The sequence below is a fragment of the Condylostylus longicornis genome, unplaced genomic scaffold, assembly GCF_029603195.1.
Source record: "Condylostylus longicornis isolate FDR11 unplaced genomic scaffold, ASM2960319v2 ptg000036l, whole genome shotgun sequence".
Classification (NCBI taxonomy): Eukaryota; Metazoa; Arthropoda; class Insecta; order Diptera; family Dolichopodidae; genus Condylostylus; species Condylostylus longicornis.
This window is the reverse complement of record NW_026578005.1, coordinates 1,275,208-1,333,634: the sequence shown is the minus strand read 5'-3', so window position 1 is coordinate 1,333,634 and position 58,427 is coordinate 1,275,208. Positions and strand designations below refer to the sequence as shown.

The 58,427-nt window shown below is 22.1% G+C and overlaps 4 protein-coding genes across 9 annotated transcripts; 2 read left to right on the top strand and 2 right to left on the bottom strand.

Annotated features, from left to right (window-relative positions):
* The first annotated feature begins 2,962 nt into the window (after positions 1-2,962).
* LOC129608800 (tRNA (guanine(10)-N2)-methyltransferase homolog) lies at positions 2,963-4,933 on the top strand. 2 transcript variants are annotated; one of them, XM_055520531.1, is made up of 7 exons: positions 2,963-3,092; positions 3,158-3,220; positions 3,287-3,673; positions 3,756-3,945; positions 4,004-4,216; positions 4,273-4,471; positions 4,536-4,930. In XM_055520531.1, exons 1-7 carry the CDS (start codon positions 3,030-3,032, stop codon positions 4,858-4,860), a joined length of 1,440 nt encoding a protein of 479 aa, XP_055376506.1. In that variant the 5' UTR covers positions 2,963-3,029; the 3' UTR covers positions 4,861-4,930. The 2 variants fall into 2 exon arrangements, with proteins under 2 accessions (XP_055376506.1, XP_055376505.1); XM_055520530.1 differs by having other exon boundaries at positions 3,158-3,673; positions 4,536-4,933.
* Positions 4,857-5,725, bottom strand: LOC129608801 (30S ribosomal protein S11). The gene is made up of 2 exons (XM_055520533.1): positions 5,490-5,725; positions 4,857-5,419 (listed from the first exon to the last, which is right to left on the bottom strand). The coding sequence occupies exons 1-2, from the start codon at positions 5,605-5,607 to the stop codon at positions 4,935-4,937; spliced, it is 603 nt and encodes a 200-aa protein (XP_055376508.1). The 5' UTR covers positions 5,608-5,725; the 3' UTR covers positions 4,857-4,934.
* A 788-nt stretch (positions 5,726-6,513) lies between these two features.
* On the top strand, positions 6,514-10,385 carry LOC129608792 (putative uncharacterized protein DDB_G0282133). The gene is made up of 8 exons (XM_055520523.1): positions 6,514-7,792; positions 7,854-8,571; positions 8,632-8,785; positions 8,843-8,967; positions 9,029-9,131; positions 9,644-9,703; positions 9,763-9,938; positions 10,016-10,385. The coding sequence occupies exons 1-8, from the start codon at positions 6,709-6,711 to the stop codon at positions 10,125-10,127; spliced, it is 2,532 nt and encodes an 843-aa protein (XP_055376498.1). The 5' UTR covers positions 6,514-6,708; the 3' UTR covers positions 10,128-10,385.
* A 4,109-nt stretch (positions 10,386-14,494) lies between these two features.
* Positions 14,495-54,206, bottom strand: LOC129608809 (transcription factor cwo). 5 transcript variants are annotated; one of them, XM_055520542.1, is made up of 5 exons: positions 53,512-54,206; positions 53,135-53,335; positions 17,913-18,036; positions 16,149-16,458; positions 14,496-16,027 (listed from the first exon to the last, which is right to left on the bottom strand). In XM_055520542.1, exons 2-5 carry the CDS (start codon positions 53,188-53,190, stop codon positions 14,538-14,540), a joined length of 1,980 nt encoding a protein of 659 aa, XP_055376517.1. In that variant the 5' UTR covers positions 53,191-53,335; positions 53,512-54,206; the 3' UTR covers positions 14,496-14,537. The 5 variants fall into 5 exon arrangements, with proteins under 5 accessions (XP_055376521.1, XP_055376517.1, XP_055376518.1 ...); XM_055520543.1 differs by having other exon boundaries at positions 53,135-53,310; XM_055520541.1 differs by lacking the exon at positions 53,512-54,206 and having other exon boundaries at positions 53,135-53,433.
* Positions 54,207-58,427: the final 4,221 nt, after the last annotated feature.

Here is a 58,427-nt window from a genome sequence, read left to right as displayed (position 1 = left end):
CACATTATATACATATTATATTATTTTAAAAATTATATGAAGAAAGAAAGAAATAATTTATACATTTATTTCGATCACGCATACATAAATTATTAGAATTATAAAAAATTTGTTAAAAATTTATTTTAATTTTTAATATTTTCTCATTCAATGCCCTAAAATTATTATATAATATTGACTGAACTACATGAACATATTTAAAAATTTATGATTTTCTATTTAAATATAAGAACAAAAAGAAGAAAAAAGAACACGATAATCACGTTTCATTATAAAATTGAGATCTTAAAATCGTAATAAATTTTGGCCGTTTTTCAGCATATCAAAAATTTTAAGATCATGTCAATTTGTTATTCGTGCTTGATTTTGCAAATGACAATCATTTGCAATTAAGCAATTTTCGCAATTGAGATTTTAACAAAAAAAAAATTCAATAAAGCGGAATATTTAAAATTTCAAAATTAAAAATGTTTTGTTTTCGTCAGCCTTTAATGCATTAAAAAAACATAAAATAATAATCAGTAAAGTTGGCAACGTATATTCGATTTAATGACGCGTACGTCATGTCACGCTGAAATTCCTGACTAACGTCAGTTACACATATTTGATATATATACTGTAAAAACGGTGTTTTAAACTTCAATTAATATTCAAAAAACTATTTGGAAGTTATGTCTTCTGATGACTTTTTTCATTTGGATTATAATATTAGTAAACAAGAGAAATACACTTGTTTTAGCAAGTTTTTTTTTTCTTTTTTTGGAAAAAATATTGCTATCATTAAGGAAAGTTACAATGTTCTTCTAGTACATTATAGCTTTTATTATAAATTTGTAGGACTTTCATCATATTCACAATAATAAAATTTATAAAATCTCAAATACTTATGATTCATTTTTTGTATTGTCATCAAAAATACTATACATAACAATATTATTAATTTTATGTAATACAATATTATACATTTTTATATACATATAAATTATTGTATGTATGTATATCTCTTGATGTAAACTATACTTTCAAGAACTTTATTTTACGAGCTCAAAATATAATGTTTAGCATTGTTAAATTTAAATTATTCAAAATGTACATACGATTAATTTTTAATACATATATGTACATACATATTATGTATTAAGTACATATAATATTATAAATTAATAAAAATATTCGTAATGTTATTAATATAAAATTGAAACGACGAAAATTGTGTTTGAAAATCATTAGATAAAATCTATTAATTCAAAATTACATTAAAATTAAAATTAAATTAAAAGAAATATATATATTTTCCAAATAATGATAGGGGACAACAAACCAAAAACCCAAAAAACCAAAAAAAAAAAACAAAAAAAAAAAGGAAAAAAGAAAATACAAAAACAATGTCGAACAAATAAAAACCTAAAAATATTCCGACACAAAAAAAATAAGAAATAACTGACTTGATTTAAAACTTATTTATTAATTTCATAAAATTTCATAAACACAAAAATCATTTATAAAATTGTAAAAAAGATAATAGTAAAAAAAGTACATAATAATAAATAATTAACAAAAAACTTCTTCTAGCGGAGAAAAAGGTAACTAAACTTGATGTTTATAATAAAAAATTAGACATTTATATTTATAAAATTAATTAATGAAAGTTATATAAAATGATTAATATTACTTGTATGTATTATTAAAATAAAATTATTTCAAGCAAGATAAAAAAAAATATGCTAAATATGATCAGAATATGATAATAAATAATATAATATTTAAAATTAAAAAAAAAAAGAAAAACACAAAAGAAAATACATATGTAAAATAATTATTAAATAAAATTATAATTCTAACAACAAAAATCAGAATTAAAATGGACAAAAAAAACATAAGGAAATTGTGAAATTATTTAAGAACATTATACAGAATTAAAACAAAAAATTGTAATTATTACAGAAAACAAACAACAAATTTATGAGAGTGGATAATGATTATTATATTATTACAAGATAATAAAGAAATTATTGAAAAAACAAATGATTTATATATATATATATCTAAATTATATATAAACTAATGACAATTTAAATAAAAAATGATAAAAAATTAAATAAAAATTATTTAAAAAAAAAAGGAATTTCCCGATTTTTTTTTTTCATTTAGCGTCATGATTAGTTAATTTTCAATCATGTTACCGTTATTGCAATATGGTAAGTAATAATGCAATAATGCTGCAGATTAGATGCGATTTCGTCCATGAAAAAGTGATAAGAAGGACTTCATGCATAATACTATGGTACAATGATAACTATTTTTGACAGTTCATTTTTTAATGATGACACCAAAAGTGAATGATATCTTGACTAAAATGTGAGTGGCAAAAACGATAATGACAGTTCTCATTATTATTTAAATAGACATCTCATTATTGTAGACGTTATTTTTTGAGAATATTTCATTTTCATCAATTCATTATAAAAAAAAAAATAATTCTTTTTAGGATAATTAAAAGAATTATTCAAGACGTGATCGTGAATCTTGCAATTTTTCTCGAGAAGACTAAGTGACGATTATTTATATATATTTTTTATGCAATGAGAAGAATTTTTTCGCATTACGTATCTGGGTTTTTCTGAAATTTAATATATATAAAAATTTAATAAATATAAAATTAAATTACGGAAATTAAAATCAAAACGAAACTTAGCTGATCGTTGCTCCAAACTTCCACTAAAAATTAATTGTAGTCTTTTAATTTTAAAAAATCCTGACCGTAAAGCTGAGGATTTTAATTTTCTAGACTGAGATAAACATTATTTTATTTTTAACCTTATTTAAAAAATTTTGGCTCGTCTCTACTCAAATTTTCATACGAAATGTAAACAAACAGCACTACATACATATATATTTTATATTAAATACTAATGCTGTCATATGTGTCAAACAAAAGTCATGCGAACATGTTGTTGTTTATGTTTCTTCAGCTGGAAAGATTTAAATATTAAACAATATTGTAATATTTGTAATATATTAATGTAAATATGACGAAACTAAAAAAATATTTATTATGGTTTGCACAAGAACATATTGACTTTAGATATGCAGTAAGATTATTAAAATTCACAAAAAGAGTAATAAAGTTATTGCATAGTATCTATTCAAATTTTAGGAAATAAAATCAATTATTCAATTATTCAACTTAAACCTGGAATTTTGCGATTTGGAAATAAATGTAAGTCTCTCTGTATCTTTAAAGAAACTTTGGAACACAATAAAAATTTATGATTTTCTTGTAAAGAAACCTTATTGGATAGTTGAGTTACCCAATGAGGAAGAAGCAAAGAAGCTTGCTTCCAGGTCTGTTTCAATGCGCTGTATTTTGGAATTGTGGTCTTATGGTAAACGTGACGAAATGCACTCAAATTTAAAGAAATATATTAAAGAACATAAGGAAACGGAACAGTATTTTTGCGAAAAACTATCATTTAAAATAAATGTAGAAACGTACAATAAACATTTTACTCAAAAGGAAAAAGTACAAAAAATTGAAAATTTTGATTACCTTCCTTTACGGGGGAAAGTAAATTTAAAAGCACCAGATGTTGAGTGGTGGTATATAGAATTTTATGGAATGAATCCAAAAGATGTGCCTAACGATCCGTTTTCAACAATTTTTGCTAGATGGGTTAGTATTTTATTCAGCACATTTTAATTACTTGAAAAAAAAGAAAATTTAAATTTGGAGATTTTTTAACATGTATTTTCAGGTTGCCGATGGTCAACGGAACTTAATTAACGAACTATCGTTAAAAAATAGAAAATTTATTGGAAATACTTCTATGGACGCTCAATTAAGTTTGTTAATGGCGAATCAAGCATTAGTTAAACCATCTGACTTAGTTTTCGATCCTTTCGTCGGAACTGGTTCACTTTTAGTTAGCGCCGCTAAATTTGGAGGTAAATATAGTAAAAGTCAATACTGTGAAACACATCGAATACCTTATTTTTTTTTAAGCATACGTTATGGGAACTGATATAGATTATATGATGCTGCACGCAAAAAGCCGACCCAGCAGGATTTCACAAAAAATTAGAGATAGTGATGAAAGCATCAAAGCAAATTTAAAACAATATGACTGCGAAAAACGTTTCATTGATGTTTTCGTGTCGGATTTTTCAAATCCTGTGTGGAGAGATAATATAGAATTTGATAGCATAATAACCGATCGTAAGAAGAAAATGTTTTCCGTTATCAATTAAGTACAAAGTTTTCATTAATTTCAGCTCCCTATGGTATTAGAGAAGCAACAAGTAAAATCGATACAAAAATTTCAGAAAAAATCAATTCCAGAGATCCAAACGCTCCTCATTATCCCTCCACATCTCCATATTCTTTGCATAATTTGTATAGAGATCTTTTAAGATTTTCAGCAAAGCATTTAAAAATGAATTGCCGATTAGTATGTTGGTTACCATTCCATCAGTAAGCTTCACAATTAGAAAATTTCATAATTTTATAATAAAAAGTTACAAAAATATTTTTTTAGAGATGATTACTCAAATGAAGCTATTCCGCAACATCCTTGTCTTAAATTAGTTGCAAACTCAGAACAACGTCTTTGTGGGCAAACTTCAAGAAGACTCCTTACATATACTAAAGTTCGAAACATAGATGATTACGATACTACATTCGAGCAAAGCTCTGAATTTCATGATTTTAGAGAAAGATATTTTTATAATGGACAATCAAGAAAAGAACGTAAAATTGAAAGAGCAAAACTGAGAGAAATAGGAAAAATTGAAGCGATTAAGCATGGAAAAACTTTAGACGAAAATGGGAAAGTAATATCAAATAAAAAGAAGTCTAATTAATACTTATTGATATAGAAAATTTAATAAAAAATTTCAATTAATTTTATATAAATAAATGTTTTGCTATTACTATTTTAAAGCCTTCTTTGTTTTCTGGGTCTAGGTGGATTCCAAGAAACTGGGGTGGCATCTGTAACTGAAACAATATTTAATCCTCCCATTTGCAAACCTTTAATAGCAGACAATCGCCCAGGACCTAGCCCTCTGATTGCAACTCGAATAGTTTTCCAACCAATATCAAGCGCCCTTGAACTAATACTTATTGCTGTAGCTTGAGCTGCAATATTTGTTCCTTTCCGAGTATTTTTAAAACCTTCCATTCCACAAGAACGTAATAAACGTGTTTGACCTTTATGATCAGTGAATGAAATAATCGTGTTGTTTTTTGATACTTTTATGTTACAAATAGGCAATTCATTAAAAGGAATTCCATTAAATAAACGGTTTGGTGTTTCTTTGTCGGGGAAAACATTTTCTTTTTTTTGAATTAAAGAATCAATATCTATAGACTTTTCTCCTGCGGTGCCTTCATCTATTTTCGGTAAGGATGCTAACATTTCTGTAAAAGATTTTTGAGTAAATACCACTAAAATCATAACAAGCATATTTATTTGTTAGGAACTATTTACGTTTTCGGTCTTCAACTTTACATAATAAAGATGAAGTGCTAATCGTATTATTCGGTAAAATTATTTTCGCAAAATTTCTCAAAGTTGAAACAGCGCCACCCGTCTTTATAGTAAACATGTTTAAGAGAAAATATTTATAATTATCCTTGAAAGATGTAAATTATTTTTGCGTAAAATTTTAAATTTTAATGTCAACAACAACACATGCCTGTAGGTTTGAAAATATGTATTTGACTTCTGACTTATTGCTGATACTTTGTTATGTCAAGATCTGACATAAATTTGTATACTTATTACTCAATCAAAATTTCTGCAAAAGTGTATAACACAGTGAAGTGTCAAAATTATATTGAGTAAATAACGGTAGCACTCTTCAGAAGTTAAACTTATTATGCATGACCTGTTTATGAATAATACCTATTTTTATTGCATAAACACAGTTCATGTTAATTGCATAAACGCATTTGTGTTATGAAAAAATAAAGGAATGAACAAAATATTTTCACTAAAAATGAAAAATGGGTCGAGTTCAATTAATAATTAAGTTACAACAGAATACTTGCTGACCAAAATACTTTAGTTTGTTGAAAATTCTTTTCATTGAAAGTATTTTCATAACTCCAAAACATATGATAATGTTCATTTAAGCGAAAATCAGTGGAGAAATCTTATATATGTATTATATACGGTTAAAATTATGTCAAAATATACAAACCTACGTTGAAAGTTTATAAGATGTTTCTTTAAATGTTTATTGTTCAAATCATTAAAAAAATATAACTCCCAAATTCCAAATTCTCTTTATTGAATCTGAATATATTAAGCCTAAATTAAATGGTTCTGCAAATTAGCATTAGCGTAAACTGAAATTCGAATAAACAGTGAATTCAGCGTTTTGCAGGAATTTCGTAGGAGCAATGTAGATACATACCGTGTTTTCTAGGCAAAGTAACAATAGTCGCAGTATAAGTACGTACTAAATTTTTAAAATTTTATTTCAATATATGTGTCATCTGTCAAAGCGTGCAGCTTGGATGGATAGAAAGTAAAAAGTAAATTGAAAGACTTTAAAAATTTATTTTTAAGCGCAATCAAAGCAAACAAAAAACTAAAATCGAAACTATTTTGAAAGCATATTTGAAAACTTCGACTTCCCGTATATAATTTGCAGTTCCTTTAAGTAAAATTGAATTTTGTGATTTAATACGAAAAGACAAAAATGTCAAGTACTGCATCTAATGAGGATGCAAGGAAATGGAATAATATAAAAAATTCTAGTGATTTACCCCCTTGTGCGTCGCAATCACAGCAGCACCCTGAAATTTTTAGCAGCAATTCTTCGAATAATACTAGTCGTTACAACTCTTCCAATTTAGGGCAGATTTCAGAAAATTACTCTGTTTTACCTGTTGGACAGGATTATTTTTTGAAAGTATATCACAATAGTGAAACTGAGCAGCCCTCTTTCAACAGTTACGAATTGTTTTCTAGCAATTCAATATTACCACCGCATAATGCTCGAATGGAAACAGAAAAGCACGGACTTCAAAATGGCACTACCAACATGATTATAAATCAATTAGTTACAAATTGGTCTCCAAATTTCTCTGGAACTTATTCACCTTTCGGAGAACAAAATCCTTCTATGGCTCAACACCAACAGCAACAAAAAACTGAAGATCAACAGTTTTTATTGAATAAAAGTAATCAGATTAGTCAGAACTTGCAAAATATTGGAAATTCTAATTTATATTTTGATGTAAATGATGTTATGATTAGTAATGCTACAAACTTGAATCCAATGCAAAGTAAAAGCATTAATTTAAAGTCTTCCAAAACGAATGGAAGTTTTGAAAATCAGAATAATTTACCAGAAATGAAAAAACGTATTGTCGCTGAAGTAAAACCGATGAGAATGTCTTATTCAGATGTCTTAAGTAAAAATGTTGAAATTAACAAATTAAATTCGAATAATCAAGGTAATAACTCCGGCTTAAATGCAAATGGAGATTATGGTCCAAGCCAGACAAGAAATTTGTCAAAACTTGCTTATGATAAACTTAAAAGTTCATGTCCTTATTCTTCTGTCGAAAGGAAACAGAACACATATGATGAAAAGGACAAATTTGACATAAAAAATAAAAAATCAGAAGCTAACGTCAATTTTTCGCAAAAACTTGAAGAGGGGTCTTCAATAAATGGGCAATCTAAAGAAAAAAAGAAACCCAATCTCAACTCGGATGAAAAGGATGCAGGAAAAGGAAGTTTAAATTCGAAAAAAACAATTTCTGGCAATGAGAAGAGTTAGTTTGATTTTATTTTTCTGGTAGCACAATAATTTTCCTTTTAATCTTTTAATTTTAGGCAAATCTAAAAATCAAACAGGAATAAGAGAAAATTTAAAAAAGCGCACTAATCGAAAAAGCGATAATGTAGATGAAGATGATGAAAGTCGATCGAAAAATAACTACAAAGAATACTTTTATAATGTTACCATAAAAACCAGTGAAGGCAATGTTGAAAAGCCGCAAAAATATTTTCAGAATTCAAGCACAAAAAAAAGTCGTGGTGGTCAAAAAAATTCTAATTCTTCCGTTAGCAACAGCAACGGTGTAACATCAAACTCTTTTCGTTCGGAGAAGAATACGTACTCCAAGCGAAATCAGAAACAGAGAAGAGATATCAAAAAGGAAATGATAATTAAGTTTATTGAAAAGTGGTTTGAATATACAATTAAAATCCTAACTTGGCTTTTTTATCTAGTTTACGATGTTGTCGTTTTAAGTTTTGGTATAGCATACGATCGTATGAAAATCGGTTACCAGAATTCTTTAACATACTTAATCAACCTTAAAAAGGATTTACGGCAAAATTCTGGCAAACCAAGCGAGTGGATAAAAGATTTATTAACAAAATTTGATAGTAAATTTAGTAAAAATTCGAAGTTAGCATTTTGGAGAAAATTTAATAAAAAAAAAACGGAAGAAAGTCACACGGAATTTTACAAGAATGGGCGTCTTCCACAAACTGGAGATGAAGCAATGTACTCATTACTTAATTGTAAAGGAAAAGATGCTTATAGGTAAAGCAAATCATATACGATAGAAAATTTTTAAATTTTTTTGTGTTATTTTCAATTAAGCATTCTGGGGGTGGTACCGAGCAGTTCACAAGAACAAATTCGTAAGCATTACAAAAAAATTGCCGTTTTAGTTCATCCTGATAAAAATAAGCAGCCTGGAGCTGAAGAAGCTTTTAAAGTTTTACAGAGAGCTTTTGAACTTATTGGGGAACCGGTAAACACTTTATTAAATAAATTTTATTTTAATTCTAATTAATTTTAATTTTATTAGGAGAACCGAAAATCCTATGACCAAAGTTTAGCGGAGGCTCTACACGCAGAAAAAGCTTGGTCCGAATTGCATGATTTATTATCTCAATTACAATCAAAAATTGCAGAAGCTGCTAATACAATTAGGTTTTGTTTTTTTAAATATTTTGTAAATTTGTTAAATTTTTATTTGTGGTTTCTGTTTTAGGTGTAGTAGCTGTGGTTTAAGACATCCTAGGAAACTGACTGATCGTCCTCATTATGCTGCCAGAGAATGTAGTTCATGTAAAATACGTCATTCGGCTCGTGAAGTAATTATATTTTTCATTTAACTTACATATATACATAATGTCTCACTTATAAGTGCACTACTGTATACCATTGTATAAGGCCTCACGAGTAGCAATGTTACATAAAAAAATATTTTTTTTTTGAAAATGGAAAGTTAAACATCCAAAATTTTCGAAAATTTAGATCATGATTCCCCAATCTGATAGATTATATTAGATATCTTTTATTCTGAGCCTCCCAAAACATATTCGAATAGCAATCTCTCTACCTCAGAAAGATAGTCATAAATTTTAGAAGGTAAAATAAACGTTCCATATTGACTTTAAGCTTCTAAACATTATCTGCATAAAAAAGTTTTATGTATTAATGAGGACCTATCCAAAAGAATGTAGCAGTGCTCTTACATATGTACGCTTTATATGTAAATTTTGTATTCATAATGTATTTATCTTAAATCTTAGTTTATATATTTATATATAATATCGTTTTTACAAATATTTTGCTTTCATTTACGTTTTTCAATATTTTAAAGGGAGATATATGGGCTGAAACAAGTGTTTTTGGTTTACGTTGGAAATATTTAGCCTTAATGGTAATAATTTATTTAATTAAATTATACATACATAACGATTGTTAAAATTTTTTTTGCAGGATGGAAAATGTTACGATATAACAGAATGGGCCAACTGTCAAAAGGGAGCTCTTTCTCATCTCAAACCAAATTCTCATGTAGTACAATACAGAATCGTTAGAGGTGGTCAACAGCAGCAACAACAACAGCAAAATGTTAATTTTGAAAGAGAAAAAATGAAACGAGAACAACAAAGGTTAATGAATTCAAAAATTTTATTTAAATATTGATACCAGAAGAAAAATAAACTCTAATTTATTTTAACATACTTAGCGAACCATCATTAGATGATTTTTTGGATAATTTATATAGTGGACAAAACCCACAAAATCAACAACAACAACAGCAACAAAGTTCTTCCCGCAGAAGATCCAGAAGAAATTAAAAAGCTCATCATTAAAAATATTTTGTTTTTCTTTTTTTATATAACTCTTTTTTAATCTATTGTAATTTAAAAATACTAAAAAAAAAAATTACCATACTTATAAATATTGTATTTTAAAAATGAAAAATATTTGTATTTAAAATACCATAATTTATCTATCTAATATATATGAAAATATATATTTCCAACAAAATTAGAAGCAATCATTCAAGATTGAAGGAAAATCATAATTCATGTAAGCTTATTTTGAATGTATTCATTCAGTTTTGCAAATTGCAAAAGGCAAAAAAAAAGTAAATAAAAAATAACAGAAATTTAAATATTGTAATTACTTCTTTTACTATTAGGGTTTGTTTTTTTTTTAATGTTTTTCTTCAGTTCTAGAAGATTATTCATTTTTGATTTTTTTAAGCTATTCAAAATTTTTAATTGATATTGATAATAATAACAGCGAGTATATTTTGTAAGACCTTCCCATGTAAATATTTATAAGGAAATATTTAATGTCTTAAATTTAAAGTATTAAGTGAATGTCCTTTTTCTATTGACTTTTGTGATGTTTTTGAGTTGTGTTTCATATAGAAAGATTTAAGTTTATCCCGCTTAAATGAAATTAATGTTTTGACTTATCTATATTTTTCTATAGTACTTATCAATCGACCGTAAAACTTTTTCAAACTCATAATTTGAAATTTATAAGAATTCATAAAATTGTTTAACGATAGTTCTTAGAGAGAATGGTAATGTTATTTAGCAATCCTAACTTCAATAGTTACAAAAACATGGTTATATCTCAAGAGCTGTATATAGATGTATATAATAACATAAAGTTTGTACTGTATCACAAATTTCGGCTTCGTTGATAATCACAGGCGTTTATATTTAGCTTCTAAATAATCTTGATTTTTGTGATGGCTTGGGAAGATGTAAATGTTTGAAATTAATATAAAGTTTTATTTTATAAAGCATTATATTATGTTTTTTGCACCATCATGGGCATTAATGTGACATATTATAAGTTAGTTGGTCCATAGTAGCTATATACGGGAAATTTTCCTTGTTTGTTTAAGAAATTTTTTTAAGAGAAAAAATTATTTTATCAAAGAAAATCGTTCAGAAATTCAAAATGTTCAAAAAACAAAAAAAAAAATAAAGAATTTTAAGCAAGGATTTCTTCCAATTAATGTTCTGGTTATACTCGTAATCCAACACTGGTTTTACTCTTTTCCTAATCGGACTGCTTAAAATTTGTTGTGTTTCCATTAACAACACAGAACTCTTTCAGAAATATTCTTTGAGTAACAGAAAAATACAAGAACTTAACATAATCATCAGATTTATAGCATCACTGATGCTATATTAGGATTAACAAAAGAAGAAAATTAAAAGATTTAAAAACATTAGCGAAAAACAAATATTAAAAATTCACTATTCACTAAATATTTTCGTATTCACTATTTTATAAATATATATTCATATGTATATCATATTTACATATGTGTCAACATTTAATTTTCAAACATGTTCTAATTTTTTTTTAATAGTTTATTTTATTTTTCTGTTTTTAGAATACATACATATTAAAATATAACGATAAATTTACATTTATTTTAACAAAAATACATTCTATTTTATATTTTAATAATATTTTATAATATTTGTAATATTAATTCTACTTTAAACATATACATAATATTATAATATTTTATTTTATATATATATATATAAAAAAAAAAGAAAGAAAACAAATTAAAACAATATTCTTAAATTATAAGAGCTATTTAAGTGACTAGGAATTGATTGGTTCGTAATTTTGTTTTACTTACATAATATATGTTACATTTTTGTTTTTGTTTTTGTTTTTTTTTTGTTTATTTTGTAATTAATTATATAAAACGTACTTAATTTCACAATTAAAATTTAGATAATCAAATATAGTTTTAATTAACATTTTTAATTTTAAATTATTTTCAATCAGAATTTATTATAGTACATATGTATATATATATATATGTATGTAAATAGAAAATTGAATTAGGGTTGTTTTGAATTAAAAAAGAAATATATTGAATATACGTTAGTATAATATATTTACACACAATATATGTACATATATATTGTGTGTAAATATATTATATTAATATAAATATAATTAAAATAGATTTTTTTGTTATTTCAACCTATACACAATAAGTATGGAACGTGTATAAGATCTTTAATATAATTAAGTTTTTTATTTATTAAAAATGTTATTAAATTCGAAGTAATTGGACAATATTATATTTCTGATATACATAAGTATAATTAATAGGACTTAAAATCTTTATAACATATTTTGAGTTTAAAACAAAAAATTATCATTAATTTCCGAAATTATTCTTGAGTTTTAATTTAAAATTTAATTTTTTTTTTTTGAGATTTTTTTTTATTTCAAATAAAAATTGTATAAATACATGATTTTTTAATATATATAACTCGATTATTAATTATTGACTACTATTTAATTTATTAAATTTTGTAATTTTTCACACAATTATTCCATTTCTGCGTACATACACATATATTGTAATTTGATATTAAAAATTAAATGAAATATAATTGAAGATACATGTATATTATGCCATGTAATACATAATTTCACTTATTATATTAATACGTATTATAAAACAAAATTAATAATAATGTAGTCTTTAAAAGTTTTGATGTGATTTATTTATTTAAAAATAAATATATTTAATTTTTTTAATATTATATTTCAAAATTAATTAGTTATTGTTGAATTTTATTGATATTTTTATTTCAGCAATATTATTAAAAAATAATTAAATTAATGCTAGTTATAAAATATATAATAAAAAAAAAAAACATAAAATAGCACTAAAAAGAACATTTTATATTTTTTATAAAATAGTAAGACATTGTTTTGCGTTAAGAGAAATGCATAATTCTTTGAAGTTAATTTTATTTTAAATAATAAATATAAACAATATTTTTTATATATTTAATATTTTAAAGGAGCACATATCATATTTTATTACAAAAATTAATTAAATTAATATTTTTCTAAAATCAGAATTAAATTACATTATTCAATTAGACATTTTTAAAACATTGCATAAGTACATTTGGTATAAAAAAATTTTAACGCTAAATGGATGGTTTATGGAAGTCACCTAAGTTTATTTGCAATTTCAAAATTCTTTTGTTACCAAAGCAATAATACCGTCAATATAATTGGAATTGAAACTTATGTTCTCGGATAGAGGAATATAGATATAAAGCAAATAACTGTAGTTAACCGAATAGAATTTTTAGTTATTTTAAAGCCAAACTGAGCAATATTTAATTTTTAATTGAAATTGGACTTATGTCGCACTTTCAAAATAAATCATCCAAATATAGTAATGTAATTGATAAGCCAGTTAAACGATAATATATTATGCGATATAACAATTTCGTTGGAATTACAAAAGATATTTTTTATACTAATATTATTAAAATCAAAATAAGATTTGTATAAAATTGTATATAGAATGTTCAATAATGTCAAGTATAATAAATATAATCACATCAATTACAGTTTTATATTAATTGTAGCCTATATTTTAATTGTGAAAAAAACAAAAATTTTTAATTGTAATTTTAAATGTAAAAAAATAAATTATTTTTAAATTCTTATTTTTTGTGTTGCTGCAATTTTGGTTTGATGGTTTTTCAAATTTTCTATCTACATACATTTACATATATAATTATTTTATTCTTTATAATCGTAATATTTTAATTAATTTTAATTAATTAAATTTGTATTTAGTTTCTTAAACATTTCACATTTTTATTTCTGTTTTTTTTTTTTAGAGGTAGAATACAATATTATATAATAAAATTACAATGAAATTTTGTTTTAGTTTTTTTTTTTTTAAATTTAACATTTCATATTTTATTTTGTTTTTTTTTTTGTATGTTGCATTACCAATTTCACATTTCTTTACATTTTTCAGTTCATTATAAAATACCCTATATACTTAAATTTAAATTGGAAAGTATCTATATATAATATACTTATTTAATTTTAGATAATAACTATATTTTAACAGCTAGATATATTTTAAAAATATGTTTTGTAATTGTTATTTTTTTTTTTTAAAGGAAACCATTTTTCTGTAATTCAATTTTAATTTTTCACTTTTTTTGTTTTCTTTAAGTAAATTTTATTTTATATAAAATATTTTCTTTTTTACTTTTTAAAAATTTTTTGTTTTTCTTTTTGTTTATATACATTTATTAATTATATACTTAAATTATTATACTTATTTTAAGACATGTAAAAAACATTAATAAAAAAAAAAAATAGTAACAAAACATGCATAATACATATATATATAAATATATGTATATATATATAATTTTATTTTACCAGCCATTTGAAATGCTTTCTAATTTCGATCTAGTTAAAAGATGGGATGGTAAAATAGAATTTGTTTTTGTAAGTCCTGAAGAGGCGACAGCAGCAGCAGCAGCTGCAGCAGTTGCTGCTGCTATAGCATGTGGAAAAGAGAAATTAACATGTATATTAACTGGATGTAACATTGGTAATGGACAATAATTTTTATCAAATAAATCAATACCATTTAAATATGGTAATAGAGATTCATAATCAATATTTAGTGGTACATAATAGGTTCCTTGACCATGTAACGCAAATATTGGTACAGAAAAATGTCTATCATTTGTTAAATTTGTTAAATGCCTTGATGAATTTTGTCTTGTACCAATACTATTGCCATTATCATTTATTAATTTTGTTGAATTTAATTGTGATATTTCAACTTTAATGTCCTCTGTTAAATTATTATTATTATGATGGTCTGGTTTTTGTATATTATTTAAATTATTTCTAGATGATATAGTTGCATCAATAATTTCTTTTTGATGTTCTTGTATATTATTTATATCCAATTTACGTTTCTTATATGATATGCTATTAACATCTTGTAATTCTGGTTTTATATTTTGTTGTTGAATTGTTAATTGTGGTTTCATATCATTACTATTGTGATTATTTATTTGTAATTGATGATTAATTGGACTTTCAGATATTGTTATACTATGATCACTTGTTGATTCATCATGATGATTTAAATGTGAATCTTGATTAAAACGTTCTTTAATATGATTTTTATATTTGTAGTTGTTATTATGTTCAATATCATGAGATGATTCAGATAAATTACGTAAACGGACTGATTTTAAAATACCATCTGCTGTATAATGTTGTTGTTGTTGCTGTGATTGCTGTTGATGATGATGTTGTATTATTGATGCTGCTGTTGGATTGGTATTATTATTACTGTTATTATTATTGTTATTACTATTGTTACTATTGTTAATATTATTATTATTATTATTATTATTATTATTATTATTATTATTATTATTTGATAAAATTGAGGGTACATTCGGTATATTTATTGATGATGATATTGATGGTGGTGATGATAAACCATTTTCATGATGTGGTAACTCACGTGATGAATCAAAATCATCATGTTGAATTGATGTTGGCCCTATTGATGTTATTACTGGAGCTGGATGTGAATGTTGATTTGTTGTATTGCTACTGTTATTATTATTATTATTACAATTACTGTTTTTATTATTAATTGTGTTACTATTATTGTTATTACTACGGTGATCATTTTCATGAAGATCAGGATGATGACTACGAAAACTTAAATCTTTAATATCACTATGATCATTACTATGTTCTACATCAGATGTAAGTATATCACGTAATTGTGGAGTTGGAACTGTTAAATTTGTTTGATGATGATTATTTTGAGCTGGACTACCACTAGACGCTGATGTAGTTTCAATATTACATCGGGACTTAAAACAGTCACCTAGAAATATAATATACAATGTTTTAATATAATTCTTATAGTTTAATGCTTTCATTTAGAATAAAATATTATTCTTGATTGCAAGAATTTACATTGAAAATTTATATATTATTAAACTTACTTTTCATAATTTCATCTAAATGTGCAATCAAACGGTAACAACATTCTTGCATATGACTTTCATATAAAAATTTTGCAGCTTCTTTCATACAATCCGCATAACCTAATTTATATTCATATTCTTTATGTACACATTCACTTTGTAGGTGTTTTAAATGTCTAATTGCCATTTCTATGATTTCAGTTTTTTCTATTCGACCACGTCCTTTCCTTTGATATTGTGGTGGTATTAATCTTGATAGATCTGCTAAACATGAATTCATTCTGTCACGTCTTCTTTTTTCTATAATACGATGTGATAACGGATCCTGCTATTAGATTCCAAGAAATTAAAAAGAAAAATGAAAAGTATGAAAGAAAAAATATAAAAAAAGAAAAAGTGATAAGTAATAGTCTTTTTTTTTCTTAATTATTCTTATATTATTTAATACCAAATGTTAAATTTAAAATATCTTTAAAACTTATAAAATAAAAAAATGGCTATTTTCTCAATCAACTTATTTATAGGAAATTAATTACATTTATAAATTGAAGTGTTAAGTACAAGATTAATGACAAAAAATAATTAAGAGAATTAATCAAAACATCACTGCCAGAATGTATGAATTATAAAGATGGCATTTAGAGATTTTTTGTATTATTAATATTAATTGATAATTTTTTTAAATAATTCAATTAATTTTCAGTTAAATTTGTAAATTATGTGAAATTCATTTATGACATATATAAACTGTGACAGTGAATTTTATGAAACAATGAGAAATCAATCAAACTGTCAGAATTCAAATTTTATATAATGAAACGGTTTACGTTTAGATAAATATGTATGTTTGTAATTACATACGTATGTCATAAATGTACATATATAAATCGAGCTCGTTTAATGTGTGTCCGAACTAAATTTTATTATACATATTTAATATTTGACACGCGTATAATATTAAAGCTTGACAATTTGAAGAGTTGTTATTTGTTTGATAATTATGAAAAGTAAAATTTATAATAAATTTAGAGGTCCTATTTTCGATAGGAAAAAATTTTTTGTTTTTTTTTTTCTTTATAAAATAATAAAAACACCATTATTCTCGTTTGCATTGATTCTTTTAATTTTAGTTTATATTAAAATTAAAATAAATTATTATTACTATTATTTACATTAAAAAAGAAAAATATAATAAATTAAGTATAACAAATAAATTATAAAAACCATAAAAATTATACACCAGCTTTAAGTATACAACACCAGAGCTTTAGTTTTAAAAATTCACCAGTCCAAAAAGTGAAAGAGTCTCCGAGTGTGATTAAACTTTTTTTTTATATATTATATAAATGTATGTATATCCATATGTAATTATGTACAATAAGTTAAGTACATTTTGCACATACATACATATATGTTTTGTTATATACATTTATATAATGATGTACGTATATACGAGTATATACATATTGCGTATGCTTATATTGAATATTGCAATACAACTCGTGCGACAATATAACATATTCGCGCTGGCAAAGCTATATTATTTATTAAGCCCTTTAATATTAAGCAAATTATTTATTTTCAATATATGTACATATATATTAAAAAAAGAATATTAATTATAATTATTTACAAAATGAAAAAATAAAAACGGAACATAAACTAAAATAAAAAATAAAATATAGAATTTTTGCAGGTGTTATATGTATGTATTCAAGATAATATACTTATATAACATTAATTTTGTGTCCCTATTCCCCAATCCCAACTAATAATATTTACCCGTGATGTTTTATTACGACGTCCAGCTGAATATTCTGCATCATCTTCACTGTATGGTGCACCTGATGTTGAAAAATTTAAACTTGATTCTGTACAATATGGAAATCCGGCTACTGCTGCTTCACTGTTAAATTATTTGTTTTGTTTTTGGTTTGATTTTTTTTTGGTTTTTTTTTTTTTTTTTTGGTTTTTGTTTTATAAATAAAAAGAAAAAAATTAGAATTAATGAAATTTTTCTTCAAGTTTTCGTTTTTACAGCATAGGTTTTCCGTTTTTTTTTTTTTTTAAATAAATGGAAACCATGTTTAAAACGATAAAGTAAAAAACTAAAAAAATTAAAAAAGAAGAAATTTTATTATTTTTTTTTTTTTTTGATTTTTAATAATCTAAATAGAAAATTCAAATATGTGTATGAACTTTTATTTTTTCTTTGAGAGTTGAATTTAATTTCTTAATCTTAAAATTTATAGACGTTCGAATATTTTTGGAAATACTTGATTCCATCATTTTGGGAATCATATATGTATATGTATACCCCTGAAGATTTGGTATACATATTATTACCTACCACCTTATAAACAAACAAATCAGAAAGGAATCGAAACTGAAACATCTCATAAGATAGCAAATCAGAAAGGAATCGAAACTGGAACAAGTTTTAACCACAGAACAACTATTTAACCATAATAATAATGGTTATATAGTTGTTACATGAATGGTCAAAATCGATAAACAGTTTTGAGAGAACAATAACAAAAACTAAATAAATACGAGCACTTTGAAAAAATTTTTAACGAAAATTTTACTACAAATTAATTAATATAGACAAAATATTTTCATAATTAAAATACATAGGCAAATAATAAAAATTTTAGACGAGACGAAAATAAGTGAAGATTTTGACACATGAATTTTTTAAAAGAATTTAAAACCGTTGTTGAAAGGAACAAAGGTAATCATAATCTTCAAAAATAAAATCGATTTCTATTACGATCATACGTCAACTATACATTCATACAACATACATATATAATAAAATAATAAGGGTAAGACAGCTAATACGAATAACATATATTTTAAATAAATTAAATTATTGATGGTATAAAGAGAAATACGCGCGAAATTCTTTAAAATAAAGTTCAAAACAATTATTATTTCATGATAAAATACTTAATTTACCATAAATTAATATGGTGAATGAATGAAATGGTAAAATACATAATATAATTATTAAAGAAAAAACACGTTCCACCAATATAATGTTATGCTATTTTAATTTTTATATCTAAAAATAATTCAAACACGTTTTACTGCTGCCTGCGCCAACATTTCTTGTTTCTTTTTTATTTTTATCATTTTCTTTTCTGTTTTTATTGTATTTCTAAATGTGGCAAAACTATTATAGATTCTCCATTTTATTTATTTTTTTGTTATTCAAAATATTTTTATTTATTTTATTATTTTATATTGGTAAAAATTTTTTTTGTGTATACGCTAGGAATTTATAGTTAAATTAAGTAAAAATAAAACATTACAAGAATTTATTATGTAGATATTGGAATATTAATAATATATATATGTATATATACATATGTACACATAAGAACCTATTATTGTACATTTAAGCATGGCAATTGCAATTTTGTCATGGCCCAAAACTCGGATGAAAGAAGTTACTTTCAAATTCAAAAATAGCCAGAAATCAAAAATATGGCCCAAAATAAAGGCGAAGTTTTGTTACCCTGCGATTATTCCACGAAAAGTAAAGAACGAAGAAAAAAAAATATACGTTCAAAATAAGCAATTAAAAATTAATTTTTTTTTTGTAAGCCAAATACAAATAGAGTAACGGCAGCTGAATTAAATGTGTATATGTAGTTGTGTAGATTATTATATTGAAATTAGATTAAATTATATTGGATGTGTAATATTGTCCACAATAACCATTAATTAAGAAATTTGCAAAGCGTCTCTTGTACCCAAAGTCAAAATTCTGAGAATGTAATAATAAAGTTAAAAACTATATTAATATTAATAAAGCAAATACAATTTTAAAAAGCTAAAAAATAAAAGTAAAAGCGATTGGCTGAAAAGGCTTTAGGAAATCTAGTGAAATCAAAATGTACAAGTAAATTATTGAAATTACTTTGAGATTAGTAAAACAGACTCTGAATAATATTTTTATTAATATTTTTAAATACATAATAATTTTTATATTTAGTAGAGCATTTTTTAAGTAAGTAACATGATTCTTAAGTTTATCAAGTACATTTTTATTTATTATTTACTAGATAATTTGCAAGTTATTACATTTGCGTTATGAGAGCATTTCATTCTTAATTCAATAAAATAGATGTAATTGTGTAAATATTTTTATACGTAAAATATATTTTTATTTTAAGCACATTAATTAATACATTAGCATGATAATTTCGTTTGTATATTAGATTTGTTGAATTAAATTTATTCTTATTCTACACGAGCTTCTTCTTAAATTTTTAAATGTAAATCAGCAAAATGTAATCAAAAACTTCTTATGATTTAAATTGTTTCTTTAGGCCCCACCAATAAAATTTTATATATATGTATACATATACATAAATACATATTATATGTATTCAAATTTTTTCCTGGACTGTTCCTAAAATACTTTGTTATATTCTATGATATAAATACAATATGCGAACATTATTTAAAATATACAAATTAAATTGTAAATTAAAAAGAAATTAAAAATAAAAAGGTAATTAAATTAAACATTTGTTATATAAAAATTTACATACATATATAATTTATAAAATGAGGAAAAAAAAATTAATCGGCATAAAATGGAAAATTCCTAAAGCACGTGTACGTATTTTATAGGTATTTTTATTATATAATTTTGCATTTTAAATTTTAAAAATTAGAAAATTTTTGATGAAAATAATTCAGTGACTGGTTTTTTTTAGAACAACAAATAAGAAAAGGTGTTATTCGGGGAAAATATTCTTTTGATCTAGTTCTAGACAGAAAATTTCTTGGTAAACAAAAATAGAATTAAGAAATTGGATTTTTTTTTTTCTAAATATAAATATGCACATAAATTGACTAAATTTTAAATAAAATAGAAGTAATGTCAGCTAAGTAGAATTCTAAAGCTTTGTTTTCTCTTTCTTTTCTTAAAAGTTAAGAGGGTGGTCAACCTAGTTTATGGTGTCGTAAGAAACTTCTAGAAAAAAAAAAACAACTCCAGGAAGAAGAATAAAAATGAAGCTAATTGTTAAAGTTTTATATAATTTAGAAAAATTTGTCATATATTCTAAATCATTTAGTCCCCAAATATTAACGGTAACGTTTTAAATATTGACGTTTAATTAACAAATTAAAATTATCAAAATTAACATACATATGAGTTCAAAATGAGACTTTTATAATTTGTGTCATTACATTTTCTGTCAGAATTTTCAGAAACTCAGTTATAAAATTTGATTGTTAGTCGAAGAACTACAGAATCACATTTGAATTATCAATTATAGAACTGATTTGTCAATATTTTGGAAATTTTAAGATATTTTTTTTTACTATACATTATTAAAAACAACAGAAACCCGTAACAAGTATACAATTATACACTTATATAATCTATTAATTCTAAATAAACTCTTCGTCATAATAGTCGTTCAAGAAATTAATTAAATTTCTAAAGAATAAATAAGATTTTATGGGAAAAATATACATAAGTACATAATTATTATTATTTTTCATGAATTCAAATTTTATTTTAAAATAACAACGAAAAATTGCGATAATGTTCCAGATTCAAAAGTAATTAAAATTTTGTTATTTATTTTTTAATTTTCTACAAATGACGTTCTTATAAAAATTTTCAAGAAAATCACGTTGTATTGGCTTGCAATATTAAGCACCAAGAATAATATTTCTTAAAAATAATTTTTGTTTTTTTTTTATTTTTATTATTTCTTTTATTTTCAACCTATAGATGAGAATAGATGACCCATATTTTTTATATTCAAAAATAAAAAAATAAAAAAAACGGGGAGAAATTCAAAAAACGAAAACGTGAAAATGTTTAAGAAAATTTTTAAATAAACAAATGATAAAATCAATTATAAATTTGTTTATATTTAAAAAAACAAAATACAATAGGTGCTATTGTTCTTTTCTGGTATAGCTTAACGAAAAATACACTTATACCCGGAAATACGTTATGTATTTTCATATAATTTTCTTAAAGTAGCCAGCAAATCGATGTACAACAGTAAGTAGTAGGCACAAATTACACCAGATGTTCAAAGTTAATTTTTTGTTTCATTTCTTTTCCTACACATAGAAAATTACAATAAGGTTTTGCCTGCTATCAAATGCCTGCCACCGAAAAATTACACTACACTTTTTTCAATATCAGGACATAGTTTATACATGTGCTTTCATTGCATACTTTTGGGAGACGAACAAATGATTAAATTTTTAGTTCACATTAAAAGGTCACCAACATTTTATTATTACATTTTCAAATAAAGAGATAATTTAAATTTGATAAAGTTAAAGATAAGCTAAAGAAAAACTTGATAAGGTTTGTATTAATTTTATACAGAGCTAAGAAAGAAAATTCAAATTTTCCTCATTTTTATACCCGTACGTATGTTCGAAGAGTATACTAAATTTGTTTTAACGTTTGTAACGCTAAAAAATAATGGTCTGAGATATAGACTCAAGGGTAAATTTTTGATCAGCGTGGAATTCTAAGTCGATTTAGCTTTGTCTCTGCGTCCGTCCGTCCCATCAACAATTCAAAAACTAATTGAGCTAAGTTCACCAAATTTTCATAAATGATTTAATAAAGTAAATGCCAGAATCCTGTTAAAATTAGATGTGATCGGGGTGCCATACAACTTCAAAATTTATTTGACCATATCTTAGAAACTATGAAAGCTTTGGTATCGAAATATTACGCAAACGAATATATTAGTAAGGCCAATGTGTTTGGTAAAATTCGTTGAAATTGCTTGGCTCCTTCTGATAGCTGCCATACAACTTCCATAGTAGCTTGGCCATATATTAAAAAATATTGACAACACAGTACTGAAATTTTGCATAAATTAATATGGCAATATGGCGCGACTTAAAATTAATGGTATATTAATTTGGAAATAGGGTAATAAATTCGTGCGGGTATCACAGAGCTGACATGGTCAACTCTATTTTTTCTCGTTTTTATATGCTATTAAAATCGAATCTGAAATGGCTTACATACAATTTTCTTTAGGTTTATTGTAATAGTACAAAAATATGATTAATATTGTAAAAATTATGAGGAAAAAAATTTATAAAAATAACAAAATTCTATAAAATTATTATTTAAATAATATTTATTTATTTTTCCTCCATAAAATTACAAAATTCATCCAAAAATATCTGAAATATTTAAAAAATTTAGTGAAAAATTTTAAAAATTATTCAATTTTCTTACTTTTCTTACTCACGTAATTGAACATACACGTAAAAATGAATACTTGAGAAAAAAAAATTAAATGCAATCGTTAATTAAAATTTTACTATACAGGATCACATTTCAAATAATGAAAATACATACATACATACATATATAGTGAATTATTACTATTACATTTGATATTTAAACATACAAAATTTAATAATTTTGTTTTTTTTTTGTGTTGTCATACTTATTTTCGTAATAATTAATTGTTTATTTTTAATTGTTGTTAGTAAAACGTGATTGGATCAAATTTATGTACATCTACGTATATACATAAATAAAAAAAAAACGAAATTATGTATAACAGTCAAGGGTAAAAAAATATATTACATCCTTTTTTGTTATACTCTCTTATATCCAATGTAAAATTCTTAATACGATATTTTTTTTTTATTAGAATTGCAAGTGTTAAATAACAATATTATCATTTTTACTTTATTTAATTTAAAACGTGCTAACACTATATTTTCCCTGCAAGTAGGTATATGTATGTGTGCATGTATTTTTTTTTTAAATATAAGTAATTTGAAAAAAAGACGCGAGATATCATTGTATCATACACGTGAATAAAAAATAATATAAAAAAAATTTTAGTCACATGGAATTTATATCATGTTGTAAAAATACGCAACAATTTTTTATAGCACATTATAATTTTCACACCATTTTCTTTATATAAAATCGAAGGTAAAAAAAGGAAGTGCCATGTCTGTCTATACTTTTAACAAAAAATGTGTAAAGAAAATCAATTATCTAATAAAATAATCTTTTTAAGCTAACATTATAGAATCGATTTTTTAGAATCGAAAATTTATTGCAGGAATTGTTTTCGTATGTACCGTATATTTCATTGATTAAATTATTTTTTGTATATTTTAAATACCTTAGGTCTTGAAAATTTTATACCTATACAATATATAACATTTTAGATATATATTTTGATATTTAGACTTGAAATAACTTTTTATTCAAAATAATTTCAAATTTATTTAATTTACAAATTAATAAATTTATACGTGTGCATGTATGTACTTTACAAATAAATTTTTTAAGTAATCTGTCTCAAAATCAGTATAATGCCTGTTGCCAACTGTGCTAAATATTTTTAATTAAGCCTATTCATTTTCATTTTTTTTTATCAAAAGTTTTAAAAATTGGTATTTGAAATTTATTGATTTTAAATTATAATAAAAATAATATTTATATTTAATATCACAATTTTGTTAAAATTTTTATCTTGAAAATGGATAAAATCTATATATTCTTTCAGAACTTCTTAAGAAATTGGAAAATCTCTAATTGAATCATAGTTCAAATATTTACTTATAATGAAAGAGTTTTATTTCCTTTCTTATACATATATTAGTCATTTTTAATTACGTTATTATACAAGTTAATTAAAACGAAATCTCATTTGATTTCCGTTCAGCGTAACATTTATTATGTGGATGTGTGTTAATAAAATAAACACAATCATGTACTTGATATTATTAGAATTAAATTAAGTTTTTTAAGTGCTAATTTTTTATTTTTTTTATTTTCTCATTTCTCATTTATATTAATTAAATAAGTGTATAGTTTAATTAAAAGAAGCAGAATTACGAGTATATCCGCTTTACAGTACAGTACCTGTGAATAAATATGTTAATATTAAGATGTATACAGGCATGGTTTCTGCCTTTTTCAACACCCTACATGGTTCAAAAAAAAGTGAGCCTTCCGATTTCAAAACAATAAACAGTATGCAATATTCCGCATAATATGCAATATTTATTGCCTACTTCTTTGCCTGTTTTTTGGCACATATTGTATATGAATATTTTGCATATATGGTTAATTTTTTTTTTAAATGACACAAATAATATTGTTTATTTCACATAAGAAATAATTTTAGACGACTGCAGTTCAACCGCTCCTCGCACTTATAAAATTACTCGTTAATTTTCGTATTTATCGCACGCGAAAAATTGTATACATTGCATAAGTATGTCGCACACATTTTCTATACTTAAATGATATACCCATTAGAAATATTCAGGCATTTCGCAAAGTATGTATACCTAAAAATAATATATAATATGTAGATATTATTATTTTATTATGTATATACTTATTTATGTACGGTATAAAATCAACAAGTTCTTATTTATTTATTTATTTATTCACATATATTTCTTTTCTTATTTTAAGCAATTTAAATTTAAATAATGTGTCCAAATTTAAATACAATACATTATTATTTAAAATGTCATCGCCATTGCCATTAGCGACATCTAGAGTGCAAAATTTATTCCACCTTCAAATAACAATTTTAACCTTACAATAAGAAAAATGACTAACAAAGCAAAAAAAAAAACACAAGAAAAACTTATCACTTTTTGGAAAATGTTCAAAATTTTTTTAAAATCTGTTTCCAATTAATATATTGTGTGCTCAATTTGTATTTTAATACACACATGTAGTATTTTACATTTACTGTAAAATACAAATGAGATTTACGTCACTATTTAGAAAGAGAGAGGACCGTCCTACATTTAAAAATAAAAAATCATCCTATAAAACATATTCGAGCACTTTTTTCAGGATTTTCTTTTTATCTGCGAATATTTTGTTGTAAAAAAAAAATTTTTAAATCAGTGCCAACATTTTATTTCAATCCATTTTAACAAAAAATTTGTTCTAAATTTGTATTCATAGTAATTAAGTGTATGTATTTTGTATATATGGTGTTATAAAGTATTATATACATAGTATACTATTCTATAGAACCAATGCATAGTATTGTATAACACTATTCAGTTAAGTATATTTAAGTATATTGTGCACATATAAACATTAAGTATTACTAATCAGGACATTAATATGTGATAACAGAAATACAAAAATATTTGGCATTGTTATATTTTATGTTCGATATTCTTACACATATACATACATATAACACACATGTGTTCTTATAGAGTTTTTCAAGGCCAATTACATTTTTATTTGACAAAACAATTATATTTTAAGTAATTGTTATACTATAAAGTAATCACCTTTAAAATAACAACATTTTTATTATATCAATATGATTAAGGCATAATATTTAATTTTAATTAACATAATTAATATTTTATTTATAATATTTTTTTTTGTGAAATAATTAATATTTTTTTATAACAATGCATTACCAGGATATAGTTCTCATAATATAATTTAATATGTGAATTAAATTATAGGTAACCTAAAGAGGCTAGCATCATTTCATGCAAATCGATATTCAACTATACAATTGATATATATACCAGTTATATACTATAAAAGTACCAACTTTCTATTTTATATTCATTTATTATTATAATTGTAACAAAAATTAAAGTAGCACTGTTCCGTATTGGGTCTTAAAATTTTTCGTTCCGAATTGTACAAAATGAATATTTGCTTTTCTTTGCGTTTTTGAAATAAGTAGGGCGCACAAAAGAATTATGTATGCTTTCTGTAAACTTTTGACGATAACTATTATACAAGTTTTGCGTTAGTTAAATTGATGTAATGCTAATTTTCGATTTTGGTTTAGAAAATTTGCTATAGGCGGGAAATTTTAATTGAATTTAATATTCATTTTTTCTAAGATTGACGGAAATCGAATGCTTGTTCAAGTTAAAATCATCACACAAAATTTACTCACTTGTAATGAATGGAGCCATTAATAATTTTTAATGGTTCTATATTTGTATTCGAAGTATTCGGACATATTTTCACTAATTTTTAAAATTTTGTTAGAAACATTTTTCTTTATTTTGTTTCACAAATATTGTTTCTGTCCTATAGACTTCCGAAAAATTATTATTTCAAGTGGTTAATAAAATTAGTGTTTGTTTTTCTCTCAATATTTTTCTTATAATAATATAAAATTTTAATAAAAACAATATATTTATTTAAATTAATTTAAAGTCAATTTATTGTCTATATATTAATAATTTCAAAAATAATTTTAGCGAAATTGCTAAAACATTACGTGAACAATAAACAAGAGACAAATGGTCTGAATTTTCAATACAATATTTAATGCAATACAGGTAGTTAATCTATATAGTTCCAAAGTATCTAAATAAATAGTTTTGCTATAAAACTATGTACAATTTCTATAACTATAAAAACATTAGTAAAAAAATTGAAGAATTTTTAAAAGAGTAAAAATTTTAAAATAAAAAAATTCTTAAAATAAACTCAAATTTAAAATTAAAAAAAAAGAAAAACATTTTTATTTATTTTTATATTTCATGAGATTAAAGAGTGATTTTTTTTTCGTAAAATTTTTACGTACATAAACAAATTGTATATTATTGTTGTAAATCTATATAAACTCATGTACATATGTTTATACATATATGATTTTCACAGGAGGAGGGAGGGAGGAAAGAAAATGATTCTTTATTATTTTTATTTTGACGCTATTGATAATAATAATAAAAGCAATAAAAAAAAACTAGTTCTTCTATATAACGAAACTAATACTAATAATAATCACGTTTAAATCACGGGAACAGGTTTCAATAATATAACAAATAAAAGTAATTAATAACTATTATATATTAGTATAATATAAAAAATTAAAATAAAATCGTGATTAATATGGAAAAATTATGACGTCAAATGGTTATATATGATATATGATATATATATATATATATGGGATTATGTAAATGTTATTTACGAGTACTCGTATATATTTTTGCTCCTAAAAACTTTTGACGATCGAGTTTTTTATTTTTACGATTTACACTAGAATCATACGATTGTAGTGCTTTAATTATGGTAGTGTAAAAGTTTTTTATGTTTTAAAAATTAATTATTTTTAAATTAATTATATTTATTATTAAATTAACTAGTATAACTGAAGTTTTGATTCCTTTATGTAATCATAATTGTGTAAAACGCTCATCTACTATTTTGTCGAATATAAAGCGTAACCTGTATCATGATCTTAATCATTGCAACAGTTTTGAGTCGCTATGAGAGAGAAATAAATATTTTCGAGCATTTTTTTTACTTCATTTATCCTATGTTTCACTTGTGTCAGTTCGGCTGCTTATTATCAAAATAAAACCCTTAAAGATCATACTATGAAAATACTAGGTGTTTTCTTTAATGCGGTTAAGTAAGCTTTAATTCTTTAATACAAGGATCTGAACATTATTTAATTTAGCCAAAAATTCTCGAAATTTGTTGTATATGTACGTGTGCTATCCTAACGATGCGGGTCATTACTTATTACTTCATTTTCATATCGCAATTTGAAGGTTGTGTTTAGTATCAAAATTACTTAAGCAGTATAAACACTACAGACTGGAGCTTCCCGTGATGCAATGGTTTTAAATTAATAATGGTAAAAAAAATTTAATAAATTTATACATATACATATGTAAATGTTTCAAAATATCGAATATTAACCCTTTAAGTAGCATAAAACAAGTACTCATACCGTTTGTACAAATGCTAGAAAAAAGTCATATGATGGTGATACATGAAAATTGTTGCCAAAATTAAATTTTCTTTTTGTTTTTTTTTTACTTGCGAATTTTTACATGAATTTTCATCGTGATTAATTTGAATATACATATGTATTTGTCATATTATAGGTACACTTATTTTAAAAGATACTTCAAATATAAACAATGAATGAACTTAAATTTCACGTGTTTCATTTACAGGTAGTTGCAATGTACGTACATACATATATATTTGTCGCAAGCAATATTTTCTTGAAATAGCTTCAAAACATAATACTAGAAAAGATTTATCAATGAAAATTAAAAAACAAAAGAAAAGAAAAAAATATTTTGTTGTTATTGTTGTCTTATATATAACATAGGAGGTGATTCAGTGCATTTGATATTGGATTATGTGCCAAAAAGTAAAAATATTTGTGTATTTTAAATTTATTTTTATTGTAAATAAAACCATCATTCAATAATAAGATGATTGATTGACGGAAATTTTTATTAAAAAAAAAAAATGTGATTTGACTAGCGCAATAGGCAATCGTACTACGTATAATCTTTAAACGATATTTGATTCTAACAAATTTGATTTGGCTAAGTATAACAAAAAAGTTTACAAATTGCGATAAAAATGTTTTTTGTTATCTTGTTTCAAAGTTCAAGAAAATTTGTAAAATTTAATTAAAATTAAGTGCACGTCTAGAATTAATAAAATCTTCTTAATATAAAACCAGCCGTTGTTTATTCTTAGACCGTTGATTGTTATCGAAACATCCGACCATTTAAGGTATGAAGGCAAAATTTGTTTCTTGAATTTTAGATTTCTGTAAATTTATATATTATATTTTTCTAGGGCGAACTTAACCCTCCCCCGCCCTTCCCCCTTCCCACCTTCCCCCCTACCTTTAGATAATCTTACATCTTCAGTGATATGAAAACGCAGGTTTTTGTCAATTATTGTTATGCTATTTGCCCTAACCTAAAGCAATGTGCAAATTTTATAAATCAAATAAAATACTATGCAGAAATTATCAAAAAAGGTGTAAGGGAATGTGAGGCTGTAGATCAATTGCCCTTAAATGAACTGGTACCAGAAACCGAGGTAATTTTCAAAATAATTTTTCTTCTACATAGTATCAGACTAGTTTCAAAGATTTTAACAGTTATTTATCCCGAATCACTCCCGATTACCATAAGTTACAATATACACATATATTATATAACTTGGTTTAAGAATATATGTGGGTTTACAATACACATTAATACATACATATATATATTATTATTTGTATTTTATAATAACAAAGTAAATAACTTATTGTGCATATTTTGCTAACATCATCACCTCTTTCTATTTTTGATATATTTACTCAAATAAATAACCAAGTTAAGATTAAATAAATTTGATTCAAATGGAAAGATTATATAAAAAAAAAAATTGAATAAAAGTCACGAATCTTGTTATCACCTTGAAAAACAAAATAAACAAAAATATCATATTTATGTATGCTTATATTTTGTATGTATGTACATACGAGTATATGTCTCATATTTATATAAACGTATAGATTTATGTATACACTTTTTATATAAGCTTGTTATTTGTTACTTCTATTTTGAAATTTTATTAAAAAATTGCATATACAGTATAATCAAAATATTTAAACAATTTTTTCAAAATATAAAAATTGTCATTTGAAAGGAATTTTGTATTACACGTGTCGTATTTAATTCACGCGATTTACTATTTTAACCTTGAAAATTTTATGAGAATGTAATAAAAATGTTTTTTTCTTTTTCTTTTTGAATTGTGTGTAAGTGCTTATATTGTATGAAAGAAAAATTAAAAATTCATTTTGAATTTAGTCAATCGATTATGGAAATGAAAAGCCATATTTTTGATAAAGTAAAATTTTTTTTCTAGCCCAAGTCCAGAACCACCTTTAGTAGTAGGAAATACGTTAATATGCGAACTATAAGATGTTCTACAGCAATAGTGGAAAGACAAGGTTATGCATACTAATTAAAAGTAACTTAAAATCTTTTCTAATGCATCTTTTCAGCAATGAGGACTTGATTGCAGTCGAAATCTCAAAGTTAGAGGAAGTATCTCTTGTTGGACGACAACATACCAACTCTACAATTTGCAAGGGGTGTTTCCTTTCAATAACTTAAGAAATTCATACCCTATTCTATGGTGTAGATTGTACAGTTTTCCGGTAGGGATCTCAGCATCGCGAGCGATGCCAATGCACATAATGTGATCGTGAAGCCACGTTTAACCAAATCTAAACTTATATCTAACATGAATACGAATTTTTAAACTGTTGTTGCAAAAAAAACATTACCATATAAGTTGTAAAAAAATTTAAACTTGCAAATGACTTTTGTTTTAAATTAAATTTATTCATTGCAATTAATTGTTATAAGTTAATTTATTTTTGTTACACATTCTATCACGGAAAGAAAGCAAAAATTCGTTCAATTTACATAAATAATTTAATTATTTAAATAAAAATTAATAAATACTTACACTAATAATTATTGTAAGTATATATATATGTACAAAATGTTAAATATTTAGTAGAACTACACAATCAAAAAGTGTTAAATTATTAGTGTAAATATAAATTCGGTTATGTACTAAAAATCAAGCTCATATTTTTAGCCTTCAATATCAATATAACAGTTTTAAAAATGTTACATATGTAATTGTATTCACATATAATCATGAATTAAATTGAAAATTATAATAATTTTCTTAATATATTACAAGTTCATACAGCGCCATATATATCTAACTTAGCTTAGATATATATAGCTTCTGGAATATTTTAAAATAATATAACATTTAATTTGATCAAACTGAAGTGCGATACACGCATCTAGATAAGATGTTATATGAAAAACACAAAATTATTCTAATAATACGTGAGTATAATGATTTGAATTAGATAAAATTTAAATTAAGAAATTATAAAAATTAATTAAAAAAAAAATATGTCAAAATATAACGCATATAATATTTGTCTTACATTTAAAATCTACATTATTTTAAAAAAAAATTTAAGCACGCATATTTAAAATTGATACCCTTTGTTAAAATGTTGGATTTTACAAAACAGAATTCAGTTTTATCAATCATATAAAGTTTTAAGTTAACCTTGTCCTAAATATAACATTGTTAAAATGTAGGACGAAATCATATGTACATATATGTACATATATAATATAGATCGTAATATAGATCTTCAAATAGATATCTAGATGTATGTTGGTATGTGTTATGTAATACATATTTTCTATTATATTTTTAAAGCATAAATTTTTTTTTTATTTTTATAGCATTTTAAGTTGTCAAAAATTTATCGCGCGTTTACGTATTATTGTTAATAAATTTGAAATGTTTATGGTCTGTAAAATAAATATTAAAATTTTATACTTAAAATGCATTCACGTGTATATTTTTCATAGACAAAAATGCTTAAATCAGAATTACCAGGTTAAAGTAAATTAAGTTTAAAGATTTAAAGTTATTTTGCTTAATTACAGATTTGAATACAGAGATTTTCCCGAAAATTCAATTTCGAAATATGCAGAGTCTTGTATTTTCATTTGAATTTTGGGGAAATTCAAAATGATTTATATAACTTTTAATTGATACAAATTTGGGTTTTGTTTTAATTCGAGTCTAGAACTGTTATATAGTCAAATTAGATTTCTCAGATTTCTAATTTACTCCTGTAATTCTATAAGAAAAGAGGAATATTGTTACATATATATACATATAAAGAATTATATATTAATATATTATGTATATTTAAAAGAGATTTCTGAAGAGAATAGTTTTGCCGAAATTAAATTTCAATAAAATGAAAATTATTTCAATTTAATATTAAGTTCAAATTTAATTTACTACATATATATTTGAAAACTTTTCTTTTTATCAAAAAATTTAAAATGTTTTATAATCTTAATAAAATTTTTACAAAGAGCTATAATATTTGATTTCCTTCTATAAGAACTCCCAATTTTCTTCTTTCTGTGACGGAATTAATCAGCATACTTAGTATTACTACACGAATATTATAAAAGTTGCAGATTTGGCACAATGATAGAAAAATTTTTTTTTTGTATTTGTATACATTATAGCGAAATGATTGTAAAATGATATAATTCTAAAATGATATATATGTATGTATATAATACAATTTGAAAAATTACTATTGATAAGTAGATACGAGTATGTATACGAAAGATATATGCGTATACGTTACATTACTTTGCGTTCCCAATTATTGAAAAAAAAAATTTTTTTAGATACGTGACTGTAATCACGTTAACATAAAATTTGTAAGCCAAGCTTAATGTATACACATACAAACACACGTATATATAGGTATTTTTAATGGAATTAGTTGAAATAATGAATATTTATTAGGGAATATTTTATTATAGTTTGAAAAACGTATAAGAATAGATATTATACATTTATAAGCATATGTTATACATATAAGCATTTTGTGGGTGAACGTTCATTAATATCTTATATGTTGAATGGAGTAATATTGTAAAAATAATTAAAGATTATCTTTTACTTATATAAAATTGAATTAATTTATAAAATTAAAAGATATAATTTTAATTTATATATACGAAATAAGATTAAAGTATGTAGAAGCTGTACAATATTAAAATAATACCATATGCATAATGTCTTTTAGGACACTATGCTGAAATTATTTTCCGAAGTAAAAAAATTTACAAAAAGAATGCTTAATGTTTTATATTCCGAAGCATTCCGATTCAAATATTTTTGTTCAATATTTGAGTATTCTCTTTTTTTTTAAGATTGTTTTCAAAAGTCCCCTAGAAATATTATAATTAGCAATTTGTTGCTATTGATCGTGAAATTTATTTTTTATCATTGCTTTCAAAATGCATAATTCATTAGGCATTTTGAAAGCAACGAAAGGTCTGAAAGGTATTTTTATAGCGAATTAACAAATCGTATTTAAAATTTTTTGTAAAAAAAGTTAAAAATAGTTAGTTAATAGGTTAGAATATTAGTCAATTTCTTTAAAGAAATGATTTCCAAAAAATCTTGTGATTTTCATACAAATTGAATCTATATAATTGATGGCCAATAGAAAAATATATATATATATATGTACATACTTTATCTTTTAAGTGAATTATATCTGTTATAATAAACAGCTCTTTCTGTTAACGTATATTTAAGTTGAAATATCCTAATTTACGTTTAACTTTGCTCAAAGACATGAAAAAATAATAATTTTTAGCTGACATACACATAAGTACATAAATTTCAAAAAAATTCAAAAGGGGCCTTACAACGATTATTGTTTCACGGAAATTGAATTACACAGTAAGGCCCCGGGATATACCGAAATTCTAAACAAGTTCAAAAGAATATAATAAAACCATAATAAAACCTGTACAATTTAATATTTTCCTTTGAACTTATTAAAACTTAACCAAGTTATTTAAAATTTCTTTATCTAAAACGTAAATTTGAGTGTAATAATTCATTTGATCCTCATCTAAAAATCAAACCTTAATTTTCAATAATAATTCAAATATTAAATAAAAATTGAAAAATATAAAATTAATGAAAATGTACGAATAAAATAATGGGTTTTTCCAAATGTTCTTAAAGGTGTGCAATAATTAGTGTCCCAATAATGTCAATGACTAATAATAATTGTGTGTTCGTATAATTTTATTTTACTATACACTTGCGTATAAATAGCGTTATTTTTATAAATGAATAATACAAAAATAGTCTGAAAAATTTTTTCATTTTCTAATACTTAAATTGCAGTTTTTATTTATTAGATTATTTATAATTAGTAACATTTTTATATGAGCAAGTAGCTACTACATTCTATATAAAATTTACTGTGATACAAACTGTGTTCAAACTGGTGTCGCCCGAAATTTTATTAAACGTGAATTTTATTATGTACATAATTAAATTATTCACATTTTTGCATACAAACTTGGACGAAATAATACTAATTTGCAAAAATTTTATGTATTTTTTTTTATTAATTATATGCAGTAAAAATTTTATAAATATTTATAATTTTTATATTATTAATTTTATTCTATAAACACACATACATACTTTGAATTGCTATTTTGGAAGCTATTAGTTTAATTTTAACTTTATTCATTTCGTTATTACTTACTAAGTATTTCTATTTATAAAATTATAATGATATTACGGAAACGGAAATCACGTTTTTCTGGAAATTCTTTGCAACGCCATCGCAATGAAATAATAATAATTGTAGTACGTACGTGTACACATATATACATACGTATAATTTATATATATGATATAAAGAGTACATAAAATAATTTTTATTAACATAATGGAAGAATAAGAAAAAAAAAAAAAAAGCAAAATTATAAAATATTCAAAACTAAAGTTTTTTCTTATGTATTTTTTTTTATAATAATGTAGATGTTTGTATGTGGTTGTGTTCTTTTTTTAATCATTCCATTTTTATAATTGTGGGAAACATTTTTAGCTCTCGTGTTAAAATTGTTGTTTTTTTTTTATTTGTTGTCCGAAAACATTATGAAAAAAAAAATAATCAATAATAAAAAAAAAAAATTGATTAAAAATGAGGCGCTTTACCTTTAACTGTTTGGTTTTTTTTTTGTCTTTTGAACTTTTAAAATAAATAATTATTTTTTTGTGTGTCTGTTGGTTTTTGATATTTATTTATTATAATTTTAACATTTGTTTTAATTTTTCATATAGCCACTATTTGAGCTTTTAACAAATCTATTTCGATATCGAGATTTAGTGATTTTTTTTCGATAGTCATTATTATTTTAATGGGTTCATAATGGATGTTATCAGCATGTCAAATATGCCGAATGTTCGTATGAGGGAGTCTGAAATAAATAATTGCAATATAAGTAAATAAGTTCAAATACTGTCCTTTGAGTTTATCTCAAAGGAAGGTTCATGAAAATATTCATGAAAATTTATTTAGGTACATTGGAATGCTGCTTGCTCTACAGGACAGGCACTTATTTTTTTGCATTTCCCTATTGTATTACTTTTGTAAGTTTAGCAAAAAAAATTTTGAATTTTGTTGTATGAATAATACCTTTTTTACGCATAATTCAATTAATATATCAGTATAAATAAAACGTGATAAATGAAATGGAAGAATATAACAAAAGGTGGTTCAAATACAATTTCAAAATAATGACAACCTCCTTTTCTTTTGGAAACGTAAGTTATTGTAATGTACTAGAACATTTTTATTCTTCTTCTATTTTGACGTTCATTATTATATTTTTAGATAAAATTTTGAAATTAAAAAAAAAGAATAAAACTTAAAAATATAAAAAAAAAAAACAGAGCAAAAAAAATTTTTTTTAATACGTCAAAGTTCGCATAAACAACAGACAAATTTATGGTTTTGTTTATAAAATATTTTCATACACTCGATCAAAAATTATTAAAAAACAGAGAGAGAGACAAGAACGAAGATGAAAAACAAATAATTAGCAAAAAAAAAAAAAATTAAAATATAAAATATTTTGTTAAACTAAATTATAATTTTTATTTATATACCAATTATTATTTTAATGTTATACGTATATATTTATATTAAAATATTCGTAATTCAAACAGAACAGTAATTGAATTAGTTAATTATCGTAGAATAAATAAAAATTTTTACCTATATATGACCTATATTATGCTATAAGGTTAGGAAGCTACTGTGATTGTAATTCATGATTGCATTTATTTAATATATGATATTATTAGAGATTTTCTTAAATGTAAAATTGCAAAATAATTACAGTAAAACGCAATACGTCAAAAACATATCTTAAAAGATTTGCAATAAATTTTTGACAATTCCATTGAATCAAAACGGTTCATATGATTTAAGTGACGTACTCATTATAATTTCACTATATTACCGACAATTTACAATTTTTATAAACAAATTATATAGATAAAAAACCTTTGTTTCCATAATATATTGCAATAAACTGCACATATGAAAGGGTTCTATTTATCTATTTTGCTTTAATATTTTTTACATAAACACACAGTGAGGGATCGAATTGTGTTTATATTGCCACAAATTTTCGATCTGTTTTGTACTGCAATATAATAATGACTAATAAATATTGTTTTTCATTTATAGAAATATGGTAGTTTTGTATAACACAATTATTGCACACTTTTATCTATTATCACTTACTGAAATCTTCAGAAAAATTTAGTAATATATTGAAAAAGTGAACGCAAACCCATTATTTTATGTTAGAATTTATATATTTTGTATTGTTATATATTCTATCTCTTATAATTTAATACTTTAGTATTCTACTAATTTTATATTTCTTCAAATATTCATCACCTTTTAATAATTAGCTTTTATTTTAACAAAAAACTAGAAATTTTGTTGCTATGCTCAATATCATTATGTAGATATAAAAAATTAATTATTTTTTTTTTTTTTGAGATTTATTTATTTTTATTATAAATTATTTTTAATACTACAATCATTGAATAGACACTATTATACTATAACGTATATGTATATGTTTACACGCATATTTCCATACTAATTTCAATACATACGAGTGTTCTGCCTACATATAAGAGTTTTATAATTCCAAATCACTCCAATAAAATATGTGAACAACAACACTTTTTTTTTTTTGTTTTCAACATCAACCCATCACCATGTAAATTTTTATTATTAATTTTTTTAAATTTTTTGGAAAACAAAATTGAAAAATAAAAAAAAAATATACAAGATAAGCGAAAGTTTTGTTTTATCTTCCCATCTTTATAGTTTTGTTTTTTTTTTTTTAAATACTTAAAACTACCAAAAAAAAAAAAATTAATAAAAAACAAGACACGTGAGGGTTATTAACTAATCTTCTTCTTATGTTCTGATTTTCTTACTTTTTATTATTTTAATTTTTTTCGCAGACGGTTAAAGCTTTTTTCCATTTATTTTTATATTATATACTTTATATTTAGACATTCCTTTGTTTTGTTTTGTTTATTTTTCTATTAACGCTATCTAAATTAATTTTAAATAAGTAGTATACTTTAAATTGTACAGGGTAATTTTCTACTCTTTTGTATAAAATCTATTACGCATGTATTTTGTAACAGAAGAGAAGAATAATCATCAGGAAACTTATAAAAGTTTTGGGAATTTGAAATAGCAATTTAGTAAATTGTTTTACATTTATGTATAGATTTATATAGCGTTGAAATATAACCTTATTGCCGAAAACTCAAAAAATTCAATTAATTTAGAGCTTAATCGTTTGTCTCAACTTTTCACTGGCCGAATGAGAGACAAATGAAAGCGTACCATACAAGTATAAGATTATTATTCGTATAAGATTGTTTTAAAGTGAGGAGAATTTTTTGCTGTAACAGTGACATAACTTGTTATTAAAGGTGACAAGTTAAATCGATAGTTTGAGAAAAAATGCAAAAAACCAAATTCAGAATATGAGCAATCTTATTGGAATAATGACATTTCCTTTGGAAAAAATGCGAAACTTCTAATTTTATGGTGAATAAAAAGGGAGATGATCCAAATTTTCACGTAATTTTTTGCTTTAAAAGTTTATTTATCGTACGATATTGTATAAATTATATTTTAAATCAAATTTTTAACAGTATCTGAAAAACATTACATCTGGAATATTGTACTTTAAATAAGAGGAACTAATTTTTTTAAAGCATTTATAAATTAATACGCCTCAATTTATGCAATTTTTTATTAATATTGAATATACTTTCTCTATATAATCCAGGTTAAAAATTTTGTAATTGAAGTTGTAATATGATTTCAATAATTTATAGAACCCTGTAAAAATTAAATACGTATTTTGTTATTGTAAATATGTTCGTTCATTGATATTTATAAATTTATCGCTAAAATCACTTTTTTTTTTCTAAATCTAGAAAGTTTCTTCTCATATAATATAAAATTATTAATTTTATATTGGTATTATTTTTTAATTACTTTGTCACTAAAATGTGATAGTAGCAATTTTCTTTTAAAAATTAACAAATAAAATTATAAAATTGCGCTTTGTTTTTGTTATATGTATATAATACTATGTGCTGAAATATTAAATTTAGAAATTTTTTATGAAACCTAAAAAAAAAAAATTATTTGGCGTTGAATTTATTGAAATGTACAAAGTTCACTTCAAATACAATACATGTACATAAATATGTATATTGTGTACATAATAATAATTTATAAACAGAACTTATATTATATAGGTGTGACATATAAAAAAAGAAAGGAATATCTTTGATAATTTTTTATTTGTTAAAATTTTAGAGGGAGTTCATACTTAATTTAGGTCAATCAACTAACAATAAAAGAGTCATTAATACAAAATCTATTGCGCAATATTTTTGTTATAATAGTAATAAAAATTTTCCGAAAATTTTCTATAATTACAAAATGATTTCTGTGACTCAAAATAATTTTTTTTTTCTTACATAAATAATCACTTTATCTGACAAATATGTGATCTGATTGGGGATAGAGGATGATATCGGTAAAAACAAAACCTAAACAATGAATTTTTTTGAAATAATTTAAGAAAACAAACTGCGAACAATACATTGCTCTAATTTTAACATCTCTAAAGCTGTTGTGGAAATTCGTTTAACAAATAATTTTTCAATCTGATTTTTTTTCAACTTACAAGACAATCACTATATAACCAGTACAAATAGTACATCATTTTTTCCATAAAAAACCGTGATAGTAATGTAAGATAATGTAAGATAGTCCTTGTGTTAAACCTCCTAGGAGCTTTAACACAAGGACTATCTTACATTAATTCATCCATTAAAATAGCGTATATGTATGTATACTGAAATACAATATTTCATCACTTAAACATCATTTACGTATAAAGCTACTTTGCTAATACTTTTATCGTGACGACGGTCACTTAATTTCTACATACAACACTTTTCAATATATTGGTATGATTTTTTAAAAAATTATGAATTCCTTTATGTAAAAGAATTTATAACTTTTATATGTATATATAAAATTTCTAAATTTTCTTACAATTATAAACACTAATTATATTTTTTTTTTATTCACTCGGCGAGACGTGAGTTGACAATAATATAAAACTGATTCCGAAGAAAATATTCTTATCAAAAATTTCTCTGGATAGAACAGTAAATAAAGTGAAGTATTTAAATTATTTCTTTTTACAGAAATGACATCATATAGATTTTAAGAATTAAAATTAAAAAATATAAAAAAAAATTTATGTTAGCATGTATGAATATGTCCAAACTAAATGAATACAATTGAAATTCTACATTTTTTCTAAAAATATCGACGCTGAACATTTTCATTAATTATTTGATTGAATTGTAACTAAATTTTGTATACATTTTGTATATTAGTGAAATAAACTCGCTGCTCACTCAAAATTAAAATTATTCTTCCCACTCAACGATTAAAAAGCCGAGATAAAAGATTAGGCTTTCAATTTCAATAAATTTTTGTAACTTCGACATTAAAATAAATTGTAGATTCTATCAACAATATGCATATGTACATAGTTCTCTGATTGTTGTCTACTGTTAATATATGTACATATGTATTTTAATTCTCAAACTACATTTGCACATATGTACATACAATTATTATTCAATAGGAAAACTACGAAACTCATTACATTTTTGTTCATTTGTTAAAAAGTTTTATTTATAATTAATATACATATATGCATGTATGTGTGTGAATATAGGTCTGCTTGTTAGAATATTTACATAACAATATTTTAAATACTTTTCTTAATACATAATCATTTTCTATTTCATCATTATTGTTACAACAATCATCATCAATTATTAATGCGAGACAGCTTTTCACGTGGCTTTAACAAATATGACGTTAAGATACAAAGCATATTGTTCATAAAGAAATACATACATACATGAATATTTACATTGAATATGATATTTATATATATAGCATTTTTATCTACTTGAACACAAATATTTATATACATACATGTAAAAAAGTTAAATTTTTAATATTATTGTACTTATTATTATAGGGAATGAAATAAAATGTCATCATCAATATTATTGATAATACAATACTTTATACATATGTATGTATGTATTTAATTATAGTTTTATTTTACTCAATATAATAAAAATTATACTCAAATGCTTTTATGAGAATTCTAATCGAATTATTTTCTAATATACATATGTATGTATGTATGTTAAAATATATTATACCATTACATTAAAAAAAAATGATTGTTATAATGTTATTGATTAAATGAGCACTTCAATGTTTTAGTATCAATTAAAATTATAGTTATTTATTTATGAATATATTATACAAATGCAATTAATATAATATATAGTTATTAATTTTCTTAATATTATACTGTTGATTATAAGATCCCGAAATCGAAAACAACGAGAGGCAATTGAATATAAATTTAATAAAACAACAACTGCCTCATCGAGCGACAAACCCGAGATCTTTGTGTATATATCACCTGTAAACTTATACTTATATACTTATAAAGAATTTTGTTGAAAATATTATAAATATTAATAAAATTATTAATAAATTGTAATTATACATGTATTGACTAAAATAAATTATTAGTAACTTAAAAAATATATTATAAATAAATTATATGTATATGGATATGAAATTTAACATCATAATTTGTGGTTACATATTTATGATATAAAACTATAGTGAAACATAATTATGTAATTATGTGTTTATAATAATATAATAACAAAATCGACTATGATTAAAGCAAATTCACATATGCACATTATGGTTATTAGATTTTGAAAAATAAGTATTGATCGTCGGTATCCGAACGAATTACACTGTTGTATCCTATAAAATGACTAAAATGTCATAATTATTTTTGGCATCAATTGAAGAGGAGGATAAGGAAAACAACTTTTTCACATTTTTTTCGTAATACATTTAATTTGACCTTTTTCGGCTTGAATTTAGAGTTTAATTCTATTTTCATTGTTTTGCAAGATGCGACAGTATAACTTCGGGGTGACTTTATCCCAATAATTACAACATTAACATATATATATATATATATACTTGTATTGAGCTTTATTCTATAGTTTAATAAATGAACCTACATTAATTATTTGTAATTTTCTTTTAAGTAATCAATTCGAATTTGTGTAGTAAAAACTGATTTTCAACTGTTATACAAATTTATTTTATTTATTGATCTATAATTAAAATGAATTTGTCAAGTAAACAATAATCTAAATATTTTAAATTAAATTCGTTTTAAAATTTCTCCACTCAATTTAATTTGTATTTTGCGTATATACACTCCCCTGTGGTTAGTATGTGGCAAATCACATTTTCCTTTTATATTTTTTTTAAAAAATTGTGTGGAGTTTATAGGTTTTCATGTATGTATTCAGATATGTAAAATTTTATTTTATTACGTTTTTTTCACGAATAAATTTAACTACGCACATAAATATTATTAATTTTTTTTTTTTTTAGAAAATGATTGTAACTTTTTGTATAAATACAAAAATATATTTAAAAAAAATCATTACAATTATTTGGAAAAATTTTGTGAAATTTTTCTAAAAACCTTATAATTTTTTCAATAATAAATTATGAATGCAACAAAATTAAACAATTCTCACCTAGTAATTTAATTTTTTCTTCTATTTTTTTTTTTTTTATTTTTGTATCCAGAGAATAAATTGAATAAATTTTCCAAGGCCAAAAATATAAAATAGCTAAAGGAAAAAATTAGTATTTCTTATATACTTTGTAAGATGAACAAAATTTTCCATTTAAAATATACAAAGATACAACTGCGTATTTATAACATAAAAAAATTAGTATATATACATATATACATATATTCCTATAGTATACAAGTATACATACCGATATACATATAAAATTTTCTTAACAAATTTCAAATTTTCTTTTTGATTTTGTTTTTGTTTTTCAATTTATTGGTAATATTTTCCCTTTATATTTCTCATCATTTAAATGTACATATGTATATAGTGATACCTTCTTAATATACAATACATAATACAAATCTATAAATAGCCCACCTGTCAAATACATAATGCTTACTTTTAACATTTTATGTTCTTTTTTTTTTTCATTATTTTTAATATGTGTACGGAAACGACCTTGTAAAGGGCGTTTCAATGAAAAAACAATAATAAAAATGAAAAAAAAATATTAGAAAAGAATGCAAAAAAAAAAATGAAAGAGGGAAAACAGAAAAATCAACAATTTTTAGTTTTTTCTACTTTCTCTTTTTTTTTATTTTTTTTAATTTTCCTCTCCTGATCTTTGGAAAATTTCGTTTCCCTCTAAATGTATATTATTTTATTCTTAATTTATTTTGTGAAATTACTATGTGAGTATAGAGTAAATTACTGCGAATAATAGAGTGTGATAAAGATGAAAAACTTTTATATTTAATGGATCTATAAAAGATTTGCTTCTTCTTTTCCTCAAAAAATATACCTACATATCCTTTTGTCTATTAAGGATATATTTATAAGGAAAAATAATATAATTGATGCGTAAATTCTATTTTTTTAATTTTCTCTTTTTTCACCTTTTAGTATGATTTGATAATAATTAAAATTCATGAGAAAATATTAAAGAAAAATGAAATTCTAGAGAATCGGAAATAAATATTTTCGTGAAAATAAAAATATACATTTATATATTTTAAAGATATATATATATATATATGTATGTAAGTATGAATATATATATTTAAAGTGCGTTGCCTGGCTACATAATATTTATTCTTCCACTTTTTTTAATAAAATAGATTTAACAGTTTTCTTTATGTAAGTATATATATTATTATTCAAAAAGTATTTTATAAGTACACACAAATTTTATGTGTATGTATACTAATTAAGAACATATACATATATTTACATTCTTTTAAAAAGATGTATATTTAAATGTAAAGCCCGACCGATCTAAATCGATTTGTACTTCGTATATCATAAATAAATTTATTAGGGTGGTCCAAAATAACTATGGTGCGAACTCATTTGTTATTCATAAAAATGACATTTTAGATTCGTAAAATATGTATGTATTTAGATTTCGTCTGAAAATAATATTTATAATAATCTTTATTAAATAATAATTATTAAATTTTATAGAAAGCACCATTTTTCTTAAACTCCTTGAGTTTCTGATACTTTTCTTCTTACTTGATGTGAGCACTAGTCCAAAATTATTAAATTTTTATTTAAATTCATATACTTATACATTATTGTATTGGTCTTATCATATAAATTAGAAATATTTACTCACAAATTTTTAAATATTAAATAAAATGAGAATACACAAAAATTAAATAAAAATATTTTAATCGGAATGCTTCGGATTATAAAACATTATGTATTGTTTTTATAAATTTTTTTACTTCGGATTACTTCGGATAATAATTTCAGCTTGTTGACCTAATATGTATATATGCATATACGTATATGGCAATAAAAGATGAGTTTAATAACTTTTTTACATATTTTTCTAAAAAAGAAAATTAGGTCAACATATGTTAAAAAAATTTTTTTTAACAAATTTTATTCAAAATTCAAATAATCCTCTTTTTTCCTCTCGAAAATTCAATTTTTCAACTAAAAGTAAATTTTTTTTAAAAATGGCACAAGAAAAATGTTAAAAAAAAAACCCAAAAAATGATTTTTTTTAATTTATCAATGGAATTGAAAATTAATGAATTTTAATAAAAATACGAGCAAAATATTTATCTCTAAAATTTTTAATTATTAATGAAATTTTCTTCTATTTTGTATTTTTAATAATATTGAGAAAAGAAAAAATAAAATAAATCTGTACAAAGAAAAATTAACTTACATTTTTATATACATACATACATATATAAATGTTGTTGTATTTAAGTTCATTGGTACCCGGAAATAATTTTAGACTTTGAACAAGTGAGTTATTTTTAATTATTTAAATTTTTTTATATATTTGTATTTTTGCGTTCAATATTAGTGTGAAAAAAGAAAAAATTAAATTTCTGTTATACTAAATTTATTAATAAACGTTTTCTTTTTAAAATAAATATTTAAAAATTATTTAGTATAAGATATATAAGCATATAATGTATATGTACATATGTAGATGCACAAATTATATTTTTTATATTCAATAAATTCTTGTTTGGAAAATACCATAGATGTCATTTATCTTTTGTATATACATATATATAATAGATAATATATTATTATATTTTAGAAAATTTTTAGGTACTGTTCACATGTACAACAAAATATCAGATTAAATCTACGATAAAGTCTGATTATTGTTTACGAAAATTATGACAATAACAAAATTCAGTTGATTGCTACTCCAAAATACCACAAAAAATTTATTGTCGTCATTTTACTTTTAAAAAATCTGAGCCCGAATCTGATAAGAAAATCTGATAAGAATGTAGAGTAATTTGTATTACTTTTCGTCAGACTAATTCTTTATAATTTTTACTAAATATCATACACGATCATATGTGATATAAGCTAATTGATAAATTAAGCAACTTGTTGTATATATAAATATGTTGAATAATAATTGTTCTCCATAACTCATAATCTTTGTAAGTTAAAGGTCTAGAATAAAATTTTTCATTAATTGCAATATAAAATGTATTGGATGGTGTGGAATTTATTTTAAAAGTTTTATTATAATTTATAATAATTTTTATTAATTAATATAAATTTTAAATCCGGCTATACTATACAACGGATCTAAATGACCTAAATGTACTCTTGAACAAAATAATATAAAGTAATATTCATCTACAATGATTTATATTTTAATTTTTAATTTTTTCCAAAAATTATCTACATACATCGTATATATTATATTATATTAATATAATACAAATTGTTTCTTCTTTTATCATTTTTTGATATTTCTCATAAATTTAAGAAGTTTGCAATTATTTCAAGTAATATTCCATTATTTGAATGCACATGCATAACGTATACATGTATATTAATTAATATTTTGTAGGAATGTATTGTATAGATCAGGGCTTCTTAAACTTTTTTATATAGCGACCCCCTTCAAGCTTAGGAAATTTTAAACGACCCCCTCCTCCATATAATGAAATATATATTAACCGTAGATGTAGATATAATATCGCACTATTTTACAATGTAAATAAAATAAGGATTAAAGAATACGTACCCATTCATTTCACATATATATAATTGGAAACGTTGATGGGATATCGGTTGTAATAAAGCACAATAAATAGAATGACATAAAACTATATATATATTTATTCAATAGAAAAAATCAATTTTTGTAACAATTTTTTGACTCCATTTGAGTAGTATAGCGACCCCCCTGGGGGTCGCGACCCACAGTTTAAGAAGTCCTGGTATAGATCATATTATTTAACAGAATTTCGTAATAATACGTCTGAACTCTGAATCCATTACTTTTAATATTATTGGAGTATTAATAGTTAAATGGTTATTAAGTTAAAAGTTTTTTGAGTAATTTTGCAACAAATATTTAATTAACTTAAATACAATGTATACAAATATGTTTAATCAGTTACTAACTTTTTGCAATTTATAATTAATATTAAATCTTCAGTTTAAATGATATTAATAAAAATCATAAACTTGTGCAGAATTAATTAAATTTGAATTTAAGAAAAATAAAAAATTTGGAAAAACAACTTTACGTTAAAATTTCATTAAACAAAGTTATGAAAATCGTACTCTTTTTCAAAAATATTCTATTATACAATAAAAATTATTATTTATATTGAGACAATGGATATTATATTAAATATACTTGATATGTAATGGATGTATACTAGTTTTAATTAAATGGCATAACTACTAAACTGTTAAAAAATAAAATTTTAAGAATCAAAAGTTATCATTTAAATTTATTGTTTTTAATATGATTACTTAATAATAATTATATATGAATCGTTTAATTAGTGTTAGTTAATAAATAATATGTTAAGTAACTTTAGAATTATTGTACACAAGTTTAATATAATAGAACAAAATTAATGCACGTACATATGCAAGCTTTCAGAGAGTGACTGAATATTTACAAAATAAAAATGTAGTAAAATATTTAAATATGTGGGCAAATAGAGCATTTGTTTATAAAATATACTAAGTAAATAAGTATACGAGTATGTGTTTGGATATAACTAATTAGTTATCCATATTAATTTAAAAAAAAACAACACGGAAATCTAATATTTTACTTCCTCACTAATATTCATATTGAAATTTTACATAAATATAAATTTTATACATTTTCTTGTATTTACGAATATATTTATATCTTAATAATATTTTTTCAATTATAATTACATATGATAGAGCTTTAACTATATGTAAAAATTTTTAAATTCTAATTAATTAAATTTATGATAATAAAATTTTATAAATTATATGCGAAAAAAAAAGTTATTTAAATATTTTGCAAAAATCTGTTGTTTTTATATTCACATTATTGTTTTATGTAAGAAATGGAAAATTTTATTTTCAAATAAAATTTAATAAAATACAAAAAATTTATTATAATTTAACTACATACGAGTATATATAATATTTATTTGAAGGTTAACAGCTTTTTTGAGAAAATATATTAAAACAAAAAATACATATTTACAATTATAATGCAAATATAATTCTTGATATTCAATATTTTAAGATTATATAAAAGTATGTGTATAACAGTTTTGTTTAAAAATATTTGTAAACAATTTGCAGCTTTAAATCTTAAGCAACAATATACCTGTAGTTAAAACTTTTGTATTTTAAAAATACAATAACCTTAAAAAATAGTGTTATTATAGCACCATACTCGTAAGTATATATGCAATTGACAAAATATTTTTTTCACCTGTTATTCTATAATTTGAATTATGAAATTATAATATTCGCTACATTAAATATTAAAATCAGTATACAAATAAGTAGATAAGTAGGCATAAAGCAAAAAAAAATTATAAAAAATTTTTTAAATTTTACGCACATTATCATGCAAATTAATATACATTTCGATATAATTATGTATACATATATGTATATATAGTTATAATAATATACTTATACATATGTATTTCGAAAATAGAAAACATTTTTAAATTTAAATAAAAATTTATTTTCATAATAATAATATAATTATGACTTATTTATTTAAAAAAATGAAAAGAACATAATATTTATGAATGTATGTAGGTATTTATATAAAAGAAAATTTCTAGAGAAACTACATGATAATGAGTACCGGCAAATACCGGTTAACGAAAATTTATTTCATTCTTATACTTAAGTATATTAGTACTAAAATTTTTATTGTTTTGTGTAAACAGATTTTTATCTGTAGGCAAATATATAAATAATAAAGTATATAACAATAATCTCATAATAAGTGTTTATATGTATATACTTTGTTGCTCATATTATTTATATGAGAAATTGTTAAACGGATGTTTTTGCCTATTTACCAAACACGCATACGTATATTTGTATTTTGCGTATATATATACACATATATGTGTTATATAAAATAAGATATTTCTCGTTTTATTTTTAATATTTTTATAGATTAATTTCGAAAAATGCATTCATATTGGTAGGGAATTTTTTTCATCTTTATTCTTATCATTTTATAAAATTGAAAATTGCAGACTCATGACATACAGAGAACAAAGAGATAATTATATACATATGTTAATAATGAAATCAAATTTGTTTTTAAATGAAATTTTGAATAAAATCATTAATATTATTCACAATTATTCCTTGAAAAGGTAATACACCTAATAAAAAACTCCAAAAAATTAATTCGAAATTGGTTATAAAAATATTAATATTTTTATTTAATAAAAACAAACATGTGTGAAAATAATATTATTAATTCGGTACATACATACATTCATTTAAATTATTTAAACAATAATGAAAAATTTTAAACAACTCTTATGGAAAATGTATTCCAGATTCGAATATTGCAAATAAAATAATAAAATTAAAATTGAATATAAAAAATGAGAACATAAAATGAATGTCAAGCCCTGAATTTTTCTTATATATTATCACGCTTTTTGTTTTTGTTTGCATATATAACATACTCCTATACAATGTGTAAATATAACTATATGTATATATATATAAAAAATATATTAATATAGTTAAAGTAAAAATTCTTATGCATAATGTATAATATTTAATCGAATATTTGTATTTAAAGTTAACAAAATTTTAAATTCTGTGTTCTTTTTTGTTCCAGTGTAATGATGTAAACATGTTCACATAGCGTATAAATTAACAACACAAGTAGATACACACATATACTTATGTAAGTATATAACAATATCTTTAATATTTTATTGCGTTAATTCTTCGAATAATTCATATAATTCTATTTTATATAATTTTATGAGATTAAGAATGGGGTTTTATAAGAGGTACTTAATGATTTTAATATAATTTTAAAAATAATCAATGTAAATTTTTTAATGGCGTACTTTTTAAATTATTAATATTAAAGTACGTACGTATATTTTGCATCAAAGACATTGGAAGTAGTTTTTCATTATCTGTTATCAAGAGTATTGTCTTATTTTTTAATAAAAAATTTTCAATACACATATTGTATAGTTTTTTTTTTAACTTTGCCAGAGAATTAAAAATATAAAAATAACTCTAGCAAATATGTGTCAGCTAAAATTTATTAAAATGCACATTAAAGTAAATAAGAATAAAAACTCATTTAAAAAAGCTGTTCAATCATAACAAGTTTAATAAAATACTGAATTCGATACTAACATTTTGTAAGTATATTTATTGGGAATGAAATTAATTGTTCTATTTTTTCTAATTACTTATGAATGTGAATGAGACAAATTATATCATCACTTAATAATATACTTTAACACGATTTTATCTTACGTGATCATCTTATATATGTATGTACACATTAATTCTATGAAAATTGTAAGTACAAATATTTGATTTGAATATCATAATAAAAAAATATACATATTAATTGATTATGTAAAAATATTCTACAATTTTTATTCAGTATTATTTAAGTTAAAATAAAAAATATTTTAAATAACTAGATTTACATAGAAATAATGTATTTAGATTAGTCGTTTTTAATGCAGTTGAACATCAAGGGGGAAAATTAATTTTATAAAATAATTTAAGTAGATTTTATTTAATTGTAATAAAAAACTTAATATTCAATTTAATGTTTGTCACAATTTATATTACGTATAATATACTATGTATAACTTTTATAAATTTTCCATAAACTATGCCAAATATAAGATGTTTTAATGAAATATACTATACCCTGATAAATTATATTCTACTAATATTTATTCAATATTTTAAGTTCCCAAAATTGTAATCAGAATTCGCATATTTGTAATAAAAATTCTTATAAATATTAGAATTCGATTTCAGTCAAAAAATTAGTTTTTTAATTTTAATAGTTCGTGAATTTATTCAAGTGTTTCTATAACACAATATATAGAGAGACTTAGAAATCCTTGAAGAAAATGTGTTTACGGCTATAATAATAATGTAATGAACGTATTTTACACTTTATAATACGAAGCAATCCAGTACGTTAACGATAAAATTTTGGAAAATTAAAATTTTTAATTTATTTTATATCTTACATCAAAAAGAATCCTAATAAAGTGAATGCAAAACCCAATAAAGAAATTATTAAAAAAAAATTTTTTTTTTGAATTTTCTTTTAATATTAAGAAAAATAAGTTTAATAAGAATTTTAAAGGTCACTTTTAAAATACTATAATCAAGGTTATAACGCAATTACATTATAAATATATAGTATATTATTACACCTTTTTATATCAAGGACAATTATTTTCGCTTTCTTTTCTATATATATGTAATTATTTATTCCTTTTTTTCAATAGAAACCCTCTGAATATAGGGTGTGCTAAATTTAAGATTAATTTTTATATTTAAAAGCAATTAATCGGAATTTGATATTGCTAACCAATTGAACAATTAAATTTTATCGCGTTGAGACCATTGGGAGCAAATTAATACTCCAAAAACTACCACGACATGATGAAGTATACTGACCTTTCAAAATTTGAGAAGACAATCAGGAACTCGAAATAGGGTATAGCACCGGGACTAGTTGGCATAACATCAAAAGAATTAAAAGCCATTTAATGTCCGCCAAAATTGAATTTGGGGGACATTATATGAGAAGTAATAAACGTTTCTATAAATATTTAAAATCAACCATTACGAGTATTCCAGTATTTATAAAAGTGGTGTTTAATATTTAGCAGTTATGAACAAATATTTATTTTAAGTGTGTTCTATAATTCTAAATTTTTATTTGAATGTTTTTGTATAACATTTTGAGGTGAATGCAAAATTAGTTCTTTAGTTGCCAAGAAAGGTAACAACATTTCAATTAATAAGAACCGGTACAATTAACATTTCTTATTCTAGAAAAATATTTAGATAATTTTTCTTTTAATACTAATCCAATTTTGCTATAAAAATACTCGTAAATTAAATTCTTTTTACATAAAATTTAAATTTCAAATTGAGACACTCTCTAACTATAAATATAAAAATTTTCAATATGAAAATAAAACACAAACTTTATCAAAATACTTATACAATAAAAATGTAGGTACTTTGTGTAAATAATAATTAATATTCTATTTTTAAAAAAAAAAAATTTATTTTAACTTTTATAAATTAAGTATATGTATGAATATATATAAAATTAGGTATTCTAAGTTTAGAAATATTTTGACGCAAATACTTAAACCTATTTTAAATTATTTATTTTGTATAAGAATATAATTAAGTGGAGTCGTGTTTTTTCTTTATCGAATTTATTATATGAACATTGTCTTGTGATATAACAAAACAAGAAGAAGAAGAAGAAGAAATACAAAAATAAAACAAATAATTTTATAATCACGGAATAACCTGATTTGCCAACAATATTGAATTATAAAGAAATTAATGCCCATATATACAAAATTCTAATGGATATACGCTATTATATACTTATAATATGCAAGAGTAAAATTATAAGAATCATTTGCAAAATAAATATATTTGTATGTATGTATGGAAGTATTTTTATATACAATTATAAAATCAGTTAGATAAAAGCTTTTTATATATATACGTATACACACATTTATATTGATATAAAAGTAAAGAAAATTATAATAATAAAAAATATGAAACTACCTATAGAAAAACAAAAGTATTGTGTATATTGAATAAATTTATTTAAAATTATTCAACATATGTGTATACACACGTGACCTAAAAAAACTATAGACGTAAACATCTTTGATAAAATAGAGAAAAAATAAAAGAAAAAATATAGAAATTGAGAAAAAATAAAAAATATAGAAATTGTTATGAAACTAACAATGATTCATTTAACGAAAATATTATATACTTAAGAAATTGAAAAAACTAGAAGAAATTTAGATAAATGATCCATATAAGAAAATAATACTCGTATCATAGAATGTATATACGTACGTATACATAACATATACGCAGTATATAATCCTATATAAAACAAAAAGTTAAAAAATTATGCGATAATTACCACCGCACATGACCACAATAATATACGTGTAGGAATAACCACTTAACTCAAAGATTTGCAAATTAATGCGAAAATTACAACTTCACTCATACGCCTCATACACTTTATACCTCAAATCCTTATCCATATAATATAATACGCATTATATATAATTAAATAACGAAAACAAAAAAATATATGAAATAAAATAATGATCGACCTATGTAAACGTACCAACAACCTATTTAAACTTAAAGATTTACCAATTATCCTAATATTGCAAGAATTAAACTAAACTAATGCCTAATTTTATGCAATAATCATTTAGAACATATCAGAAATTTTATACTATATTACACAAGATTTACGTTAATTGCATATTTAATGCAAAATTAATATTTAATTTTGGAATAAGTATATGAGTTTAAAATAATAATTAAATAATTATATAAAAAATATATTTTAAAATTAAACTAAATTTACCTTTCATATTTAACGGGATGCGGTGCATGTCCGTTTGGTTCCCAAAATGTCTCCATTTTGTATCAATTTTTCAAAAAAAATTTTTTTTTTGTAATGTAGTCCAAATATTTATTTTTTCCTTTATTTTTTTGTTTTTGTAATAAATTTTCCTATGAGTTGAATGGAAATCCTTAGTACTTATATGCAAGTATAAAATATATCCTTATTTTTTTGTTGTATTATAAAATATTTGTATTTGTAAATAATTATTTTATTATTTATGAATATTGTTTTTATATTTTTATTATTAATTATTTTACATATTAATTACATAATGCATATATAAAGGTGAGTATATATAATTAATTATAATTCTATTTAGTTGCTTTGACAAGTACCTTATACTTAATTTATAAATCTCAAATTGTATTTTTTGAGTTCTTATTTGAATTTGAAGAAAAAGAAAAAAAATAATTGAAAATTAAGGAATTTGTTTTGATATTTAATTTTTTTTTTTGGTTTTCTTTTTTTAAATATTTTAAAACTAAATCATTAAATTTTTTTATCACATATAATTTCCCACAGAAACGTAATTTTTATTTCAATGCACACATTTATACACTTTATTAAAATTATTTTAATATTTTAATGTTTTTGTTTTATTTGTAAATATATATATATATATATATGTATTTTTTAAATGAAATTAAAACAAAATTTTGATTTATTTAAAAAGAAATTCAACCATTTTTTATTCATGCTTTTTATCATTTTCTTTTATTTTTCACTTTAAATGACTTTCTGTTATATTTTATTTTATTAATATAAAAATATTATTTATATCATTTCATTTATGTAAATATATGATTTATAATTTGTAATTTTTTTAATAAACAATATAGAATTAGTTCATTTTTTAATAAACTATTTTATTTTTTATTACCAAGCACACTTTATTAATTTTTTTTTTAGCACTACTTTTTTATTTACCAAATTGAATTTATAGTTGAGTTGTAATTTCTTTTCAGACATTAATTTTTGTATTTATTTTTAATATTTTTATTATTAACATTTGGAAATTGTTTTCTTTCTATTTTGTATTCTGAAAAAAGGAAATAAATATTATACTTAATATTTATACTTATAAAATTTGTTATATGATATTTGATTATAATTTAAATATACAAAATATTTTTGTATATATATTTAAATATAATTTTAATTTTAAAGTAAATTTATAAGTAATTGTTTAAAGTTTAAGTCAGAAATTTTGGTATTTTATAATTTTAAAATATTAATTTTAGATTAATTTATTTAAATTTATTAAATTAATTTGATTAATTATATTATATTAAATAAATATTAATTTTAATAGTTGTAATTTTTATATTTATATTTATATAAATATTAGATTTAAAATAATTATTTTAATTATAAGTAATATAAAATACATAATTATATCTTCATATTTTTCATTTTCTTATACAAAATTAATTACCTATGTATATAAAAATACAATATTTATAATATTTTTTAATATAACATATATCAACCTACATAAGCATACTATTTAAAATATTTTGATATACATTTTCGTACAATTTTAATAATGGTATAGAAACGAACGAATTACAACAATAAAATCATGAATGATATAATTATCAAATAATATATTATTTTTATATACATATACAAATATATAATATAAAAAAAAATCCTATTAAACTAAATGGAAAGTTAATGTGGATTTAACAGGAACTAAATGTAAAAAATTGTCAAAATCAAAAAAAAAACACTTATACAATAATAAATAGTTATGTATTTAAATGAGTATATATATAATGCATGTCATATGTATATGTAATATATATACCAAAATGTTTATATACTCATGACTTAGTCATTATGTTATATAGTTGTAATTAAGAATCAAAATTATTTTCAGTTTTGTAATAAAACTTGTTTATTATTGTTATTTAATTGAATTATTACCTATAAAAAATTTTCCTTTAAAAATTTAAGAAACAAAATTTTTTTATTTTTTATATTTTATTGAAATATAACTAAGTAGTATAACATATATAATTAAAAATTAATTAAATTCTTATAATAATTAATGAGAATAAACTCGTGTACATTATACATTACAAAATTCAAATTAAATTAAATTAGTTAAAATATCAAATGATCATAAATTTATACACAAAAAAAAAAAAATTAAAATAAAATATTTTTATTTTGTACTTTATTTAATTACATTTTTTAATGATATAATGCATTATAATTATACATATTTAAAAATTAAAATTTATTTTTTTTAAATAAACCAGGTGTTTACACAACGCCTTTTTCGTCAATGGTTATTTTATTCGAACAAAGCTTGTCAGTTAAGGGAATGAAAAATGTATGTCAACCATTGACGCAAAAGTTGCCGAGTAAACACAGCATATTGCAGTTACAGAATAAATTGAATGAATTGAAATAAAAAAATATATAATAATAAATCTTAAATATCTGCAATTAAAACCTACACGTATACATACAAAATAATTTTAATATTTAAGTATACATTTATACGCAAGTATACTGGTTGAATTTCAAAAACATCAACATTTTTATATGGTGAATATATTTTATATTTATGTAAGTTCATTTAAAACTTTATATGATATTTTAAAATATAGAAAAATTTTTTAACTATTATACTATCTTTCGATTATCAATAATATTATCATCTACGAGGAATTTTATATTATACGTAAGTAAATATTTAAAATTAATAATACATTCCATTGTGGAATCGGAAGAAAAACAAAAATAGATTAAAATCATACATATATGTATAGGTACATTCATATATATATTACATACTTATAATATGTTATATACATTTCCACATTATTGTAGACAAGTATAAATTATACTCATATATGTATATGTAGTTCAATAGAAAATGTAAAAATGCTGATTTTGTTTTTATTATTATTCTTATATTTTAAAATTTTATTAAAATTAAATCATCTAGTTATAAATGTGTGTAAAATTTAAATTTATTTTTCTATATACATATATATACATACACGTAAGTGATATAATTATGACTTTCTTAGTAATCGTATTAAAAAGAAAAAGATTTTACAAAAAAAAAATTCTTAAAATTCATATTAAATTAATTAATAGAACAAAAATAATTAATAGAACAGTACGTATTATTTTTATTTTTGATTTTTTGACTAATAAACATTCAATTATGATACGTAAAGGTTTATATTATATTTAAACAAACACACATTCTTTTTACTAATACTATGATATCGACAAAAAATCTTCGACTATTTTAAATTTATAGAAGAAAAAAATTGTGTGTAAAAGAAAGTAATTTAATATTAAATTATCCACATTATAATATATTTTTTTAAATATATATTTCTAGAAATTAAAGAATTGGAGTCATCTATATATTTATGATTTGGGTCATATAATAATAACAAATTATTTTAAACAATAATTATGTTAATAATTCAATATATAACATTTTATATATGTACATATATAATACACTGTTATACATAATATTTATAACACAAAAAATACATACATATATCTACTCATATAACATAATTATATTAATATCGCTCATTGATATTCACATATCATATTTTATTACAATTTGTTTGTTTTTTTTTGTATATAAGAATAACGTATAAATATGAGTACAATATTTTGTTATACAATATATTAAATTATATAAAAATTAAAAAAAAATTTCATTCACGTATACCAATATTAATTTGAATTTGTCATTGTTATTTCTATACATTGTATATTTATTTATTATTCTTAGTAAAAATCTATTAGCGAGTTCTTTATTAAGCAGAAATTATTTTGCAAATAAATATTATTAAAATTAATTTTAAAAAAATTTCATATACATATAGTATTTTTCATTCATATTCATTTAGTGTTTGAATAAGCAATTGTATTTATAAGAATTTGATTTTGAAATCAAATGAAAATATTTTCTAATATACATAATCATTTTCATTAATTTAGAAATTGAGATGTGAAAGTCACTTTGCACAAATGTCAATAATATCTATGTATGTACAAGTATATGCATATTAAACTAGTTTAAATTTTGAAATTTTGTTAACTTTTTATTATTATATATATATATATTTGCAATAATATTTAAATTAATTAAATTTCTAAATTATAACTTTTAAATTAATTATGTATTTTTAGATATAACTAAAAATTTTATAACAATAAAATTTTTCATTGATGAGTCTATAAAAAATTATTAAGAAAAGATTTCCTTTGAAATTATCGAGAGTAATTATACAAACTGTTATACTATTAATACTATTATTGATACTATTAATAAATTTATTATTAATACTATTGTTATACTATTAATATTAATTATTTTTTTAAAATTTGAATTCTTGTCTTTCTGAAAGTACAAAATAATAACAAAATAAAGAAAAATTTAGCTTTCGAGCTCACTATTAACCCTTTACAAAACTATTTGTTTGAAGTTTCTTTCTAATTTAGAACGATAGTTCTAACAAAAAAAAAATTTCTGGAATAAAAATCCGAAATTTTGATAATTCAACCTTTAGGGATTCTTTAGGATCCATGTATCTAGGAAATAATTGAAAGTTAAAACTTAGTTTTGTTCAATCATTTTAACCGTTTTTGATTCTCTTCGACTAATTAATTATACATTAAAGCACTCATTAATTAACCACCTTGTATTTAACACCTTTTATATGATAATTTATTTTGAACTTAATTTTATTTTAAATATGTAATTAAAATCGAAAGTAAACTATCGAATTCAATATTTATAACAGATTAGTAATGAAATATTTTCCCCGTTATTATTTGGTTCAAACAAATTATATAATTTAATTTATCCATATTTTAGAAATAAGTACACTTATATATTGTTATATAATTTATGATATTATTAAAATTGATATAAATTGATAATAAAATACTCGTGTATCACATTTAAATATAACAAATTATATAAATTAGAGCAAAAATAATATTATTATATTAAAATTTTCTTCCACCATTATTTTGATTTAATAATAATTATTATTACTGTTTAAAATAATTTAGTATATACTTAGTAATTATAATATTATTATTCATTTTAGCCAATAATTTTTCAAAAATTAACTCATGCACTTTTTTATATGAAATGTAATAAAATATAAAAAATCGAATAAAAAAACAAATAAGAAAATTTTTGTTTTTGTTTTCTTTTGTAATTTTTGAAAAATCTTTACACCCGGTTATA

Excerpts from the sequence above, each read along its gene's own strand:
- LOC129608809 (XM_055520542.1), bottom strand. The coding sequence starts at position 53,190 with ATGGAGACATTTTGGGAACCAAACGGACATGCACCGCATCCCGTTAAA. Across the intron at positions 16,459-17,912 it reads GTCGTAATAAAACATCACGG|CAGGATCCGTTATCACATCG; the intron begins GTAAATATTATT and ends GGAATCTAATAG. Across the intron at positions 16,028-16,148 it reads TTTAGATGAAATTATGAAAA|GTGACTGTTTTAAGTCCCGA; the intron begins GTAAGTTTAATA and ends TTATATTTCTAG.
- LOC129608801 (XM_055520533.1), bottom strand. The coding sequence starts at position 5,607 with ATGTTTACTATAAAGACGGGTGGCGCTGTTTCAACTTTGAGAAATTTT. Across the intron at positions 5,420-5,489 it reads TAAAGTTGAAGACCGAAAAC|AAATGTTAGCATCCTTACCG; the intron begins GTAAATAGTTCC and ends AATCTTTTACAG.
- LOC129608792 (XM_055520523.1), top strand. The coding sequence starts at position 6,709 with ATGTCAAGTACTGCATCTAATGAGGATGCAAGGAAATGGAATAATATA. Across the intron at positions 8,786-8,842 it reads TTGAACTTATTGGGGAACCG|GAGAACCGAAAATCCTATGA; the intron begins GTAAACACTTTA and ends TAATTTTATTAG. Across the intron at positions 9,704-9,762 it reads GGAAATATTTAGCCTTAATG|GATGGAAAATGTTACGATAT; the intron begins GTAATAATTTAT and ends TTTTTTTTGCAG.
- LOC129608800 (XM_055520530.1), top strand. The coding sequence starts at position 3,030 with ATGACGAAACTAAAAAAATATTTATTATGGTTTGCACAAGAACATATT. Across the intron at positions 3,093-3,157 it reads ATATTGACTTTAGATATGCA|GAAATAAAATCAATTATTCA; the intron begins GTAAGATTATTA and ends TTCAAATTTTAG. Across the intron at positions 3,946-4,003 it reads TAGCGCCGCTAAATTTGGAG|CATACGTTATGGGAACTGAT; the intron begins GTAAATATAGTA and ends TTTTTTTTTAAG.